Source organism: Pelophylax lessonae, assembly GCF_965119305.1.
Source record: "Pelophylax lessonae genome assembly, chromosome: 8".
Taxonomy (NCBI): Eukaryota; Metazoa; Chordata; class Amphibia; order Anura; family Ranidae; genus Pelophylax; species Pelophylax lessonae.
Window position 1 is genome coordinate 48,430,418 of NC_138775.1, and position 72,089 is coordinate 48,502,506.

Consider the following 72,089-nt stretch of genomic DNA (forward strand, 5'->3'; position numbering starts at 1 on the left):
TAATATAGTATACCAGTAGGCTGAAGGAAAAAAGGAGGAAAGAGGGAGGGGAAGAGGAAATAACCCTTGTGGTACTTACAGAACAACTAAGGGTACAATATGTGAAAATGAAATCTGAAGGTGCATTGATGTTTGACTAGAGAGATATTTAGGTCATCATTGATATCAATATGTGCAATCATACTATGTTTTATGTGGACATATATGTATTAATCATATGTTATCAACCAGCAATTATTTGTTAATTATTGCTATGTTATGATGAAACGTGTATATTGATGAATTGAATGAAATGTTATATATGTATATCGTGTTATGATTTTATGTGTACATATATTAATTGCCTATGTGAGTTGAATCATTTATTTCTCTTGGATTTCAGCCACGGCTTTCACTTAAAGTCCCAATATTCCCTTGTTTTTTATTCATTTTTTTTTAAATGACAGCATTGGTGGGCAGGTTCTTCTTTGTTGATTTCTGGTTGGCCAGTCGCAGACATCTATCCCGGATCTTGTGCACGCACTTCTGGCATGATTTGTTTTCTTTGAAATGTTTTACTAAGATCTTGGGTGATTGCATGAAATCTTGTGCGATAACATGAACTCTCATGAGACTGGGGCCAACATATTGCCTCTCACGACCTGTCACATGCCCTCTGAAAATGGATCCACCGCAGATTGGTTTTGCAGAGGGCACTAATCATGTGAATGAACCCTTACAGATCGACTTTGAGATGTTTTAGGAGGGGCGTGCAGAGCTGTATGCATCTGGAATTTTTAAAGTAGAGGGGAAAGTTCCACTTTAACCACCTCCCACCCGCCATATAGACAAATGATGGTGGGCGGGGTGCTGTCTTGTTCTGGGACGCAGTCATATGACATTGTTCCACTCTCACCACACTTGCGTGCCTGCAGGGGCCACACAGCGCGGCGTTCATGGGCATAACGCATGCCTGATCTTGGTAAAAAGCCAAAAACTAGGCTCTTTACCCATATGATCAGATGTGTCCATTCACCGCTGAACACATATAAACAAGAAAATGCCGGTTATCGGCTTTCCTCTCTTCATACTGACAGCGGGTGAGGAGAGGAGAGCTGATCAGCGACATTTCCTCACAGGGGAGACCTGCACTGATAATCAGGGCACTGGTTATCAGTGCAGCCCCAACAGTGCCCAGCAGTGGTGCCAGTCAGGGCCCATTAGTGATGCCAGTCAGTGCCCAGCATTGATGCCAATCAGTGCCCATCAGTGCTGCCTATCAGTGCCCATCAGTGATGTCAATCAGTGCTCATCAGTGCTGCCTATTCTTGCCTCCTTTTAGTGCCCATAGGTGCTGCCTATCAGTTCCCATCAGTGCTGCCTATTAGTATCTCCTCATTAGTTCCACCTCATCAGTGATGCCAATCAGTTCTTCCTTTTCAGTGCCCATCAGTGCCACCTATCAGTGGCCATCAGTGCCGCCAATCAGTGCTGCCTATTCTTGCCTCCTTTTAGTGCCCATAGGTGCTGCCTATCAGTTCCCATCAGTGCTGCCTATTAGAATCTCCTCATTAGTTCCACCTCATCAGTGCCCTTCAGTGCCATCTCATCAGTGCATATCAGTGCGCCTCATCAGTGTCCATCAGTTCAGAGTCATCAGCCCACCTCAGTGAAGGAGAAAAATTACTTATTTACATCTTTTTCTAACAGCAACTAAGAAAAAAATTTATTTTTTTCTAAATGTTTGGACTTTTTATGTTTTTTTAGCAAAAAAAAAGAAAAAGAAAATATCACCAAAAGAAAGCTGTATCTGTCTCAAAAAATTAGTAAAAATTACATTTGGGTACAGCATTGCATTACTGCGCAATTGTCATTCAAAGTGTGATGGCGCTGAAAGCTGAAAACTGGCCTGGGCACGAAGGGGGTGAAAGTGCCCGGTATTGAAGTGGTAAAGACCACACACCCATTTATACTGACTTTGAAGATACTCCCCCACAGCTTCTTCCACTGGCTTTCCCATCAAAAATACCCATTGATTCTAGGTATGAGGGAGCATGGGACCTTCTTCCATGGGGCAATGCTGGTGTCAAGTAACCAATCACTAGGCCCACACACTGTCACATGATGAAGGAAATTATGTCAGTGAAGGAAGTGAAGGACAATTTTCCTAATGAAGATAGAAATAAAGAGAAGTTCTACCCCTTACCAGCTCAAAATGTTTGGTTGGAGAAGTACCTAAAAGATAAGTAAGCCCTAACAATGAACTCTCTTATCTGGCCCCATTTGGTCTGTAAAACATCCAGTTGGAAGGGTTTTATTATATCTGTGTACAAAATGCAGATAATATCTATTAATCTTGCCAAAAATGTTGTAAGCTGAACTTCATGTGCTCCCTGCCTGTGCTGACTGTTATCAGTTATATTGTTGTCACCAATATCTGAGGACCACAAAACCACACCCTTCTAAGATATGGATAATACCAGAGGGACAGAATCATGTTATCCTGTACAATTGGTGAGGACCGGTAAGCTGCATAATATTAAAAATTTCATTTTGGGTTTGGATACACTTTGACCCTTTGCTGGTAGCAGTGAGGGGTGTTTAAATGTGACAAACCAACTATCAGTTGTCAGATGGAAGCGGGCTAGTGGCTTTGAAGCGAACGGATCGCTTCCGCGTGCCCCTGTATGTATTGCCCCCCCTCCTCACCCACTGGTGTGTGCCGCCGGGTACAGGGAAGGGAGATCAGCGAGCGTCTATTAGCTGCTGTCTCCTTTCTGCTAATGACCTGGAAGTGAAGAGTCACTTTTGGGTCCTAACTTCCTTTTCCCCAGCCAGTAGAATGGCAAGATGCTAAGGCTGCATTCACACCTGAGCATTGTGTCTTTAAGTGCTTTTCTGGTGTTTTTTGAGCATTTTTATGCACTATTTTGGCACTTTTTATGCACAATTTGCGTGTTTTTATACAGTGTTTTTGAGCTTTGGCATTTTTTTATTAGCCAATAGAGAGAACTATCATATGTTGTATCATTTGTTGCTGGATTTTTCAGCTTTTTTAGCTTTTCCATCAGCTTTTATTTGTTTTTATCTTATTATTATTAATTTAAAGTTTTTTTTTTGTTTTTTTGTGTCAACGTAAGGGGTTAGAGTTAAGGTTAGGTTAGTGCTAGGATTAGGGGTTGGGGTTATTTATTCTTTTAGTATTCATTTATTTTTGTTATGGTTAGGGTGTTAATTATACTACTACTACTTATATAAATAATAATACTAATAAATAAATTATTTAATGTAAAATAAATACACATATAAATATAAATAATCATAAATAAATAATAAATAAATAAATACAATACAATGAATACTATGTAATAATAAATAAACAATTAACTCCTAAACTTAACCGTAATACATTATTATTATTATTATTATTATTATTATTATTATTATTAATAATAATAATAATAATTTATTTTTTGTTTGGGTTTAGTTGGTAACTATTATTATTATTGTTAATAATATAACAACTTTAAAAAATTATAATTTATTTAATATGCTTTTAAGAGTTAAGGGTTAATTAATATTTATGTATGTATAATTACATATTATTCATTTATTTTATCAATTTCTTTTTTATTTATGATGATTTTTAGTTATTTGTGTATTTAGTCATATATTACACATTTTTTAAAATAATTTTTTCATTTGAGCAGAAAATTGAGCAAAAAACATGTGACAAAACTCGCAAATGACACGTTTCTATTCATTTCTATGGTAATGAAAAGCGCAAATCTGCCTAATTTGAGCTACAAAAAAAGCTCCAGAACTTTTTTGAGCTACAGGTGTTTGGCTTCAGGAGACTTGGAGTAGAGATGTGAACCAACTCCATAGAGAATAATTGAATTTTTCTCCTCCAGCATTTTGGAGCTTCGAGCTTCAAGCAACAAAATGCTGAGGCATGAATGGGGCCTAAAGGAGTGCAATCTGAACTCCATTAGCTTCAATGGAGGGCAGGTGAGACTTTAAAAATAATTTAAACCCCTAATGTCTCATTTAAAAAAGAGTCACCCAAAAAAAAAAAGTTAGTAAAAAAAAAAAATGTAAACATAAAGTTACACCCAAGCACTGAAAATCCTCCCCCAAACATTTTTTATATATATATATTTTATATATATTTTTATATATCTCTGTGTACGCTGGAGTGAAAGCAATAATTCTAGGCCCAATATTCATAGTTTTACTCTAAATCAATGAATTTTAGGGTTTTTTTTAAGTGTTGCCTATAGGAAATATGGGACATGTTGAGTATCTGTTTGGTCAGTACAATTTCATGCTTAATATTTTACCAATAAAAATGGGTAATATATTGTGTTTGTATTAGTGATCGACCGATATCGTTTTTTTATTGCCGATACCGATATTTTGGTCATCGGATATCGGTATCGGCCCATATTGGCCGATATTTTCGGACATTTTTTTTTTCCAGAGGTACTCTGGTACTCTGGTACTCTGGAGGTACTCTGGTGGAGGGATCTGGTAGAAGACCCAAAACCCCTCCTCTGCACCTAAAAGCAATCAAAATGCCAAGTTTGGCTGTTTTTAATGCTCTTATTTTTCCGATATATCGGGGAAAGTGCATATCAGCCCCCGATATATCATCTTTGCCAATAATCGATCGATCCCTAGTTTGTATGCCCTATAGGTAACTTTAGTTTTTTTTTTTTTTTGCTGAAATTTTCATAAACTGTTGTGCTAATATTGTGTGAAATAAAAAATTTGAACAACACTTTTTTTTTTATTCTCAGGGGTGTCTGCTTTCAGGTCATAGATTTTTTTTGGGGGGTTTATGCAATCTTTAGGCCTAAAATGATTTTTGAAACATGTGCAAAAAATAAAAAAAATGCTCGGGCAGTGAAAGGGTTAAAGTCCTGGAAGAAGGGGATTTTCTAGTTTCCTAGTTTTTTCTAGTTTCCCGATGAAAATACAAACACTTTTTATGTTCATTTTGGTCTTGTTTTTGCTTTTACCCAATTTTTCTTCACTTTTCTACACCTATGTTGTTTACTGTCAAAGGAGGCGGCCACTCCAGTGCTGCCTAAGATGTCCTTTTTTTCTCTCTTCCCTCACTTGTGTCTAGGACAGCATCAAGTAACGTGCGTCAGCTATGAAAGTGCGCTGTGTGCTTTATCTACAACATTCCCGCAAGGTGTCACAGCAGCAAGGTTATAAGCAGCAATATTATTTTGTTTTTGCCAGCAGCTCAGTAATTCCGTATAGCGCTGATCTCTTTCTATTACAGATTCTTTCAATATAAGAGTCTCCTCTTATGACAGGTGTAGGCACAACATGTGGCGGTATCAGGGTCAGGCCGTTTGCAGTTCCACTTGGGAAATACTGCAGAGTTTGCCTCTTGTAACACTCTGCTTGTTAATGGGACACATTTGAGGCTTGCAGTGACCTTACTGTGTGCTGGCATTATTAAGTGATATGTTACAGCGGAAGGCAAACATGAGCGAAAATACAGCTTGACATTAAAAGGCAACAAAAGAAAGTACAAAAAGTGGAACGTATCGCAAATTTAGTTATTGTTTCAACACTTCCCAAAATCAAAAGTTGGGTTAGTGAAGCCTAACTCCTGCTCTGCCTTATGTACCAACATGTATCATCTTTCTAAGAACTGGAGGTCCTTTTGTTTAACTATCCATCATTATCATCAGATTGGTCCTGAAAATCAGATTTTAATTGGTAGCTGTAGGGGAATAAATTCAGTTCATGTTACAAATGCATTGTCATATAAGAACCTATTTTGGTTGCCTTTAACAGGCCAGTTGTACTCTAAAATTATGTGAGCTACGTACAGACTGCAGAGTTCAGGAGTGAACTACGTACATATTGCAGGATTTAGGAGTGTGTTATGTACAGAGTGCAGGGGGGTCCAGGAATGCTCTATGTACCGAGTGCAGCACTCAGGAGAAAGTGGCATACAGAGTGCAGAGTTTAGGACTGCGCTTCGTACAGAGTGCAGAGTTCAGGAGTGAGCTACATACAGAGTGCAGAGTTTAGGACTGCGCTACGTACAGAGTGCAGAGTTCAGGAGTGAGCTACATACAGAGTGCAGAGTTTAGGACTACACTACGTACAGAGTGCAGAGTTCAGGAGTGAGCTACATACAGAGTGCAGAGTTCAGGACTGTGCTACGTACAGAGGGCAGAGTTCAGGAGTGAGCTACATACAGAGTGCAGAGTTTAGGACTACGCTACGTACAGAGTGCAGAGTTCAGGAGTGAGCTACATACAGAGTGCAGAGTTCAGGACTGTGCTACGTACAGAGGGCAGAGTTCAGGAGCGAGCTACATACAGAGTGCAGAGTTTAGGACTGCGCTACGTACAGAGTGCAGAGTTCAGGAGGGAGTTACATACAGAGTGCAGAGTTCAGGACTGCGCTACGTACAGAGTGCAGAGTTCAGGAGTTCACTACATAGATAGTGCAGGGTTTAGGACGGTGTTACTACAGAGTGCAGGGTTAAGGAGTACACTATGTACAGAGTGCAACACTCAGGAGTAAGTGCCATATCGAGTGCAGAGTTTAGCACTGCACTACTAACAGAGTGCAAAGTTCAGGAGTGTGCTACATACAGAGTTCAGAACGGCACTATGTACAGAGTGCAGAGTTCAGGAGTGTGCTATGTACAGAGTGCAGGGTATAGGAGTGTGTTACATACAGGGTGCAGGGTTCAGGATTACTCTATGTACAGAGTGCAGCACTCAGGAGTAGGCGCTTTACAGAGTGCAGAGCTGTACTATGTACGGAGTGCAGAGTTCAGGAGTGTGCTACATACAGAGTGCCGAGTTCAAGAGTGCACTATGTACATAGTGCAGGGTATAGGAGAGCATTATGTGCAGGGTTTAGGAGTGTTTTACGTTCAGGAGTACTCTATGTACAGAATGCAACACTCAAAAGTAAGCACCATACAGAGCGCAGAGTTTAGAACTGCGCTACCTACAGATTGCAGAGTTCTGGGGTGCGTTGTGTACAAAGTGCAGGGTTGAAGAGTGTGCTTCATACAGAATGCAGAGTTTAGTGGTGTTATGCCCAGAGTACAGGGTGCAGCTATCTTTCATAGGCTGTCCACATCTGTCCACATCTCACTTCAACCCCTCGTCCTCGGCTCTGACCTTTCCACCACTCTCCCTCATCCCCCATCTCGGCACACATCTCTCTCTTTCCACCCACCCCAAAGGTTTCTGTGTTTACAAGTGACAGCAGTAAGCAGGGAGTGGAGGACTAGAGCTGGAGGTGGTGGAACTGAGTTCCACCACGTTCCGTCTGCAAACAAGCCCTGGGTGCAAGGGCCACAAAAAACGGCCTGCAAGGCCAAATTTCCTTAATTTGCAGGGATTTCCACTCACTTCTGTTTGGCTATGGGACAGGAAGTGAAGAAAAATCTCTGCGATGGGATACAGATCGTAAAAAAAAACCTGACAGGGATTATAATTCCTGCCTTGCTCTATCCAAAATGAAAAAAAATAAAACATTTTGCCTATCGTTCTACTTTAAAATACAATTTTCACCAGTTCTTCATCCTTTTTGCATCTCAGTGCTGTTTATCTATATTCTTGACACTAGTGCTGCTGCATAATTATGCATTTATTTTAGCGCATTTTTGTTGCGTTGTCATGCTTCTTGCATTTTTTTTTTTGTAGAAGGAGACTGGTTGTTATGCTGTGTACCTGCATTTTTCGTGTGCATTTCATGCACTTCTATTGAAGTCTATGGGGCCAAAAAAGCACTATGTGGAACCAAAAGAAGCACCTGCACCTTTTCTTAGGTCGGGAATGTATCTGTTTTTTTAAACTATTACATTTTTTTTAGTTCTGCCTTACCAGGGTGGGGGGGGGACAGGTCTTACCAGCTCCCGATCATTAGTAGAGAGAGCCGTCTTTGACAGTCCAGTCGCTGTGTTGGGACTGAACTGCACAGTGAAGGCATTCTCAGCATCAAACATTGACCACCCATGGACACGAATGTGCAGTGTGTGGGTGTTAAGCCCACCATCTTTACTTATGTGCTACATAGACGGAAGGAGGTTAACATGTTAAAGCATATATGAGATTTTAGTAATTGGGTTTGGATCTACTTTGGAGTGCCCTGTTGCCTCTGTTAATAAAATAGAACACAGCAACTCTATCAAAGAATAGTAAAAGGTACATATTAAAATTTACATCAAAGTTACATATTTGCCTTTCAAGTGGGTGGTGAAAAGATGGAAACTTCTGAAACAATTTTAATGTGACATGACATGTAAAGAAAATGTTAACAACTGCATTTAGATCTACGTTAACACTTTCCCGACCGAATGATGGCTACAGAGCAGCCGCACTTTGCCAGGAGGCCATCAAATGACGTCCTCCTTGGGATGCAGCTTATCATAGATCAGGGTGAAGAGCCAATCACGGCGGCTCCTTACCATGTGATAAGCTGTGTCCAATCACAGCTCATCACGGATGTAAACAGGATTTATCGGTTATCGGCAATCTTCCCCTCACGCTGGAAGCATTAAGAGGAGAGACATAAGCCGGCAAATCCACACAGGGGACATCTGCACTGACAATCAGGACACTGATCATCAGTGTCCTGATGATCAGTGCAGCCCCAATAGTGCCCAGCAGTGCTCTTAATGAGTGCCCACCAGTGCTGCCTGTCAGTGCCCATCAGTGATGCCTGCCAGTGCTCAGCAGTGCTGCCAATAAGTGCCCACCAGTGCTGCCTGTCAGTGCCCATCAGTGATGCCTGTCAGTGTCCATCAGTGCCACCTACCAGTGCCCAGTTTGGCCTATCAGTGCCGCATATCAGTGCAGCCACATCCTTGCCACCTTATCAGTGCCCATTCGTGCTGCCTCATCAGTGCCCATCAGTGCCACCTTATCAGTGCTTATCAGTGCAGCCTATCAGTGCAGCCTCTCCAGCACACATCAAGGAGAAACATTACTTATTTACAAAGTTTTATAACAGAAAAACATTTTTTTCCAAAATGTTGGTGTATTTTTGTATGTTTAGCAAAAAAAATTAGTTTAGTTTGGGTACAGTGTTGTATAACCACTCAATTGTCTTTTAAAATGTGACAGCGCTGAAAGCTGAAAATTGAGCTGGGCAGGAAGGGGGTGAAAGGGCACAGTAGGCAAGTGGTTAGTCTAAGGTTCACTTTAAATCCTTTTCCTCCATATCCCCTATTACAAAGCCGCTGCAGCATTAAATATCCCACCATTGAGTGACAGATGAATGGAGCTAAAACCTCAGCTCTGAAATCATATGGATCTTCAAGAAAAAGGACAACCCACCTACATCCGCCAAGATCCAAAATATCCATTTTGAGTTCCATCCAATTTCTATCTCAGATTGCCTTCTAAAATGAGCACTGAATTAAAAATTATTTTTTATATTAACCCCATTAATCAAAGACAATTGTTCAGGTGAATCAGACTAGAATAAGTGATATTAAACAGATTGCTACTTTCAGACGTTTCCATTTTTTGTGTAATTAGGGAATTCTTTCAAGCTCAATTAAACGTGACCTTTACTCCCATAGATTCCAGATATATTATAGCTAGACATGTATGCTAAGGCATGGCTCACCAGCTTCCAACCTTCATTTTTAATTTTACCACTATGAAGTGATCACAACTGTTTGTTGTCATGGTGATGGTTGTAATAGTTCACACAAGTGTCTTATAATTTGCACAGTAATGTGAGGTGTAATATTTCGAACATGTGCATCATGCTGGGTGATAGATGTGGTAGAATATAAACTAAGAGCATGAACTCCTAGGACTAGAGAGATATAAAATTAAGTAGACAATTCTTTAAGCCCGATTAAAAGTCCAGTCCATGGTGATGCTACAAGCTCCTTGATACGTATAAATTTTATAAAGTGTACAACATAAATCACAAAAGCACAGAAGCAAAGTTTGTCTGAAAAGTAAAGAATAGTGTAGTTTCAGTGAGCACATATTTTAAGTTGTTTTTCTTAGAGCCCAACTTTGGCACTAATTTCCTATTATAAATTTGTCTCCCAGCAATATTAAAAATAAACGAAGTAACTCAGACTGAAATACTCACCTTCAATCCTGAGCTATCCCCTGCAGTACTTCTATTCTGCCACAAGATGTCCTCAGACGACCAGGTTGAGTGACGCTGGGAAAACGGAGGACATTACTGTGAATGCAGAGTATCTTAAGCTGGCCCCCGATGGCAGAAGTCCAGATTTGGACTTCTTAGTAATTTTTAAGCTACTTTTATATTTTATTTGCTTGTTCTTTCATGTTTTCTATTGGATTAAATGCAGAAATTTGCAGCCCAGCCACTAGAAGCAGGGTAGAGTACCAGCTGCAATTACTAAACACTTCACACCCAGGGCATTTTTTACATTTTTTAAAAATACATTTTTATTTATTTCTTTTGTCAAACATTTTTTTACATTTTTAACAAATATGTTAAAATAACCTTTTTTTTGGTAGAAAATTACTTTGGACTCCCAAACTTGTATATTTTCTGAAAGTAGAGACCCTGTAGAATAAAATATCACTAGTTTGCAAGACAATATTTGCACAGCTGTTTATCAAATGCATTTTTTTCATGGAAAAAATACACAAACATTATTTATAGTTCACACAAACACAATATAATACCTATTTTTTTAGAAAAAAATATTAAGGATGATCCTTTTATTGTGAAAAAAAGATGATCCAGTAAATAGATACCAAACATGTCAAGACTCAAAATGAGGCATACTTGTTAAATTTCAAAGCTTCAAAAAGACTGAATGCTTTCATCTTCTGCTGTCTTCACTGCTCAGCCCTGCTCACTTGCCGATAAATGGTCCCTGAAGTCTGCTTGTCATTGGGCCGCAACATAGAGGAACCACACTATGCATGACACTACCTCTTCACAACAATACCAATGTGAGTTCTCCACCTGCAAATAGCCATAAGTTGAACCATCCTGGCAGACCCCATACCAGAAGGATCATGTCTCCTCTCCTGCCAGTGACATGAGTCTGTTTCTACCCATCCTGAAACTAGACTACAGAACCTTTTGAAGCTACAAGTACAGAACACCAAATACCCTCCACCAGTTCTTTAACATAGCACATTTGTCTTGCTCCAACCCATGGGTTTGAAAGGGTATCACCATACACTTGCAAGGCCTTGCTTCTTCTATGGTGCAGGTCCTGTCCCTGAGAAGGTTCCGTACTGCAGCTGCCCTTGGACTTCCAACTCCCTGAGGCACTACTTCCTAAGTTTATATCCTCTAACAGGATGAGAGTTAGCCTCCGACTGACGTACCACTGCATGCCGTTGTCAAGATATGAAAATATATGAAGAGCATATCGTTATATAGTCAAAGAGTCCCCTTTAATATACTAAAAAAAGATATTCTTATTAATGCTTAGAATTCTAGTTGGTATGTTTTAAATACTGTGTCTCACGTTGTCCCAGAGGATATGAAATGTTCTGCCAAAAATGATAAAGTTCCCGGAAAGAGATGTTTATGAAAATAAGCCCTTATTACCGTAAAATGTTATTTTCCCTAACATATTCAATCTTTTTTAATTGTCAGACTAACCTGTCACTACGCCCTTGCTGGGTCAAGATGACCCGATGTGTAACTGGGATTTTCCACAAGGAATGTATTGTCATCCGCCTAGACTGTATTGTGAAATCTTGTGAAACCTTGTGTAATCTGTAACTTGGGCTTGTGCCCGTTTATGTACTATAAAAGCTGTAACCAAAATGTAATCTGGGTTACACATCCGTTGAAGGATGGTGTGAACCGTTGTACGGCCGCTGTATGGCGTGTATTCTGAGTAAACAAAGGCCCCATGCTCCCAGGTATTAACATACATAATACATAACAAAGTTAAGATAACAGTTGGTACCTGCCAGTAACCTGGGAAACCGATACTCCTGTGAGTGTTAATCTCTGTGGTCCTCCACAGCTCACATTGTTTTCTCCTACATGACTGCTCTTTATTGAGATGACGTAAAGGCCAGCAGAAGGGACCAATGAAGCCTGCATGGGGCCATGAAGATCGACACTCCTAGAAGTGTTGATTTCCCAGTGGACTTCAGGAGCCATTTCTCAGCAATTGAGTGGAGTTCGGTGGCACTAGCGGCAGAGAGGTAAGTATTCAGTCTCCTCTTTACACATAGGGGTTTTGCTCATGCAGTTTACTTGGGTGACAGTGTTTCTTTAATGATCTGTACTTACATCCGTACATGTCCCTATGTAAAATACGTTTGCAGTCAGTGTTAAGAGAAAATGATATCAATTCAAAATACAAGTTTCAAAAGCCATTACATTTTACACTTATGAGAACACAGATTTCATATCGACAGCTAGCCAGACAATCAGAAATTTAGCATGTATTGTCTTGTCCCTTGTGCTTTCTACTATAATGGACTTTTATGAGGTGGAATAAGAAATGATCTGCATTCGAGTCAGAGCTTGCCCTGTACGCTCCGTGGAATGACAGATGTAGCAGATTATAGAGCGAGCCCAAGAAAGTACATTGATGCTAGATCACACATAATATAATGACAAATCAGCAAGCACTATGTGTGCGCAGACACAGGAGATGACCAGTACGGGAATACTGCCATTTTGGCTGCTGGATGTGGCTCGGCACCTTCTAAAATGAAATACGAGCTTTGACACATTTTGTTTTTTCCTGTATCTGACACCTGCCTTATTTTAAAGGTTCAGGTGGCAGGCAATGCACACATTTTTTTTTCTATTTTTGGGTTTGTTGATTGTCTGTTTGTTCATGTCAGACCTGCTTCTCCCCATAAAAGTCAATCTGAACAGAAAAGCAGATTGATGCACCTGTCAATGAATGACGAATGATCCCAGAAGCATCTAAAGCTCACCATGCATGTTACAATCTGATTATACAATCCTTGTACACAATATACACAAAAATAAATCTAAATTGGATGTGCTGTCATTTTAAATAAATAATGTGAAACGTGCAAACCAATATTTCATCATATTATGCCCAAATACAAATAAATAAATAAAATACCATATATTTAATTTAGCAAATCATAACTACATCAATACTATACTGTGCAGAAAAAATAATTCCAGCAAATATTGTAGTAATTAGCAAAAACTCATATGTGCAAAAATAAGGTGCAATGTGCATTAAAATTAATAAAGTGCAAAGTGCTCAAATACAATGTACAGTGCCTTTGCGAAAGTATTCAGCCCCCTTGAACTTTGCGACCTTTTGTCACATTTCAGACTTCAAACATAAAGATATAAAACTGTAATTTTTTGTGAAGAATCAACAACAAGTGGGACACAATCATGAAGTGGAACGAAATTTATTGCATATTTCAAACTTTGTTAACAAATAGAAAACTGAAAAATTGGGCGTGCAAAATGATTCAGCCCCTTTACTTTCAGTGCAGCAAACTCTCTCCAGAAGTTCAGTGAGGATCTCTGAATGATCCAATGTTGACCTAAATGACTAATGATGATAAATAGAATCCACCTGTGTGTAATCAAGTCTCCGTATAAATGCACCTGCACTGTGATAGTCTCAGAGGTCCGTTTAAAGCGCAGAGAGCATCATGAAGAACAAGGAACACACCAGGAAGGTCCGAGATACTGTTGTGGAGAAGTTTAAAGCCGTATTTGGACACAAAAAGATTTCCCAAGCTTTAAACATCCCAAGGAGCACTGTGCAAGTGATAATATTGAAATGGAAGGAGTATCAGACCACTGCAAATCTACGAAGACCTGGCCATCCCTCTAAACTTTCAGCTCATACAAGGAGAAGACTGATCAGAGATGCAGCCAAGAGGCCCATGATCACTCTGGATGAATTGCAGAGACCTACAGCTGAGGTGGGAGACTCTGTCCATAGGACAACAATCAGTCGTATACTGCACAAATCTGGCCTTTATGGAAGAGTGGCAAGAAGAAAGCCATTTCTTAAAGATATCCATAAAAAGTGTCGTTTAAAGTTTGCCACAAGCCACCTGGGAGACACACCAAACATGTGGAAGAAGGTGCTCTGGTCAGATGAAACCAAAATCAAACTTTTTGGCAGCAATGCAAAACGTTATGTTTGGCGTAAAAGCAACACAGCTCATCACCCTGAACACACCATCCCCACTGTCAAACATGGTGGTGGCAGCATCATGGTTTGGGCCTGCTTTTCTTCAGCAGGGACAGGGAAGATGGTTAAAATTGATGGGAAGATGGATGGAGCCAAATACAGGACCATTCTGGAAGAAAACCTGATGGAGTCTGCAATAGGGATGCACCGATCCGATATTCGGATCGGATATCGGCGCCGATATGGCCATTTTAGATGGATCGGGGGATCGGTAAAATTGACTGATCCACTGGCCGATCCGGTTTTTGCTTGGTAACGACGCCATCCCTTACTAGGTGCAGTAGTAGTATGTGATGGGAGCCGCTACTTCCTGTATAGATCTGGCTCATAGGCAGAGTGATATCAGATGCACTACGCCTGTGAATGGAGGAGCCGTAAACATGAAGCAGCGGCTTTGCTCTGTACTGCAGGCGTTTGCTTTGTGTGTAGCCATGGATCGGTTCCGGTATCAATATTGGCGATTTCACAACGCCAGATATCGGTATCGGGTCCAAAAAAGTCGGATCTGTGCATCCCTAGTCTGCAAAAGACCTGAGACGGGGGCGGAGATTTGTCTTCCAACAAGACAATGATCCAAAACATAAAGCAAAATCTACAATGGAATGGTTCACAAATAAACATATCCAGGTGTTAGAAAGGCCAAGTCAAAGTCCAGACCTGAATCCAATCGAGAATCTGTGGAAAGAACTGAAAACTGCTGTTTACAAACGCTCTCCATCCAACCTCACTGAGCTCGAGCTGTTTTGCAAGGAGGAATGGGCAAAAATTTCAGTCTCTCGATGTGCAAAACTGATAGAGACATACCCCAAGCGACTTACAGCTGTAATAGCAGCAAAAGGTGGCGCTACAAAGTATTAACTTAAGGGGGCTGAATAATTTTGCACGCCCAATTTTTCAGTTTTTTATTTGTTAAAAAAGTTTGAAATATCCAATAATTTCGTTCCACTTCATGATTGTGTCCCACTTGTTGTTGATTCTTCACAAAAAATTACAGTTTTATATCTTTATGTTTGAAGCCTGAAATGTGGCAAAAGGTTGAAAAGCTCAAGGGGGCCGAATACTTTTTCAAGGCACTGTATATGCACAAAAGTGAGTAATTAGGTAGAGTCCCAAATTCCTGAATACTGTAATTCCGAAATAATGAGAGATTTAACCCAAAGATTCCTATGAAGTTCCCCGCCACCTTTATGCACACTTCTTACCGGAACGCTCGGACCTCTATCTCATAGGAGGTGCCCCCAGCTACATCACGATCTAGTCTCAAAATACCCACCAAATCGCCCTCTTCGTACCTCTCAAGACCTCCTGCTCTCTAGCTCCCACGTTACCTCCTCCCATAATCGCCTCCGAGACTTCTCCAGAGCCTGTGCCATCCTTTTGAATTCCCTACCCTAATCTGTCCAACTATCTCCAACTCTATCCACTTTTAGACAATTCCTGAAAAATTTTCTCTTCAAAGAAGCCTATCCTGCCTCCGCTTAACAACAAGTGATGAGCCGAACACCCCCCGGTTCTGTTCGCACCAGAACACCGCGAACAGGGGAAAAGTTTGTTCGAACAAACAAACACCATTGAAGTCTATGGGACTTCAAACAGCCTCATTTTGAAGGCTTAAATGCAAGTTATTGCCCTAAAAAAAGTGTATAGGGGTCCGGGTATTGACCTGGGGAACATGTAGCAATGAAAAAAAAGTTTTTAAAAATCATTTTTCATTTTATCATTTTTTTAAAGAAGCAGTGATTTACTGATTTTATTGACGCTTAAAGTGAAACTATAAAAATAAAAACTTCCTTCAAATATTGTGCCTTGGGGGTTCCCTGAATGTGCCTGTAAAGTAGTGCATCAATACAAATTTCAAATCGCATGTACTTGTCATAGAGGTGCAGAAAAATTAGGCCTTGGTTGTTGGTGGTGCCTGTCCGTAACCCCTCTCAGTTACTCTTGCTGGGCGTGGGAACGGGACCTGCTGTTAATAATTCCATACAAACTTGAAATTGCATCGCATATACTTGTCAGTTGTCATAGAGGTGCAGAACAATTGGGCCTTGGGTGTTGGTGGTGCCTGAACACCGCAACCCCTCGCAGTTACTCTTGCTGGGTGCAGGAACGGGCCCTGCTGGTAAAAATTCCAAACCAATTTGAAATTGGCAAAGATCAAGTGTTGTATGTGTTCTTATCAGTGATCTAGTGGGGCACTGACCTGGCCAAGGTCAGCTGGTCAACAGAGTCTGTGGAAAGACGCATTCTTTTGTCTGTCACAAAACCTCCAGCAGCACTGAACGTCCATTCAGAAAGCACCCTGGAAGCAGGACAGGCCAGAAGCTCCATTGCATATTGAGCAAGTTCTGGCCAGTGGTCCATCCTAAAGACCCAGTAACCCAGTGTATGCTCAGCTGGAAAGGTCTCCAAGTCTGCTCTTGTGGCTAGATAATCATGCACCATATGATGGGGACACTGCCGATGGTTGCTGAAACCTAACAGCCCTGGGTGCAGCTGAGGATTAAAGAACTGTTTAAAGACATCGTTCAGCCGGCCACCTTCTCCACCGCTCCTCCTTTGGCTGAAAGATGCCTCAGATACACGTCCTGAGAATGTTGACCTCCCAGTGTCTGGAAAGGTGGTACACACATTTTTTTGCAAGGCCTCCTCAAGATGTTTCATCCTCTGCTCCCTCTGCGAAGGCAAGATGAGCTCTGCAACTTTACCCTTGTAATGGGGATCAAGAAAGGTTGCCCAACCAGTAATTATCCCTATCCTTGACAGCACGAATCCTCGGGTCCATTTGCAGGCTTTGCTGAATCAGGGAGCCCATGCAACGTAAGAGGCATGAGCTTCTGAGTCCTCTGGGTCACTAAGGATGACATTGTCAGTAGGAGCAACCTCTCCCCAACCACCTGCTGGGGTTTCTGGGGAATCAAAACCATCCCTTGAAGACTGCCGTATGCTATCCTCTACATCCATGCTGCCGAAATCCTCCACCTCCTCCTCCTGTGAGTTTTGTGGTCCTGCAGGAATGATAAAGGGGGCCTTGGGAGGAAAGGAAATCCTCCTCTTCATACCTCTGTTCTCCCTCAAGTGCCCTGTCCATGATTCCACGCAGCGTGTGCTCCAGCAGGTAGACTAGAAAGATATTGTCACTGTTGCATGCATCGTCCCGGCTCACCATTCTTGTGGCCTCCTCAAATGGTGACAGGACAGTGCATGCATCCTTTATCAAAAGCCACTGGCGTGGCGAAAAAAAAAAAAAACTCCCCTGACCCTGTCCTTGGGCCATACTCACACATGTACTCATTGATGGCCCTCTGCTGCATGTGCAGCCGGTGCAGCATTGCCAACATTGAGTTCCACCTGGTGGGCATGTCACAAATGAGGCGGTTGATGGGGAGGTAGAATTCCCACTGAATGTCAGATAAGCGAGCACTGGCATTGTACGAATGGCAGAAATGGCCACAGACTTTTCTGGCCTGCCTCAGGAGATCTTGGAAGCCCGGGTATCTGCTCAAGAAACGCTGCACCACCAGATTCAGAACATGTGCCAAGTATGGAACATGTGTCAAGTGTCTCTGTCGGAAGGTGGAGAGAAGGTTGGTGCCATTGTCACATAAAACCATTCCTGGCTCAAGCTATCGTGGCGTCAACCATCTCTGAGACTGCCCCTGAAGAGCTGACCGAATCTCTGCACTGGTGTGACTCCTACCACCTAGACAGACCAACTGAAGCACGGCATGGCATCTTTTGGCCGGACTGCTTGCATAGCCCCTTGAACGCTTATGGAGCACTGCTGCTTCAGAGGACAATTGAGCAGAAGAGGACATGGAGGAGGAGGATTAGGAGGAGGAGGTGGTGGGATAGCCAGATGTTGCAGAACCAGAACCAGCTTTTTGGAGGCGTGGTGGCAAAACAAGCTGCAACACCGAACCCTGTCCTGCATCCTTACCAGCTGCCAGCAGAGTTACCCTGTGCGCCGTGAACAAAATGTAATGTCCCTGTCCATGCCTGCTGGACCAAGAGTCAGCAGTAATGTGCACCTTCCTGCTGACCGCTCTGTCCAACGAGGCCAAAACACTACCTTCCACATGATGGTAGAGAGCTGGAATGGCCTTACAAAAAAAGAAATGCCTTTTTGGGACCTGCCACTGTGGTGTAGCATATTTTACAAATTCCCAAAAGGGAGCAGAGTCTACCAGATGAAAAGGCAGCAATTGCAATGCTAGCAATTTGGCCAAGCTAGCATTAAGACACTGAGCATGTGGATGGCTGGGTCAGTATTTCTTTCTATGGTTCAGCAACTGGGGTAGTGAAATTTGCCTTCTGCTCAAATTAAGTGGTGGTGTACTACTAGCAGATTTGGTGCAAGTCTCTGTGGCACCCATTGCTATACCATCATCCCTCTCAATGCTGGTATTTGAGAAGGCATGAGGTATAGTAGGGTTAAAGATCACAGATGAGGAGCAAGGTGATGTATGCTTGTTTTGATCTGGTGGCTCTTTCAGGTGCTGTTGCCAATGACAGGTCATCATATGCCTTGTCAAGCATGTGGTGCCCAAGTAGCTGGTGTTCTGGCCACGCTTGATCCACTTCAGACAGATGTTGCAAACAACAACACAACGGTCTACTGCACATGTGCTGAAAAAAGCACTCACTAATGAACTTTTGGGAGTCCGCAGGGAGTTTGCAGCACCCTGCACCTGTGGAGCTCTGTGCTGTGACGTAATAGGTTGGCTACTGCTATGGGGACCCCTGGAACACATCCTGCCTCATTGGAGTTGTGTCTCCTCCCCCTCCTCCTCTTCCTCCTCTATCCTGTCAGGCACCCAAGTACAGTCAGTGACCTCATCATTCCCTCCCTCCTCATCACTGGAGCAAATTTGGCAGTATGCTTCATCTGTGGCAACATGACTGCTGGTTTCTTCTCTGTCATTGTCACCCCCTCTCTCTAGGCTCACATTATTCCCTTCAGCAACCTTCAAACCAACATCACAGCTTTCAAATTGCTGTGCATCCTACAGCAGCAAGTCACAAGTAGCTGTGGAGAAGGAGCCTGTGGAACGGGCTGCATTGGCAGCTGCGGTGGAAGGCAAACTACTGTGAGCGTTGGTGTCAGAGGACAAGGAGGATGAGGACGGCTTATTTATCCTCTCCACCAACTCTTCCACATGTTGTGGCTGAATAACAGGGACAGCACCGGAAATAAAGGATGGGCATGCCCCGCCTGTAGAGGATGCACTATGTCGACTGTGACCACCACTTTTCACAATGGACACAGAGGCTGCTTGCCATCTTTTTGTGGCCTGTGAGCATCTGCCTCTCCTTGTCGGCCTTTCGGACATGATGTTGATTGAGGTCAATATAGGGTATACGCAACTGACCAATAGATGCTCAATGACCTGATATGATGTAATTGATAGCCCTATATATAGATAAAGATGTGATGGGTATAAGGTATATGCAAGTGACCGATTAAAATACTCTATCACCTGATATGATGTAATCGATAGCCCTATATATAGATAAAGATGTGAGAGGTATAGGGTATACGCAAGTGACCGATTAAAATACTCTATCACCTGATATGATGTAATTATTAGCCCTTTATATAGATAAAGATGTAATGGGTATAAGGTATACGCAATGACCTGATATGATGTAATTGATAGCCCTATATATAGATAGAGATCTATGTATAGTATATGGTGTATGGTATGCACTACTGAATATACTTCTCACTACCTGATCTCTAAACTTGTAAAAAGCACAAATCTCTCTCCCTCCCTACACTGCTAGGAATGTCTCACTGCACTGTCTGACAAACTGTAAAGAAACAATTCTCTCCTTGTCTCAAACACATTCCTCTCCCTCCCTGCTAGGAATGTCTCACTGCACTGTCTGACAAACTGCAAAAAAAGCTATTCTCGCCCTGCCTCAAACACGTTCCTCTCCCTGTCTCCTCGCCCACACAATCACACTACACTCTGCAGCTGCGCAAGCAGTCTTTATGTAGTGTGGGGCGTGTATTTGGCCCCTGAGCCATGACTGGCTAAAGGCAGCCTGCCTTTTGTCCAATCATGGCAGAGATCATTTGATTGGCCAAAGCATGAGGTCAGGGTGCATGCTTTGGCCAATCACATAATGTGCTGCACACACCGCGCGCGTGCAGTGCGTTATGGGATTTTGAATTTTCCACGAAGAAGCGCATTTGTTCGTCATTCAACGAACAATCGAACGAGCGATGTTCGAGTCAAACTTAGCTTTGGCTCTAACTCAAAGCTCATCCCTACTAACAACTGTAATTTTATTTTCTCCCATCAGCTCACCCCCACCCCCCTCCCCAGGTATTACCTTTTGTATCACTTGAAAAAAACGAAGAATTTCCAAGCTCAACTTACCGACCAGTCTGCGACCAACCAAATTTACCTGTCCAACAATATGCATTAAAAACAGGGGTTTAGTTGCACACATTTGCAAATAATAAGCCACAGAGCCCCGGCAAAACCCCCCATTTTTCTCTGGACCTAACTCTAATTTCTGTGATTCTCCAACAATGGAAGCACATGCATTTAGGTGGACAGGTGAAGGGCAGATAAACCTGAAGAGAGCCCACCCCTTCTTAAAGGCACAGGGGCACACTGAACACCCAGCCCATAGCACTATGGCAGCAAAGGTGTCAATGCGTTGCCTGGCCAATATAATTCATAGTACACTTGACCCTCCTTCTTATATTGTAAGCTCTAACGAGCAGGGCGCTCTGATTCCTTCTGTATTGAATTGTATCGTAACTGAATCGTCTGCCCTAACATTGTAAAGCGCTGCACAAACTGTTGGAGCTATATAAATCCTGTATAAAAATAATCCTGTATAATAATAGGAGGTCAATCCGGCCAGGTTATATCAAAGGCAACAAGAAATATAGTACACGATCACTTCTTTGTGTGAACGTAATCCATCACTCTTCTCGCGTAGGCTGTGTGACATCAATGGGCTGGGCTCTTCCTCCTAAACGCATGTCGCCCTGTGATTGGGCTTCTTCAGTAGGTAGTAGTAGTAGTCCCTACTGAAGAAGCCCAATCCCAGGGCGACACACATTTAGGAGGAAGAGCCCAGCCCGTTGATATCATGCAGCCACTGCGAGCAGACGGGAGGGGTGAGCTAGCTGATGGATTTGCATAGAAGTGGTTTTGTGCTATATTTATTGTAAGTGTTTTTAAATAATATGTAGAACAAAATTCCCTCTTGAATGGGACTTTAAGGGGCAAAAAATGAAAAAGATATATAAGTATGATCAGAAAAGAGTTGGAGAAACTATAATCAAAATAGAGAGAAAAAGAATTCTCAAAAATACAAATTTTTATTATACATGAAATACATACAAGAACAATGTGCGACCCAGAACAACCTCTGGGTATACATAAACAGTAAAAGATTAAATGTGGTTGACATGTGCATACAAACACCTGACAGTAGAAAGAGCACTAATATGAGAAACATAGGTAGCTAAGACCCAACGCGTTTTTAAAATATTGGGGCCTATTCCTTCCTCAGGGGTTTTATACAAGCATGACTAATATGACTATGTATACAAGTCTAAAGAGATAAAAAAAGGATGATCTCATTAGATATGCATTCACTAACATATGATTACATATATTAGGTTATTATCCAGTTTAAGGGTTTCAGACACATAACATTTCTTTTATACACACCTTCAAAGAGCTCTAATACTGTTGATTCATGAAAAACCACATATATTAAAAGAAACCCAAAGATAAGTATTTCCCATAGGGTTGCAATCAGTCAGTTCCACAATGAGCCATCACATAAGATCCATCCACTCAGTGTTAACAAAGGGGAGGGAAGAAGATACCTTCAACCAAATATGGGAATTCTGATAAATATAAATGTATTTAAATAATACTCCAGCAATGTAAAATAGTGGTATAATCTCCCCACCATAAATGATCACACTTACACGTCCCCTCTAGATGTAGCATGAGAGCATGGGTGGAAAACTTGATGTCAGTCCAGCGAATCAGATCTGGCAGGAGTGATCATTCATAGAGAACCTAGTGTTGAAAATGAGTACATATAACTCAGTGTTAATGTTCGGCTGGTAGGGCTTGACAAAGTCAATTAAAACCCCACACAAAAAAGCCAGCTGAGGTAACTAGATAGTATAAATAACTCTAAAAATAACTCTATAAAATACTCTATAAATAACTCTATAACTCTATAAATAACTCTATATAAAACTCTATAACTCTATAAATAACTCAATAACTCTATATATAACTCTAAAACTCTATAAAAAAAACTATATATATAACTCTATAACTTTATAAATAAATAACTCTATAAATAACTCTATAATCCTATAAATAACTCTATATATAACTCTATAAATAACTCTATATATATATATTTCTATAACTCTATAAATAACTCTATAACTCTATAAATAACTCTATATATAGCTCTATATATAACTCTATAAATAACTCTATATATAACTCTATATATAACTCTATAAATAACTCTATATATAACTCTATAACTCTGTAAATAACTCTATAACTCTATAAATAACTCTATATATAGCTCTATAACTTTATAAATAAATAACTCTATAAATACCTCTATAATTCTATAAATAACTCTATATATAACTCTATAAATAACTCTATACATATATATATATATATATATATATATATATATTTCTATAACTCTATATATAACTCTCTAACTCTATAAATAACTCTATATATAACTCTATATAAATACCGTATACAGGGGATGTGGGCATGGTACAGGAGATGGTTCAGGCATGGTACAGGATATGGCACAGGTCATGGCACAGGTCATGATACAAGAGATGGCACAGGAAAATAGCTGAGGAAGGTTGGAACCCCTTTAAAGGATTAGCTGGTATTGGAGACTTTTTTGGAGGAATTTTTCTATGGTTTAAAAAGGCTGGTGCACTAATATTAATGTGTTTATTCTTCCTTCTTTTTCTCTATCTAGTATGGAGATTTGTTGCTTTTCTAATTAGCAGGAGACACCGCCCTGGGTCTCAAAAGAAAATTACTTTGTAATTTTATTTGAAAGAGGGGATTGTGAGTGAGGAAGGGGTTAATCACAAACTTATTATCCTCATAAAATAGTCCAAATTCACTCTGTAGAAAATAGTGCATTCATCTCATTTCAAAAGGTAATGATAATTTTGCAAGGCTTAAGTCAATATGCCAATGTTGACTTTAAGGGTCACGCTAACCTCAGAATGCTAAGTTTTAGCTAAAAACATGTTAATAATTAATATCGTGTATCATGCGATATTTGGACTACATTTTATAGCCAGGTTTTGCTGTAATGATATTATTGGTTGAAATTATTCTACTGATGTCTTTTGATTACTGTGATTTGCTAAAAGCTTTTATCCCACTACGTCATTGCCTCTATAAAAGAGAATGTGACGCAGAATAAAATCGGACATGTTTGTGACAGATTGCTGTGTGAGCTTCGGTTTTTGTCATTCCGTGTTCCCAGCGCTGACTGAGGCCCTCTACTGGTCATCTAGGAAAAACCCAATTACCAACACATGGTACAGGCATGGCACAGGTCATGGTACAGGCATGGCACAGGTCATGGCACAGGAGATGGTATAGGCATGGCACAGGTCATGGTACAGGCATGGCACAGGTCATGGTACAGGTCATGGTATAGGCATGGCACAGGTCATGGTACAGGCATGGCACAGGTCATGGTACAGGAGATGGTATAGGCATGGCACAGGTCATGGTATAGGTATGGCACAGGTCATGGTATAGGCATGGCACAGTAGGTACAGGCATGGCACAGTAGGAACAGACATGGCACAGGAGATGCAGTGCTGCGGGCATGGTACAGGAGAATGTCCTGTAACATGCCCGCAGCACTGCATAAGGAAATGCAGGGGCTGTGGAGGAGTCTCACTTACCTGTCGGTGAGGCGCCTTAGATTTAAAAATGGCGCTGCCCGGCGCCAACATATCACGGCGCAAGCGCCGCCGATGCTCGGGAAAGTCCGTACACCTTCGGCTATTCCCGGGCATGCGGTGCATGTGCGGTGACATGTCGGTGCCGGGCGGCGCCATTTTTAAAAAGTAAGTGAGCCAGTGACTGAAAAAACATGCTGAAAAACTCGGCTTATATTCGAGTATATACGTTAACTCTATAACTCTATAAATAACTCTATATATAACTCTATATATAACTCTATAACTCTATAAATAACTCTATATATAACTCTATAACTCTGTAAATAACTCTATAACCCTATAAGTAACTCTATATATAACTCTATAGCTCTATAAATAACTCTATATATAACTCTATAACTCTATAAACAACTCTATATATAACTATATAACTTTATAAATAACTATAAATAACTCTATAGACTAATAAGACTAATAAGACACAATACACAATTACATAGAGACAAATGAGAAAAAAAAAAAAACATTAGCTGTGTAGAAATAAATATGCTTTATTGGACATATATAGTCATCATGACTCACTGCAGCAGGCATGTGAAATGACCCCCATCAAGGATTCTTTATTCAAATTACAGTGCAAAGATAAACGTTTGATAAATGGATATAGAGCTTACAATCTATAAGGGTCAAGCCAAATAAGTTGTACACACCATAGTTGTAAGCATAATACATACCTAACATACATTTATGGTTAGTGTTTGCATGAAACTGCCTTTCCATTTAAACCACTATCAAATCAGTATAAGATACAGCTACACAGAGGCATGAAAATAAAAAACACATGTACAGATTTGAGAAAAACACACACTTTGCAAAAGCAATACAAAATCTTTAAAGAGTGAAAAGTATTCATCCAAAAAAAGCCTTACTGGGGTAAAGGTCCTTAGGCAAGCCAATTCAGACAGAAAGACATGCAGCCTTTTCACAGGCCAACTAATCCAGTCTAGACCATGCCTTTATATAACATAGGTTATCCTACACCCACCCAGTAAAGGAAACGCCCAGCAGAGTAATTAATTGTGTCTGTTTGTGGCTAACGTGAACACACCAGTTGACTAAACAATGAAAGTGTTTTTCAAAAAGGAAAACAGACAACAGCAATATCTGTCTTTGTGCAAGTAGAACCACAGAGAAAGTTGTAGGTAGTTAGGGGATTCAAACCCACAACACCAGTGCTGCAAGGCAGAATTTCTAACCACTTAGCCACTTGTTGCTTATGACATTTTGTATTGGATTAGTGATGTTGGTAGACCTGGTGTAGTACATTTTGAACTGAAAACTGGGAAAAATTGCAAAGTGTTTAATGCCCCGTACACACGTGCAGATTATCTGCAGACTTTTGTCTGCAGACTTACCTTTTCTATGTAGTGCAAGGGCCTGCCGGATTGCATACAAATTGAAAGTGTTTAGGTTTGACCTCGTATTATATGGTTTTGGTAAGTCTGCAGACAAAAGTCTGCAGATAATGTGCACGTGTGTACGGGGCATTAGCATGCGCAGTTGAGCAGAAAAATCTGGGAACTTACAAAGTGATTGAGCATATGCAGTTGTACTCCAGAGCTCTTTATTAAAAAAAAATAAATATATATATATATGTATATATGTATATATGTATATATATATATATATATATATATATATATTTGTATATATATATTTATATATTTGAAATAATATATTTTTTTGTTTGGGGGGGGGGGGGAGAGATAGTATTGTTGCTTGCTATATAGCGAGCAAGAATAATATTTGTTAACCCCCAAAAACAATACATTTGTAAAATGTGGAAGCAATTTCTAACATTGTTTAGAGTAAAAATGCTTGAGCAGGGAACCCCAAAAATTTAGGAAGGATAATGGTATGTCATATTGCTGCAATTGCTAGGAATATGAAATGTGTGCATTTAAAACATTCATTTTTCTACTGCTCGCCTCGTATCGCCTGGTTTTAACGGCCGAGCACACAATAATGTGAAAATGCAACTTCACTATACCACCGGCTTATGATTTGAAAAACTTTATTTTTCAGGTCTATTCTGCCGTTGAGCATCCGCATATGTGCTGCCTCCCAGCCATAGACTGCGGGAGATATATTTTGCTTTCACACTTTTGTTGAAATCTTTTTATATATTTCACTTTTTGACACACTTTAAAAGCAGTTGATCTCCAAGTGATATACCACATCATTCAGAACCATTTGTGCTATTTTTTTCATGCTGAAAATGTGATTTTGAACAAAACAGTCATGTTATTAGCTCGACTGTTTGTTCACTCTCTCTCTGACATTATTTGACCTTAGTGAATGCCGAATTGCTATAACGTTTCCTCCGGCGTTATAGTGAATTTTGATCGCTCCTTCTCCCATTCGCCATGGCGTTAAAATTAACGCGATCGCGTAAAAACGATATAGTAAATTATGCCCACGGTATCAAAAAAGACAAGCAATAATAAGTATGCACATCATTCCAGAGATGAAAATCATTCTCATCACCAGAACCGCTGCATCCAGTAAGATTTAAAAATTGGCCTCTTTCTAGTATGTAGTATAGGTAATATGACGCACTTATGCACTTGACCTAAAACACTGCGTTCTCCTCCGATATTGTTTTTCTTTTTGAATTTACTAGAGCAGGATGTTTAAATTTAATGTTTGCTTGAACAAAATAATGTGAGCAGCCTGACCATAGTAATTGGAGCAACCAATTTAAGCTTAAGTATAAAAGAGAGAATACAACTATAGATTGTATTTATTGTCCTGTCCACACTACTTTCAGCCAATGGTTGCACCCCTTCAGTGGGAAATTATATTCTTTTTTGCCAATATTTAAAGTACATGTCGGTTGTGGACAAGGTCATCAAGGTGCCCCTGTGTCAGACCAATTTTGGACCCCCATTTAACTACTGACCAAGTAAAAGCATTTTTTCACTGTGTTTTGATTGGCAACTATATAGAAGTGATCCGTGTCCAAGTGTAAGTGACAGAGGGAAAGGGTCCCAGTACCTATCAGACCCACATCTAGAAATATTAGATTAAATCCCAGGGGGCCCTTGTGCAGCTCCACAGTTTGAACAACTAGTATATCCATCCATGTTATATGTGAATTGTATTGCTTTCATATAGATCAAATTTATGACGCTCCAGTTGTTCAGAAACTACAATTCCCATCATGCCTAGTCATGTCTGTGAATGTCAGGGTTTTACAATGCCTCATGGGATATGTAGTTCTGCAACAGCTGGAGGGCCATCGTTTGAGGATCCCTGATATTGATAATATCAGCTTGTGGGTTTTTTTAAAGCTTCTTTGTACTTATACATTTTAATATATATTTAAGGCAGAACTAAACAACATCTGAGCACCACAAACCAAAAACTTTATTTAATTCATTTTTTAATATTCAAAGCAAACGCACTCATCCGCCCCAGTCTCCATGTTTTATTTTATCAAGAAATCCTTTGAAAAACACCCCCAAGCATTTCTGGTCATGGCCATCTTGAGTAAGGGCAGATGATTTAGGTGGCATTTTTTTTTCTGGATTCCATCTGTCCTTAGTTCAGTCATGCAGCAGGGTGTGCTTAGCTTAGAAAACCTCTCCTCCCTTCCTGAAAACTCCTGGGATTTATGCTATCATTTGCCTAGGAACTAACTGTAAAATGTAAAAAAAAAAAAAAAAAAAGTTTAAAACAAGAAAATATGATATACCTACCTATCTATTTACTAACTCTAGCAGCAGAAGGATTAAAAATAGTCAATGTTGATAGAGAGAGGGAAGTTCTGCTTTAAGTGACTACTTTCTGTTTATTTGTAAGCAATCTATTGTAAAAGAAAAGATCCCAGACATTTCTTTGTGGGGTCTATTCTTTTGGGCCTTCATTGTTGCTGCCCTGCATGGTGTGAAAAGAAAAAAGAAAAAGCAGCTGGCAAAGTTTATCACAACATTGCTCGCTGAGAGATAAATAGAAACATTGTATCATTTGGTACTTTTAGATCGAAGGGTTGAACTTCGGTCTGTAAATTAGGTCAGTTTAACCACTTAACCTTCCTAGCGGTATTCCCGAGCGTGACTCTGGGTTAGATTTTAGAGCCAAAAGCGGTAACCCCGAGTCACACTCGGGGTAGCGCTAGGAAGATCGCTGGATCCTGGTAGAGGTTTTACTTACCTTTTCTCCGGGATCCAGCGAAGTATGCGGGCGGTATGCGGCGGCGGAGCTTCCTCCCGATCGTCTGCGAGCCCCGGCTTCCGTCTCCGGCGACGTGACGTCCGCCGGGGGGTGGAACCGGTGGCAAATTCAAATGTAAAACACACCAAACACACTGATATTATTCAAAATAAAATAAAATCACATTACATTGCCCCCCCAGTGCCCTTTCCTGCAGTTTTACTGTACTTTATATGTAAATATATATATATATATATATATATATATACAGTATATATATATATATATATATATATATATATATATATATATATATATATATATATATATATAATATATGTATACATAATATATGTATACATACATATATATATAATATATATAATAAATGTATACAGTTGGTTTGGGCTGCTCATTCACAAGAATTACATGCAAAATAATGGTACCGCTTTCAGCACCTAAAATCCAAAAGAATCATACCGCCAGGGAGGTTAAAGACTAAGATTTTTTCCGATACTTGTTGCTCATAAGTTAAAATCTGTCTTTTTTGCTAGAAAATGACTTAGATCCCCCAAATATTATATACATTTTTTTTTTTACCAGAGACCCTAGAGAATAAAATGGGGGTCATTGCAAACTTTTATGTCATGTATTTGCGCAGCGGTCTTTCAAACACAATTTTTTGGGAAAAAATACACTTCAATGAATTAAAAAAAAACCTAAACAGTAAAGTCAGTCCAATTTTTTAGTAAAAAGAGAGAGAGAGGGCCAAGCGCCGATCTAAGTGCAGCAATATAGGCAATTTATTGGACACACATGAAGAATGTTACTCACAAAGGATGTATAAAATCAGGCATCTTAAAAGCAATAAGGGATCTCTGAAGTCACTTCCAGGGTGGGCTGTCCGGTCAGGCTGTAGCGCTGATGCTGTGGAGGGTAAGCGGCGATCTCCTGTTGCGAGGCAGGGGACGTGCTGATCCTCAGCGGTGGTGATGCAGCGTGGACACGCCGGTCGGGTTGCCGTGACGTCACTTCCGAGACACCAGGGAGATAGAACGGCGACGCGTTGCGGAGCTCCGCTCCTTCTTCAGGCCGTGCAGGGGCCATTTTGGATGTGGTATTTATGCCAGCAGTGCGGAGGACAAAGTTACAGGGGCTCAGGAGGGACAAAATTAGGAGAAAAGCAAACCGGCAAGGGAATGTTAGTGGCGAACAGAGAGTGTGAGACTAAGAGAGAGGAGGATGACGTAGATGTCTGGGAGGGGGAGGGGAGGGAAAGAATAGGGGGAGGGGTGAAAAGGTGCATATGCTGAATAGAGTGAATTAAGGCAGCAGAGAGAGAGGAGGGGGTGGGGGTTTGATTATCTTTGAATGGAAGGGCAAGGTGTGAGGAAAATCTCGTACAGAGGAGGGAATTGCCTGTGTATATGTTTGTATATGCAAGTGAATGTATGGAGAGGCGCATATGAGAGAGGCATGCATGTATAAAAAACCACATGTATATGTATAAATAAATAAAAAACAAAAGTTATGTTAAAACTACAATAAAAAAATATAATAAGAAAGGGATAAAAAAGGGGGGGGGGAGAGCAATAAGAAGGGGGAGGGGTGCAATAAACAATTGTATAAGATTGCTAAACATAGTGGAAATGATAAATTGGCAATGGTCAAAAATTATATATGTATGCATTCCCATGCGCATATAGAAAAAAGAGGGACATGCGCATGTACATGCATACACACATGCTCCAATAGACGCAGATCATGATCACTTAGTAGTTAGGTTGTATATATACATATATATATATATGTATACATATATATATGTATATGGGGGGTCGGTGGTATTGGTGGGTGTTGGTGAGTGTTTGTTAAAGGAAGGTCTCAATATGAACCAGATTTGTGGCAAAAAATGAAGTACAAAGACTATAAGGACAGATAGAGACCTGTATATGGGTACTTACTTTGAAGTTGGCTTGAGAAAAGGAAGCGTGTGTCAGGGAGGTTCGTAGAGATCGCTGGAAGATGGGAGGAAGAACCTGGGCAGAAAATGATCAAGTTAATAAACCACAAGAAATGTCAAATTGGAAGATGGGCTACAGCAGCACATTAATTTCGATTTCTTCGTTCAGGCCTCCAGGTGAGAGCGTTTCAAGGGAGTAAATCCAGTAGGTCTCTCTCTGGCACAGCCGCTTGAAACGCTCTGTCCTGGGTAAGGTGTTAGGGATTGACTCAATTACCCACACCTTGAGTCCAGAAGAAGAGTGGTTGTGGAACTCTGCAAAGTGCCTGGGGACACTATGCTTGTCCTTCCCTTTTTCAACCAGGCGACGATGTTCGCCAAATCGTTTCCTAAGAGGTCTAATGGTGCGGCCTACATAAAATAGTCCGCATGGGCAGGTTAGGCAATATATTACATATTCAGTTGAGCAGTTGTAGAATTGTTTGATAGGATATGTTTTGCCTTTTACAGTGAATTCTGTTTGGCCGTGTTGGACATGGGAGCAGGTGAGGCATAAGGTTTTGCGGCACTGGAACATCCCTATGAGGGGGATGAGGCAGAGGGTAGTGGTGGGGTGGGTGATGGTGGACTTGAGTTTACTGGGAGCAATGAGATTTTTGATGTTGGAGGATTTTCTGTAGGAAACTTTTGGTATAGGGGGGATGGTGGATTTTAAATGTGGGTCCTCTGATAAGATGGACCAGTGTTTTCGTAGGATCTTTTCCATTTGTCTGTATTTAGTGTGGAACTGTGTGGTGAATCGTAGGGGTTGGGACAATGCATTCTGTGGGTGGGGTGGAATGTGAGGAGCACTTGAATCATACTGTTGCAGGTATTGTGAATGGGCTTGTTGGACCAGGGATGCAGGGTAGCCTTTATCTAAGAATTTTTGGGTTAGGAGGGCACTTTCTTCGCAGTAATCTTGTAGTTTTGTGCAATTGCGTTTCAGGCGGCAGAATTGGCTTTTGGGGATGTTTGAAATCCACCTGGGATGGTGGCAACTATGGTAGTGTAAGAATGAGTTTCCAGCGGTAGGTTTCGTGTAGTTTTTGGCTAAGATGTTGCCTTTCTCATGATATAGGGTGAGATCTAAAAATGCTAGTTGAGCCGAATCGCATACAGAGGTGAAGGATAAATTGAAAGGGTTGAGGTTGCAGTGCTCTACAAACTGTGTGAAGGTGGATTGGGGACCATCCCAGATGACGATGATGTCGTCTATGTATCGGCCGTAAAATATGATGTGTGGGGTGAAGGGGTTGTTTTGCCAGATGTACTGGGCTTCCCAGAAGCCCATAGTGAGGTTGGCATAGCTGGGGGCAAAATTAGCCCCCATCGCTGTACCAGTGACTTGGAGATAGAAGTCTCCGTTGAACTCAAAATAGTTGCGAGTAAGGCAGAATTCGGTGGCATCTAGGATGAATTGGGCTTGTTTGGGGTGAATCATGGGGTCTGCTGATAGAAAATGTGTGACTGCCCTGAGTCCGACCTGATGGGGAATAGAGGTGTACAGGGAATTTACATCAAGGGAAGCCCACATGTAGGTGGGTTCCCAGGAATAGTGACTGAGGAGGTCAAGTAGGTAGACTCCGTCTCTGATATATGAGGGAAGATTTTGTGCTAACGGTTGTAGGAATTGGTCAATGTATTGGGAAAAAGGGCTAGTGATGTTATCCATGGCGGCTACAATGGGACGGCCTGGGGGATGGGTGCCCATGCGGACTATTTTATGTAGGCCGCACCATTAGACCTCTTAGGAAACGATTTGGCGAACATCGTCGCCTGGTTGAAAAAGGGAAGGACAAGCATAGTGTCCCCAGGCACTTTGCAGAGTTCCACAACCACTCTTCTTCTGGACTCAAGGTGTGGGTAATTGAGTCAATCCCTAACACCTTACCCAGGACAGAGCGTTTCAAGCGGCTGTGCCAGAGAGAGACCTACTGGATTTACTCCCTTGAAACGCTCTCACCTGGAGGCCTGAACGAAGAAATCGAAATTAATGTGCTGCTGTAGCCCATCTTCCAATTTGACATTTCTTGTGGTTTATTAACTTGATCATTTTCTGCCCAGGTTCTTCCTCCCATCTTCCAGCGATCTCTACGAACCTCCCCGACACACGCTTCCCTTTCTCAAGCCAACTTCAAAGTAAGTACCCATATACAGGTCTCTATCTGTCCTTATAGTCTTTGTACTTCATTTTTTGCCACAAATCTGGTTCATATTGAGACCTTCCTTTAACAAACACTCACCAACACCCACCAATACCACCGACCCCCCATATACATATATATATATATGTATATATACAACCTAACTACTAAGTGATCATGATCTGCGTCTATTGGAGCATGTGTGTATGCATGTACATGCGCATGTCCCTCTTTTTTCTATATGCGCATGGGAATGCATACATATATAATTTTTGACCATTGCCAATTTATCATTTCCACTATGTTTAGCAATCTTATACAATTGTTTATTGCACCCCTCCCCCTTCTTATTGCTCTCCCCCCCCCCTTTTTTATCCCTTTCTTATTATATTTTTTTATTGTAGTTTTAACATAACTTTTGTTTTTTATTTATTTATACATATACATGTGGTTTTTTATACATGCATGCCTCTCTCATATGCGCCTCTCCATACATTCACTTGCATATACAAACATATACACAGGCAATTCCCTCCTCTGTACGAGATTTTCCTCACACCTTGCCCTTCCATTCAAAGATAATCAAACCCCCACCCCCTCCTCTCTCTCTGCTGCCTTAATTCACTCTATTCAGCATATGCACCTTTTCACCCCTCCCCCTATTCTTTCCCTCCCCTCCCCCTCCCAGACATCTACGTCATCCTCCTCTCTCTTAGTCTCACACTCTCTGTTCGCCACTAACATTCCCTTGCCGGTTTGCTTTTCTCCTAATTTTGTCCCTCCTGAGCCCCTGTAACTTTGTCCTCCGCACTGCTGGCATAAATACCACATCCAAAATGGCCCCTGCACGGCCTGAAGAAGGAGCGGAGCTCCGCAACGCGTCGCCGTTCTATCTCCCTGGTGTCTCGGAAGTGACGTCACGGCAACCCGACCGGCGTGTCCACGCTGCATCACCACCGCTGAGGATCAGCACGTCCCCTGCCTCGCAACAGGAGATCGCCGCTTACCCTCCACAGCATCAGCGCTACAGCCTGACCGGACAGCCCACCCTGGAAGTGACTTCAGAGATCCCTTATTGCTTTTAAGATGCCTGATTTTATACATCCTTTGTGAGTAACATTCTTCATGTGTGTCCAATAAATTGCCTATATTGCTGCACTTAGATCGGCGCTTGGCCCTCTCTCTCTCTTTTTGGATTCATACAGGGTTGCTTCACCCTCTACAAGCCGGCAGCCAGCAAAGTGTACAAGCAATCTCACCGGACTTTCACCATTTGCCCACATCATAGCCTATTGCAGCAACCCGCTCAGTCCGTTTGCGCCAATCTCTCCCCCCCTCTCAATTTTTTAGTACAATGTGAAAGATGATTTTACGCCAAGAATCATGAGAGAATTGTGATCTTATTTTAAGTAAAAAAATAGTCATTCTCATTTTAGCCAGAATCGTTCAGCTCTACTATGGTGGCACATCTACCTGCTCTGCCCTCCACTGGATGGAGCTGCCGCGGGTTTGTGTGTCAGCGGTTGTGCCTCTAAATGGCCTCTCAGTTTACCAGGAAGTGAAATTCCCTGCCACTCGAACCAGAAGTACCTCATGGCACCACGGCGCATGCGCGCTGGTGCTGGGGAACACCGGGAACCAGCGGTGGATGGCGATTTTGGCACCGGCCACCAATAGAGACAGCTGGCGTGAATGAGGGGGAAGTGAGGGGGCTATATAACTCCCACACCCATAGAGAGTCTCTGACATAGCCCCAACCGACATATTGGAGTATGGATAATGTTTTAAAACCTCAAGTATGGTGAGTGCTCTATATGGCTTTTTTTTTTTACTTTGGACTAACTTCCTATGGGCATATTAATTGTAAGAGAGCTAGAAATGCCTGATTGGATTGCATGTAATTCTTCACATGTAATTATGATGTAAGTTATTGTTGCTGGGTATTAAAACATTTCAACTGAAGCAATGCAATACTCTGGAACTACACCATTTATTCACTTTCAGTGTGGTACCACCCTGTTGAAGGACGCATTGTAAATAAGAGTTCGAAATGTGTTGGGTGGTTCCAGTTGAAAGTTTACTGTGGGGGCTCTCCTCTATGACAGCAAACAACAATTAAATGTACCGCATATTATGAAGTATAATCATGTGATGTTGACCCTCTTTTTGCTGTTTTAATGAATGTAATGCTATACTCAATTGTGTTCCAGCACTCCCTAACTGTCAGAAGGTTTTAATGACATGTAATGGTAATGGAAATAAAAATGTAAAACCCTTTTAACCTAATGAAGTCTTTGATTGCCTACAAAATTCCAAAAGAGGTTTTGTATAAAAATTCCAAAGTGCTGCTGCCTTCCCTCCTCTCCTTTTCATGGGCAGCTGCAAGAACACTATAGGATCCTTACGAATGGAGAGTGGTGAAAGGGTTGAATAAATATGTCACATTTACTAGACCCTTTCTTTCCTGAATAAACACAACGAGTGATCGGTACCAATCACTCACTGTGTTCATTCATGACTGAAGCATAGTAAACTGTGTATATTTATTTATTTTTTATTTATTTTTTTTTTTTTTGGGGGGGGGGTGCTGGGGACCAGATTTAGTGAATGCAGGGTCCTGGATTTAGTAACACTTTAAGGATGGATAAGCTGAAATACTGTATATTACATTTTTGCTCTTGGATCTAGATACACTTTTTTTTCATCAATTTAATTGGTCTCTAGTCAAAATGTTATGAATAGTGTTTCACAGTTCTGTGCTTTCTTATAAGTGAACAAGCTCACATTACTACCATATATCAAATGCACAAATTCCTGGTTTCTCCTGCACAATCAGGACAGATGTTCCCTGGTCTGTATTGAGTTTAATTCCAAAGAATGCATCTAGGAACCTTCCACCGTATATATTTAAGATTACTGCGTATTCCAGCAGTTCAAGTACAACTGAACAGCAGAAAAAGGGGAGAATAGTTGAGGTGTAAGGTGCCCACGTGCACCAGTGCATGCAATTGAAAGAGCTCCGGTGGTCCATAGGAAAGTGAGCTGGCATGGTCCTTCAGCCCCGTGACATGAGAAATAATTGTAATATGGGACTTGTGTAGTATGTAGATGAGAATATTTTAATATGCAACAACATCACGGAAAGGCTTTGATCTAATATTATGTTCCAGATATAGAAAAACTAGAATGTGTGCATGAAGGTAGAGTTATTGAAGCTTCTAATTTAAAGGGAAAATGGCATTCAATGTCCTAAATGGTAACTCCAGTCAAAAATGAAATGTTTCCTATTAATAGTATATTAAATATCTTTATCTTTGATATTATTCTTTTTCTGGCTAGCTGCTTGTGTACCTTAGAAAGTCTTATCTAAGCTGGACAATCAGCTTCTTCCTGTTTTTCACAGACAACGCTATCTCCCTTTATCTGAATTAACTAAGCTGTCTTTCACTTCCTGAAAAGGTTGTTGGTCTTTCTTAGACAGGCATGCCTAGACCTGCCCACCCCCACCCCTCCCATCCCTCCTATCCCTCCTATCCCTCCTCATGATCTTCTCCTGTCTTCATAGCCTCGTTTAGGCTAGCAGCTTCTCCTGAGAGAAAGAGAGGGGGGAGCAATATATGAAAGAAATAAGGTACAAAGGAACATTTTTGAAAGTTTAGAAGGATACAGATCAATTTCTATTGCTCATTACATTTGAGTAATGAGTTTTAGGCTCCATTTTCACTAGTGCGACTTGTCATGTGACTTTGGACACATAAAGTCGCATGGCAAGTCACAGCCCATTAATTTCAATAAGCACCCATTCCCATATAAGCCACTTTGAAAATCAGCAACTTTGAAAAGGTGCCTGCACTACTGATGTGACTTTGATCCAGAGAGTGTAAAGTTGGATCAAAGCTGCAAAGTCACACTCTAAATCACACAACTTAAGAGTAGCATTAGTGGAAACATAGCCACTAGGCAAGAGTGTAACTTTGGAGTGAGACTTTGAGTGCAGCTTTGATCCAACTTTGCACTCTCTGGATCAAAGTCACATCAAAAGTTGCATCAAAGTAGTGCAGATACCCTTTCAAGGTTGCTGACTTTCAAAGTTGCATAGATGGAAACAGGTGCCATTGAATTTGTGTGTCCAAAGTCGCATTACAAGTCACACTAGTGGAAACAGTGCGTTAGTCTACGTTTCCACTATTGCAATTTAGAGTGTGACTTTGATGCAACTTTGATCCAACTTTACACGCTCTGGATCAAAGTTGAATCAAAAGTTGCATCAAAGTAGTGCAGGTACCTTTTCAAAGTCACATAGATGGGAACGTGTGTCAGAGAGTTTGAAGTTGGATCAAAGTTGCATCAAAAGCTGAATCAAAGTAGTGCAGGTACCTTTTCAAGGTCGCTGATTTTCAAAGTTGCATAGATGGGAACGGGTTTCATTGATTAGTCTCACTAGTGGAAATGTGGACTTAGTGTTGTCACCTGTACTATGATCAATATAGACTGTGAGCAGAGACCCCAGAGCACTTCCAGCTACACTGACGCCCCCCCAATGTGTCCAGTTTCCTCCTCCTCTGATAGTCTTCATTCAAAGCCCAGCACAGCTATACTGTATATGTGCTCCCCCAGGTCCTGTGTGGATGGATCTTTTTTTATTTCTTCATTTTATCATGAATTAGGATGTACAATGCATCCTTACTGATGAGAGAGCACTGGGCGGGGAACTATAATCAGCTCCTCTCAATCTGTATACCCCCACTGGCTACACAGGAACAGTGTCCCTCCCTGCAAGTGATATCACTAGCTTTCAGTAACCACACCCACTTGCTGCTCTTGGACTCAGCAGGAAGAGAGATTGAAGTCATGTGATAGCACTGAATACTGCAAAATAAAGGGAGAAAAACTGGGATTTTTTTCATTTTGACACATGAGCTGCAGCTACACTGAACTTCAGGGAAAATCCAAACGATCACAAAGACTACAAACTAGCCAGGTTACCTATGTAGCACTGTCCCCTTAGGACTAACTGTGTGATGACTTCTTGGGCCTCATCTGATTACCTGCAGACAGTCATTAGGGGCAGTTCACTCATTCATTCTTACTCTCAGAACAGGCCTCCACAGCACAGATTTGTGCTCACTGTAGTCAGAATCGATCCTCTCCAGTGCTTCTCTTCCAGTCAGCTCTGCAGGACATCTGGGTTCAGCTCCTGTCTAACTCTCTGGCCCTCAAGTGGACCACCTGAGGCCGCATGGCAGCTTCTACAGAGGAGGGACAGCTGCTCCCTTCCTCCGAGTCCCCGTTTTCCAGCCAAAACACCCTGAGCACATGTGCCCTTGGCATTTATACAGTATCACAGAATGCACCAAGGTACTTTTCTCTGCCAAACACCAGGGCTGTACTAAATGCCTGTGCACTCATTTGTCAGGTTCTCTCCCACTGTCCAATATACCTCCCTACTGGACCAGTGTGAAACACTTCAGACAAACTGAGTTGCACCTGAGCACCATTAGCAGACCTCACTAGCAGATCCGGCTGGTATGTGGTAGGGAGAGAGCAATATAAACTTTCCTGGAAATGTTTCTGATAAGCAGAAACGATCCAAAAACAATATTCTTTTTTCTAGCACCTACCTAGAAGGGTGATACACCTTCAACCCAGCAAAGCTAAATGTACTGATTTATCAGTAAATTTACTGATTTACTGATGACCCCTGTTTAGGATAGAGTGGCTACATATGCATGGACTGATGTGTATGGACAACATGTAAAGCACTGTTTAAATTGTTGATGCTATTTAAATACTTAAAATAAATGTGCAACTCGTTAAGGCAGCATATGCATTATGGGCAATGCATCAAAGTTCATTGTGATGCTCTGTGGTGCATGTTTTTTTGGCCGCTACTACAGAGTGTGATGGGGTGCCAGGATGCACCAGTGGCCAGGAAAATCCTACTGGTTGGCTGAGAGAAGTAAGCTTATCCATGACCCAGTTTCACTACAGCTCATCATACTAATGAGGTACCAGTGACACCTAATGACAAAAGGGAAGAACTACAGCTACACTGAACTTCAGGGAAAACCCAAATGATCACAAAGACTACAAATTAATCAGGTTACCTGCAACCCAGCAAAGCCAAATTTACTGGTAGTCCCTGTGTAGAACATGGTGGTTACATATGCATGTGAGATAGGAACTTTAGATTATAAGCACCTTGAAAGTGGGGACTGTGTATGGACAACATGTAAAGTACTGTTTAAATTGTTGGTGCTATTTAAATGCTTAAAAAAAATTAGCAATGTGTTAGGGCAGCATATGCCTTATGGGCAATGGACTGCCAATGCATGACCCTTTTCATTACAATGCATTGCATGTGCATTGTGGTGCTCTGTGGTGCATGGTTTGTTGGCCGGCACTACAGAATGTGATGGGGTGCCATTTACAATGGATTGCAACACGTCACATATAGAGTTTTGCGTTGCCATATGTTGAATCTTTTAATAAATGCCAAGAAACACTTACCAGACCTGTGTTCATGAAAATGGAATTTCATGAAGTCACTGTGATATTTTTATGCAGGCATGTCACAGGGCTGCTGGAAACCTGTTTAATACAATATGAGATAATTTAATTTTCCCTAAATTATTAGAGAACTCAAGCAAGCTCTAGCCGGACCTGAACAGCGCAATGAATTTCTGTAGCCGCTTCCTATTAAACACGGCGCTTAGTCGTATTAGGGCCATTGTGCCTCCTGATTTACGCAGCAGAAATAAGGAAATATGATCATAACACAGTTTTAGGGGAGTATGTCAAGTCCATTTGGCTCATCAAGCCTCATTTAGTTTAGTGCTCTATTTCCCATTATTGTAGTCATCTGTTTGTTTACCGAAGAGTCTCCTGCTTCAACAACCTTGTCTGGAAACAATGCGATAAATAGTCATTTGATGCCTGGCCACGGCAAGAGTTTAAATTAATTCTGAATATTTGTTTATATTCCAGTGCTATCAGTTTGTCCATCTGTAGTTATTTTTTCGGATTAAACCTTTTAGCATAAGTGCCCCAATAATTCAGATCTTGCTGTACATTATAGGGAAGGTTGTTTTTTGTACTACAAGAGAAACCATTTCTACTCGACGGCTCCAATGCGAAACCATCTTATGTCACTTCTTGCCTAAAATGACTCCTTCCTGACAGTAAAATTGAACTCCAGGCACACAGCTATATATATGGATGTAATACACATAAGGGAGCCAGGGCATTTTTTCAGCGGGGATGTGGGGTAACTCAGTTCCGGCAACTCCAGCACTGAATGTATATAATGACAAGGAGAGCTAGGGTGTACTGGAGGGTCTATTCATGCTGGCTTCTGGGGGATCTATTGTCTCTGGGGGTATCTATTGCTGCTGGTGGGGAGGATCTTTTTTTTCTAGGGCTCAACTGTTGATGGGAGAGACCTACTGTTGAGGGAGAGGTCTATTGCTGCTGGCTACTGAGAGATCTATTGTTACCAGGGTGGATATATTGTAGCTGGGGGGGTATTGTTCCCTGGGATCTATTGTTCATGGGAGAGCAATAGTTGCTGGAGGGATCTATTGTTGCTACGGAGATCTGTTGTTGCTGAGGGGATCTATTTTTGCTGGGAGGGATCTATTTTTGCTGGGGGGCCTATTATTGCTGGAAGGGATCTATTTTTGCTGGGGGGGGTCTATTGTTGCTAGGAAGGATCTATTGTTGCTAGGGAGATTTGTTGTTGCTGGGAGGGATCTATTTTTTCTGGGGGGGTCTATTATTTCTGGGAGGGATCTATTTTTGCTGGGGGGGTTGGTGCTGGGAGGGATCCATTTTTGCTGGGGGATCTATTGTTGATGGGAAGGATCAATTATTGCTGGGGGGTCTGTTGCTGATGTGGGGGATCAATTTTACTGCTTTTTGTTTGCAAATTCCATACAAACTACCTAGAACCAAAAAATGATATTTAGTTCTGTGTTCTCTAAAAGGGGTGGTACTAGGAGGTGGGTAGGGGGTGGAATTGAGGGACGGTCCTTGGAGGTAGACAGGGGGCGGAGACAAGGTGTGACTCAAAAGGGGGGTTGATGGGAAGGATCAATTTTTGCTGGGGGGGTCTGTTGCTGATGTAGAGGATCTATTTTACTGCTTTTTGTTTGCAAATTCCATACAAACTACCTAGAACCAAAAAATTATATTTAGTTCTGTATTCTCTAAAAGGGGTGGTACTAGGAGGTGGGTAGGGGGTGGAACTGAGGGACGGTGCTTGGAGGTAGACAGGGGGCGGAGACAAGGTGTGACACAAAAGGGGGAGTATCTGCACCTATTCTCTGAAAAAAAAAAAACGCCCTGAAGAGAGCTGTTTTGCCTGCTAAAGGATTTTTATTTCTGTCCATCCACTTGCAGGCAGGTGCCTATTGTGTGCCTTTATTTTATTGCGTTTTGCCATGTTACTGTAGTTATGTTGTCGTGCTTTTTAATTAATCTTTGACTGATTGCTGTAGGGGTCGGGTTGTATGTGACTTCTTCCTCTGCAGATATGTCACATCCTGTCCATTCCACAGTATATACACATTTGCAGAGAACCGACCCGGGGCTTGTGACCCATGGGAGTTTGTTGGTCAGAACAGAGTGCTGCAATGTGATTTCTTCTCTGCTATCACTACTTCCTTCAAAGGGCCCATCTTCAGGGACTCCAGCTACTATGGACTTTGTTGCTATGGATATTATCCAACTCAGTTATGGACCACACTATGTTCTCTTTGCAATGCTACCCCTGTAGGAGCTGGGGCAGGTTCTTTGGCCAGGTTCTTTCCCAAACATTGCAAAGGCAGCCAGGCACATAGCAACAACAGTCCATTCACTCTGTACCTGTATAAGTGCCTCCGTAAAAGGAACTTTATTCAGTCAGAGAAAGAGTCCATCTCTTTTAGCAATAAGCATGGTAAGCAATAGAAGTGCTTACCATGGAATACGTGTAACCTTGGTGTATCTGAAGAATCTTACATGGGAGTTAAAGCCATTTAACCCCAACGAGTTAGGCCGGTCATACACAGTTGGAATTTCGGCCAGTTCAGCAGGAACCGGTCGAGATTTGAACAGTTAATGGACAGGCTGAATGTACCAAGTTGATCTACCCTGGCGGATTATTTTGTGATTACCGTTAGCGGCTGCTATAGCTGCTAGCGATAATCACAGTCTTCTCCCTGCGGAGATATGTTCCCACGCCTGCCCCCTTCCCCTGCCGAGAGAAGAAAATTACTGATTCCCCTGTCAGCATTGTCTGTGCTGATGATGGAATCGCAAAAATTTCTTTCCTGTAACCCGTGGTTGATGGAAAGAAATTGGCATTGTGTATGGCCTGCCTTAACCAATTCTAAGCTGCTGTAAGAACATTTGTACAAAGTAACCCCTGTGGTTAAGTACATTTGGTGAATACACACACTTTAACCTTAAAGGTTGGGATTCCATCACAAATGATGGAGTCCACTCTGAAGTTGAAGCAGGTGACTGTGGCGAGAGATGGTGGCCCTGTTCAGTAAGAAGACGGGGGCGCTTTATATCCCTCACCTTGCGGTGGGATATTCATATTGGGAAACTTTGTGGCACAGGGCTAGCCTAGGGACCTAGCCTGGGTGGTCAAGAGAGCAAGGCCTTTTATTAGCAAAAAGTGGTATCTTCTTGTGAAGGAAGCCTTTATGGCAGAGAGAATTCTTAAAATAGAGTTCCTATATGTGGCAAATACTGTGTGTCCAGTGAAGGACATGAGGTATGGGGCATGTTTTGCACCCCCCTGTACCAGTTAATTACCTTGGGAGAGAGAGAGGAGAATAGCAGTATCTGCTGGTTCCATGTTGGAAGAGGTTAAACTTCTGATGCACTGATGCAGAGAAGACAAAGCTTTCTATGCATCTATGTACCAATATACCATTAATGTACGGCTATATATATATATATATATATATATATATATATATATATATATATATATAATAATATATACAGTATATGAGTTGGGGTGAGATATCATTCCTGTTCATGATCATGAGGTCATTTTATGTTCTCATTGTTATCATCTCAAATATAATCGAAGAAAAAGGGAGAAACCAAAGGAAAGTGGAACTTTAAATATGCCTCTGAGAACACCACACAAAGAATATATATATATAAAAAGATAACATATTGTATTGAATTTACATATTTAAAAAACACCACAAGTCATAAAAACATAGAAATATAATGTATACCGTACAGTACAGAGCATCTTGATATATTTTGGTAGAGAGATTGAGGTTCATATATATGTTCAATGATAAGTTGGTCAACGCGTTTTGGGGAAAACCCCGCTTCCTCAGGACCACATTAGCATATATAATATATATACGTAGCTCTGACCGAAAACAAATGCATATATCATAATGAAAATAAAGGAAACAATGAGAAAAATAAATACACATCAACAAATAAATCATTAACGTCATTCATAAAGCATTAGATACCACTATTCAATAGTTAGTAAATCCTAATATAGACAACAATTGTAAAAAAATAAATATATATATATAAACTGCTATATAGATCAATGATAACCAATAATTATCCTCCCTATTTTGATCTATATAGCAGTGGGTAGATCCCATGGCCCGGTAGGTGTAACCCTTTTTGGAGACTTTTTAAACTCTTTATCTCTCATGTCTCTTGGATGACATATATGGTAGCTATCAACTAATATCACAGGTATGAATTATATGTTATATATATATATATATATATAGAGAGAGAGAGAGAGAGAGAGAGAGATAGATAGATAGATAGATAGATAGATAGATAGATAGATAGATAGATAGATAGATAGATAGATAGATAGATAGATAGATAGATAGATAGATAGATAGATAGATAGATAGATAGATAGATAGATAGATAGATAGATAGATAGATAGATAGATAGATAGATAGATAGATAGATAGATAGATATAGATATAAATATGTTCTTTCTTTTTTTTTACAACTGTTGTCTATATTAGGATTTACCAACCTATCGAATAGTGGTGTCCAAAGCTTTATGATGATATTAATGATTTATGTGTTGATGTGTAATTATTTGTCTCATTGTGTTTCCTTTATTTTCATTATGATATTAGTATTTGTTTTCAGTCAGAGCTATATATTACATATGCTAATGTGGTCCTGAGGAAAAGGGGGGCTCCCGGGAAATGCTTTGACCTACTTATCATTGAACTTACACATGAACCTTAATCTCTCTACCAAAAATACATTGTGATGCTCTGTCCTGTACGGTATACATTTCTATGTTTTTATGCCTTCTGGTATTTTTTAAATATGTAAATTTGATAAAAATGTATCTATCTATCTATCTATCTATCTATCTATCTATCTATCTATCTATCTATCTATCTATCTATCTATCTATCTATCTATCTATCTATCTATCTATCTATCTATCTATCTATCTATCTATCTATCTATCTATCTATCTATCTATCTATATATATATCTATATATATATATCTATATATATATAGATATATATATATATATATATATATATATATATATATATATATATATATATATATATATATATATAGATAGCTCTATATATATAGATAGCTCTATATATATATATATATTCTTTGTGTGATGTTCTTAGAGGCTTAGAGGCATACTTTTCTTTGGTTTTTACCTTTTTCTTCTATTATTGTACTTCTGTTTCAGAAGAGAAAAAGCGTTCTATATATTTTAGGACAAGATGTGCCTTAGACTCCAGCTTGTTTTACAGAAAAGTTCATGAGTTCCTGTTATGTAGTTTTAGGACATGAAAACCTTTAGGACGCAGGAAGTAATTCACCAGCACACACCCTGCACCTGCCCTCCCCCTCCAGGATATTGCTCTCACCCACCTCGGTACTGATATGCAGGCAGTACTATTGAAAACAGAAGTGTGTCCCTGGAGGTCTGTAAAGCACGCCATACACTATATAATCTGATTGTACAACCTCCTTTAGATCTACCATGAACTATGTAGTGCAAGGCCGCTCCTGTTTGGATAGATAGGTGTGTCCTCCTATTATATTGTTGATCAACGCATGTCGGGGGAATCTGGTGTGAATGGACCCTAAAGCTGGATACACACTATACAACTTTTGTTGTTAGATTTCCTTTAGATTTACCTTCAACTATGTAGTGCAGGGGCCTGCCTGATTGCATACAAATGGAAAGTGTTTAGATTTGACCTCATATAATATGGTTTTGATAAATCTAAAGGAAAAAATCTAAAGACAATTGTATAGTGCGTATGACCCATAAAAAGCTACATATGCCCCAGATAACATCAACCATGTACTATCCGCACAGAAAAAGATTATGCAACATGCCCAAGTCGTTTCTATACCAGAATTCTCTTTAAAACTGGCATCACTCTATAAAACCCCACAGATGGTATATCTGAAAACTGCAATGATGTACATCCACCTCTGATTATTATGATTATTTAATTGAAATGCTTAAGAAACGGAAAGAAAAAGAAGCTGAGCACATATTCCAATATTATAGGGCTTTCTATTTTATTTTGCAGTAAGTGGTAATATCAACTTGAGGAAATAAAACCTGTTGGGATTTTCATTTGCATAATGGTTCCAACGTCGGAAACAAAGACAGAGGCAGCTTTTGGCTAAAGTGTTCATTATGAGTACAGTTTAATGAATAAGTAGATTCTGTAGCAAATGATGGTAATTGCAGAGCTGAGAGGTGTTCTCTATCTGGAAAAGTGCTACTTTCCCCACTTTTTTTTTTTTTTTTATAACGTCTTTTTAATTTAAAGTGTAGGCAGAAAACAAAGCGTACACTGTTATTTGCTGTGCTAAATACAAGGGACCTGTCACAGAATGTTGTACTGTTTGTGAGTGTGAATCAGTTTGTCACAAGGGATTTGGTATTATTTTTCCTAACAGAAGATGAAGTAACAATAAAACTTAGGAATTAAAGGAACCATTTACTTAACATGGATCTAGCATTAGATAAAAAATGTTAAGTTAAAGCGGAGTTCCAGCCACAAAAAAAAAATTTCAATGAACATACCCCCGGCACAGTCAGGGCTAGTACATTCCACAATGGCTAGCCTCTGATCTGTCCCGGTTCGCACTTACCTGCAAGAAGAAATACTTCACAGCTGAAGCCAGCACGATCCTCTTCTGCGTCCTCTTCCGTGTCTTCTTCTCCCAGAATGCGCCTGCACCGGCCCTCACGTCATTTCCGGTGCGGCGCCGCATTCCTCCACAGCTTCTGGGCATGCCCAGAAGCTGTTTAGCAGGGAGGTGACGAGCGGGGCCGGTGCCGTCGCATTGATTCCTGGGATCGATGACGTTCAGCTCCCAGGAATCATTGCAAACCGGAAGTGGCAGCGCGGGCCTCCGCCGCCGAGGGAGCAGGTGGAAGAAAGGTGAGTATTTCTTTCTACAATTACAAGGTAAGTAAAAAAAAAATCCTAACTATCAAATTCCTTTTCAGGTGAAGAAAAGCAAGCGGATGGCCACAAAATCGATTATGTCGATTTTGTGGCTGGAACTCTGCTTTAAGTGCATGCATGATAATTAACCTCTTCAGCCCCGGGAGGTTTTATCCCCCTTCATGACCAGCCCATTTTTTGCGATACTTTACTGCGTTATTTTAACTGACAATTGCACGGCCGTGTAAAACTGTACCCATTTTTCTTTTTTTTGCGCTAAAAAAAAATTACAATTCTAAGAAAAAAAAAAATATATATATTTTTTACTTTCTGCTTTAAAACATATCCAATAAAAAAAAATGTAAAAAATTGAATGTCTTCATCAATTTAGGTCAATATGTATTCTGTTACATATTTTTGGTAAAAAAAAACAAAAAACAATAAGCGTATACTGATTGGTTTGCGCAAAAGTTTTAGCGTCTACAGTCTAAATGTATAAAATGGGATAGATTTATGGAATTTTAATTTTTTTTTTTTTTTTAGCGGGACTGCAACATTGCGGCGTACAAATCTGACATATTTTGGGGACCAGTGACAACAATAAAGTGATCAGTGCTAAAAAAATGCATTGTCACTGTACTAATCTGGGCGATCAGAGAGAAAATGTGTTCCCTGGGAGTGCTTTCTAACTGTGGGGGAGAAGCTTTGACTGGGGGAAGATAGAGATCTGTGTTCCTGCCTAGCAGAAACACAGATCTCCATCTTCCTCTCTGGCAGAACAGCGATCTGCCCTTTTTACATAGGCAGACCTCTCTCCTCTGCCTCTCTCTCGGGAACGATCGTGGGGTGCCGGCGAACATCGGGTCCGCCGGACCAACTGGTTGACTTCCGCTGTGTCCCACCACAGCAGGAGCGGTTCACCGGTGGCGCAGAGGCGCGCCCTTGACCCTAAACTAGGAATCCCAGGTAGGTGATTTCACCCAGGAGGGTGCCTCAGTATATATGCATGGGGCGGTCCAGAAGAGGTTAATGTGTAAGTGTAAAAAGAACAAAAAGAGGGCTCACCAGTGTTATTTTTATTTTGTTATTTTTGTTCTTTTTTATAGTGTTTCCATTGGGTTTCTCCTGACCCTAGGAGGGCAGCATATGTATACACATATATACCGTAGATCACATTTTTGACATAATATCCATCAACATGGTGTCATGTCCCTGGAATACCTCAGCTTAAATGGTAACTCCAATTTCGTGGGGGAAAAAAATCAGCAAATAAAGAAAAAAATAATATTAGCAGAATATTAGCATGTATAAGGAAAGGGATATATTCCAGAGACAAAGCTATAATCCTGCCACTTTATAAAACTCTAGTCCGCCCACATCTGGAGTATTTTGTCCAGTTCTGGTAGCCAATCCTCAGAAGGGATGTGCTGGAACTGGAGAGAGTCCAAAGAAGGGCAACTAAACTAATTAGAGGATTGGAGGACCTTAATTACGAGGAGCAATTACAAGCACTAAATTTATTCTACCTGGAGAGGAAACGCCTGAGAGAGGACATGATAGCGATTTACCAATACCTCAATGGTGATCCCAGCATAGGAAAAAAATGATTTAGTCTCAAGGAGTGCAAGAGGACACATGGCCACACAATGAGATTAGAGGAGAAGCGGTTTAACCTTAAGCTGCGTAAGGGGTTCTTCACTGTAAGGTCGTGAGAATGTGGAACTCTCTTCCACAATTGGTGGTAGCTGCGGGGAGTATGGCTACTTTAAAAAGACTCTTGGATGTGCATCTCACAGATCACAACATTCAGGGTTATGGGAAATTATGGCGTCACTGACACACACACCTGCACAGGTTAAACTGGATGGACTGTTGTCTTTATTCAACCTTAACTACTATTTAACTATATAACAATATAGTGTATACAATTGCGACACAAATCATATTGTAATTGAATGTTATTAAAAATTACCTTTCCTTTTAAATCTGCAGCTGTTGTAATTTTGTAATTGCAATGCAATATGGCTACCTGGAGCTGTTCTGTACACAGAATGTATACTGACCACACCCCAGAAACATAATTTCCTGCTTGTGTAATTGGCTCACCAATTTTCTCATAAGTCTGCCTAAGTCAGATTTCTGGCATCCCCTGCAGAAAAATGTCATTTTTGGTGAGACACTCCCAATAGGAACACATCTAACGGGATACAGGCCCAGCAGATTTCCTCATTAGAGCCCTGCAGCTGCCACAGCTGATAGATAATTATGAAACCACTCCCATTTGACCCACTCAGCACAGAGGCATAGAGGAACAAATAATGATTTCTTCAGAGTAACAACAGGTAGGAATCTGCAACAAAGTTTGTTAAAATCCTTGCAATGTACAGAGATCACCCAGAGGGGAATTTTTTTTTTCCTCAACAAAAGTGGAGTTACGCTTTAAGTTTTCTGGTACCAATATTTTGTAGTATTTACTAGATACATTTTTATTGCTTGACCTTCATGCAATTAGCGGTTCTATAATGATTTTGCCGGTGCTATTAGCTTTTTTACTTTTGTTTTTCTTTAACCTATATTGATGAATAATGTATTTGTGAAATTTATAGCTGTAATATGGTTAAATTTACCATTTGGATCTGACTGTGCTATCTCACATGTTTTTATCTTATATTTTTGTATCACTTTAAATTTTTAGTAACACTTTTTATTATTTTTTGTTATTTGATGTATCATATATATTTTTTGACTACTGTGCAATGTTAAAAACATGGTATTGAATTGGTTAATTAATTAGCTAGCACCTTCATGTGGGGCATTTATTTACCTAGAATATTTACAAAGCTATTTTGGTGTCTGAAAAATCTTTGGTAATTCTACAAATACACTCTTGCAACTTATTGTCTATAGATATAATCTTGCACCAAATGGTGCTAGCTATACAGTTTTGTAGGGTTTTCTTAGAGGTGCACTCTATGAAAAGAGCAAATAAACAGGTAAACATTCTACCTGCAGTGTCTTTGATCTTCAATCCAGCATTGATTCTGGTCTTCCTCCCCTTTGGATCATGTTGAGACTTATTTTCAGCTACTGGAACTCTGTTTTCTAAATCTGTAAATATGCAGTCCAAAGAAAACCAGGTTAAAGTGGTTGTAAAGGCAAAATGATTTTTACTTTTTTGCATTGTATGCATGAAGGTAAAAAATATCAGCCCCCCAATACATACCTGAGACCCCTCTCTATCCAGCAATGTCCACGAGAGCCTTGCTTCTCTGGGGACCTGCACTCCTGATTGGCTGTTGGCAGCAGAGTGAGCCATTGGCTCCCAATGCTGTCAATCACAGCCAGTGAGCCAAACGGGAGATGGAGGGGGTGGGACCAAGCTGCGTCTCTGTATGTGAATGGACACACAAAGCAGCGGCTCAGCTCAGGTGCCCCCATAGCAAGCTGATTGCTATGGGGACACCCGACAGGAGGGAGGAGCCAGGAGCATCGGCGGGGGACCTGAGAAGAGGAGGATCCAGGTCATTCTTTGTCAAATCACTGCACAGAGCAAGTAAGTATAACATGTTGGTTATTTTAAGTTAAAAAAAATTAAAGCTTTACAATTACTTAAGAGTTCAACCATCTTAAAACACAGGAGCAACCCAAGTCTGTTTTGCTATCAAAGGCTGCTTGTAGTCAGGACTGTATTTTGATATCACGCTATGCTACAAACACCTGAATAGTGGTGCCCCCTTCTACAAACTTAACCTCTGTCACGTACCTGGCAAGGAGACTGAGATGAGGAAGGCCTCCCTTACGTCTCCAGCACAGGGCCCCGGATAGGGTGGACAGGTGACACAAAGGTAAGGAGTGGCAAGAGTGCCTTTCTGATCTGCTGGTTGGCGGTATAGGTGAATATCCCCTGGAGGATGACAGGTGGAGAAGCGGTCACTGAAAAGCAGAGTGTTGGCCAAATACTGGATAAGCAGAATGGTAAGCAGGCAGGTGCATACAAGTGGAGAATCAGGCAGGTAAGCAGAAGACATGCAGCTTAGATTTGGTTCGCGGTCAGGCAGGCCAGATCAGTATAATAGCGTGACCTTCCTGACAACCCTTTATTTTCATCCAGGTATTGCCTTAGTACATCATGCCAGCTCCTGTTTAATGTGAGCCGGTCATTAAACAAATAATTTTAAATTAAGTGTGACCTCTATAGCCGATCCAGTTGTGGTGAGATAGCTGTAACTTGCAGTTGTAACTTACAGTCAGACAGAGCTTGATCCAAATGACATCTTGCAGATTGTAGAATGCTTTAATCCAAACTTGTGCAGATAAACATCAGATAGATCAACAAATCATAATATGTCTAGCCCAGCAATACATGTGTTTGGAATAGAATCTAGAGGCACACTGAAGGAGGATGGAGCTAACGATTCAGAGCATCCCCTAGCTATGGAGTGAGATAGGGCCAAAATTATTAATAGAAAATAAAAAACACAATGCATGTGTAAAATGTTCAAAGTAGAGGTGAAAGCATATCTTTTAGGGTCTGGACATAAATCTGGGACCTTTGCTGCGTCTGGCAATGACTCGTTGCTGAGCTAACTGAGATGCTGGATAGTTCCCTGTCTGATCCATTGGACAACCCTGCCTTGTGCCATGACTTCTGTTGAACCTTGAACTCTTTTCTCCCCATGTACTTCCTGATTAAAGCCATGTCTCTGCACTTCCTGATTGCCACATTATTGTGCTCTCTCCATCCAATATCTCACTCTTGTCTTCCCTGCTGCCATCCATATATTTGCTACCACTTGTTACTGACCCTAGGCTTGTTCCTCGACTATGCTTCTGTCTGATACCAACCTGCAACCACTTGTTACTGACCATTGGCTTGTTTAGCGACTACGCTTCGGTTTGATCCTTACCTGCTATATCAGCTACTGGCCCCCGGCTTGCTCACCTCCTAGTGGGGCAATCCTGAGGATCACGACCTGGTACTAACACGCAAAACCCATCTCCACCATCAGGCGCTCTGGTTAACACTGGTTAGTATTTAAACTCTGCACCTCAGGTGAGTCCGTGTCATTGGCCAGGATGACCTGCTTGTATACCTGTCCTGCTGGTCGGTGGGAGTCCCCCTACTGCTATAGCTACTTGACTCTGAGCCTAACCCCAGAACGTGACAATATCCCTGTGTCCCAGAGCATAGGGTGCAAGCTTATCCTGATACCATTCCATTGTAAATGTAAAGAGGAAAAAAATCGTCCATACTCCCGACCAGCCCAGGTGAAAAAACTATAAGGATTGGCCTCAGCCTACATGTCTCCACGAAACCACACATCCTGATGCATTTCGTCCCGCCTATCAGGGCTTAATTATAAGGACTAAGCCGCAGTGGGCAGGGTGAAATGCATCAGGGTGTGTGGTTTGGTGGAGACATGTAGGCTAAGGCCACTCCTTATGGTTTATTCACCTGGGCTGGTCGGGAGTAGCGGCAATCCTTTCCTCTTTACACTGACATCATCTACTGTCACCTGCCACTCTCCTTCTGCTCACTAGCATTTTCCACAGCTTGGCTGCTTCCACCCTTCTTTTTTTTAATCATTCCATCCTGACCCCAAGCTTCCCTCTACCCTACTCCCCTCTGCATACAACTTGGCATGCTCTGTCATTGCCCCAGCCCCCACTGCTGTTGGTCAATATGAATTGCTCCTTGCTGCAGTCCTGCACCGAAATAGTCCTAACAGAAAGAAGTCTTTGAAATATATCTTTGCAATTTAAATGAAAACTTGGCAGACTTTGACAAAGGTGCAGTGCTGCTTGGATATCCTTATCACCTATTGATTTAGTTATTGTCTAGACTTGCGCTTTATTAAACACCAAAAGAATGGTGAAAGAGTTAGTGTGAAGGGCATAGCATGCACAGCCATGAATAACACTGTACACCATGGAAAAATGATTGAGGTTGCTCATAATTATACAGTCTATAGCCTGTAACAACTACTGCTCCTGTCCAGTCATGATAAATACCCGCGAGGATAAAGACAGACAGGACTGGAGATGTTCCTTACAAGGGACACTGCTGATGACCCAGCAATACAGAACATCATAAATTACTGTTGCTTGCAACACTATAACTTATATTGACCTTACAGCAAGCAGTTTCATGGGATTCTATCAAAGGATTTTTTTTATGAGCTAGGTAAGTTTATATATCTTTCACCCCTTGTATGACCGCTAACATCTCCACAAACAGTTTACCACAAAAAAAATAAAGAGCAGAAAAATGAAAAGTTTGTCAGTTTGTACATTAACATGCTCAAATATAAGTTGTTAAGAGGTAATTTAAGAAGACCATGTCACTAACTTAAAAATGCACAGAAAGTATTTGAATTGTGGTATTTGTTAATTTTTATGTAGTCTAAATGCTTACTCTTAGTGTATTTCCGTTCCATAAATTACTTTTTATTCACTTGCCTGTGCCTTTGAACTTGAGTAAATTCCACTAGTACAGTTCTTGCACGTCATAGTCCTCTTCTCTTCCTGGAGTACCTAATTATTCTCTGTTCTGACCCAGCTCTGCGGTCCCTATAATCACCTCCATACATAAACTTTTATGTGTCTGCTATGGGGGCAGTGAATGGGGATTACTATAGAGTGCCTTCTGAATGACTGATCTGAGTCTGCTGGGGTTTCTGACATCACATCCAAGATGGTGGCACCCAGCACCAGCCTGAGGACTTTCAGATGTCTACACAACTAAGTCTTTTATAGTTAAATAACATGCAAATAGTACATTAAAAAAAGAAAAGTTCGGGTTTCCAAAAAAAAAAAATTATACTCACCTAGGTGGATGCAGCATCGATCCTAATATGCATCTGTCCCCCGCTACACTGAGAACTGAGTGATTAAACACTGTTTTCCCCTTCGTTCTGGGCAGAGTGGTGACTGCCAGTCCCTGGCTCTCTTCCCTCTGCCTCTCCAGCGCTCACTGGAGCGCTGAACTGTACAGGGGGTGGGAGCAGCTGGCTCAGTCTCCCAGCGGCCCATTGAGATGCTGAACCAGCTGCTGGTCCAGGCTTCTGGGTGGATCCTGACTGTAAAGATAGGATCATTCTAGTGCCCATAGTTGCTTCAACCAACAGAGGATTTTAGCCCGCTCTCAACTAAAAATTGGTAACAGGAGTGCAGAACTAACTGCACTCCTTTAATTCATAGGACAAGTGGCAAAAAAGCTTTGGCCCTACTCCTTGAAATGTGCATATCTTATGGAAATATTTTTGTTGAAATGAATGGTCTGGTGACAAAGTTTTATGTAATTATATGTAAACCCAGTCACGACAATGTGATATAAACTAATATGTAATTTCAAAAATAGTTGGTAAAACTGCCATGATGGTCCTTGTTCAGCCACTTACTGTTATAGGATGACAATTCTGTCCCTGCCACTCCATTACTTGGCCATTTAACACACATTAGACATTTATTTGTAGTAGGGTAGATACTATTTTTAGGCACTGAGATTCCTGCCATTGTCATACGCACTAGCGCTAGACGCCCATGCGAATGTAGAGTTAGGGGGTCTGTATATTGGTTGCATTAGTCTATGTGTTGGAGGACTTCATAAACTATTCTGAGGCTTTTATATGGTGAGCTTTTCCTTCTTTGAAGCCTTATATAGATTATGCAGACATAATTCACTGTTGCAACCAACAGGAACCCCACCCTGGTATATGCCATGCAGCCATCACTGGAGTACATATAGATAGGAAGTGGCTGAAAGAAAGCTGATGAGGATCAGCAGCACTGAGATGCAACAAAGGAATAAAACATGTGGTATCATGTATTTTTTTTAAAGGAGAAGTACTTCTCATGTGTATCATAGGAGTGCAGTGCGTTCTACACTCCTGTGACTCGTTTTTCATCTGACATCACATCCAGGCTCAGGCAGGATCTCAACCATATGGTAGGGATCCGCCCGCCTGTGAGTCACTGAGAGTCGATCCCACCACCCCCAGCCAGTGAGCACCGGGGCGGCGCAGAGCAGAGAGCTGCTGACTGACAGTCAATAGCTTTCTGCCTAGGGAGATATGAGGACCAAGCAATTTGAGGTGTGTTTGATCACTTGGTTCTCATTGTTAGAGCCTAGAGCCAGCAAGGGACAGAAGCAGAATTGGACTGATGCTGCATCCACCTAGGTAAACATGATTAAAAAAAAAAAAGTATTCCCATACTTTTCCTTTAAATATCAGAATGTTATGCACACATTGCAAGATGGGCCATCCCAATGAATGTAATGGAGCAGCTGCCAATGGGGTAAGAAATTAAACAGTAAAAATATCTGCTTGAAATACAAATGTTTACTGTGTTACCTGCCAATGGATTTGTAATTTTGGTGAGTCATTCTTGTGATACTGACACCTCTGCTACTCAGTAATATCACTCTGCTAATTCCTGGATTACCATTATTGCTTCCCCAAGTACTCTTTACTGCACAGAGATGATTATGTTAATTCACTATCCAGGGAGGAGGCTGGAGGTGGAAAGTTGATTTGAACTAGTAGAAGGGAGTTGATCTTTCCCCAATTGCTGGCTTATCATTCCCTGTTCTACACTCTGTTTGTAGGCAGTCACTTTGGTAGAGGCAGGATAATCTAATCACAAAATAAATATTTTCACCTGCACACCTAAGTAAAGTCTTGTCTTTATTCACATAAAGTAACAGGCATCATAGGCTGACGCCATGAAGCAATTCACTACAACATCCTACATCCTAACTGTGGGTAAGCCTTTAAGACGTGTAACCGATACAATACCTCACTTGGAGTATTGTGCGCAGTACTGGAGGCCATATCTCCAGAAGGATATAGATACTCTAGAGAGAGTTCAGAGAAGAGCTACTAAACTAGTATATGGATTGCAGGAAAAAAACTTACCAGGAAAGGTTAAAGGACCTTAAGATGTATAGCTTGGAAGAAAGAAGAGACAGAGGGGATATGATAGAAACTTTTAAATACATAAAGGGAATCAACTCGGTAAAGGAGGAGAGCATATTTAAAAGAAGAAAAACTACCACAAGAGGACACAGTTTTAAATTAGAGGGGCAAAGGTTTAAAAGTAATATGAGGAAGTATTACTTTACTGAGAGAGTAGTGGATGCATGGAATAACCTTCCTGCAGAAGTGGTAGCTGCAAATACAGTGAAGGAGTTTAAGCATGCATGGGATAGGCATAAGGCTATCCTTCATATAAGATAGGGCCAGGGACTATTCATAGGATTCAGATATATTGGGCAGACTAGATGGGCCAAATGGTTCTTATCTGCCGAAACATTCTATGTTTCTATGTTACAACTTCTTTAAGCAGGGCCTTGCTTCCTCATGTCAGAGCATCTAGCAAGGAGAACATTGAGCAGCACAGTAGTGGTAGCAGTAGAACCCGGGCCACCCACAGGGGGTACCACCCAGTCTCCTGTAGAGGATCTGGGCACATGGAGGGGCCCAGACAGCAGGAAGATCGGTGTGGAGGGACAGGAGAACAGTTACAGAACGATGCACCAAATCTCTCCCTCCAGCAGTTGAAAGTTGGTTTGTTTCCCCTCTCTCTGTCACTGACTTTCAGCAGCTGAAGGGAGAGACACAGACACAGTGCATCATTCTGTAATTTTCCTCCCGCCTGTGTGCCCAGGCCCCCCCCCCCCCCCCGCAGTGCTGCCAGCTTCCCTCTACCACCGGCTGCTGCGGGAACAAAAGGGGGGTGGAAAGTGGGGTCCCTTTTCTGAATTGGACACAGTGAGCAATCGGTACCGATCGCTCCTGTGTCATTCAAAACTGAAGCATGGTAAACTGTGTTTAATCTGCTTGAGTTTATGAATGGACAGGAGCATCTGTGTCCTGTTAATTCATCTTCAATGTTCAACTGAGGATACAGAGAAAATAATTTAAAAAATCTGTGTTCTCAATTCCTTTCTATGTCTCAAAGAGAGATGTCAACAGCATTGTAAAAAAAAATGTAAAAAATCATTAAAAATTGAAAAGATTACAAATTGTAAAAAATATTTAAAAAAATGTAAAAAGAAAAATATTTAAAAAATCAAGGGCTTATTCACACTGGTTCTCTAGCCCATACAGTGTGAATTAGCATTTTGTTTGTGTTGCTAGAGCCGCCTGTTATTATAATGAGGATACATTGGCTGTATGAACACAGCCGCAGGTCCAAATATGATAAGTGTGCAGGGGTAGATGAGTGGCTCTGAATGCACACTGTCTATGTATGTCTATGTATGTCTATGTATGTCTATGTATGTCTATGTATGTCTATGTATGTCTCTGTATGGGTCTGTATACCTTTAACTACACGCCTGTCAAATTAGGACCTGTGGCTGTGTTCATACAGCCACTGTGTCCCCTTAGCATAACATAGGATGCCTGCACACAGCAATAGCCACATTAAAAAAACACTGATTCACACTGTACAGGCCACAGAACCTATGTGAATGAACCCCCAAGACCTCATTTACACCCAGAACATTATTTATTACCTAAATGCAGTTTTATCTTTTTAATTTAGAATACATTTTGTAAGTTAAATTATTTTTGGGTCTATTAATAATGCTATTCATGTATTTTTAATGAAAATATTGTTTTGATATTTTTTGGAGGGGGGTGGGCTGTCTGGTAGGCAATATGGGACCCCATGATTTCTAACAGCAGAGAAGGTAGAACTTTACTAAATGTCATTTCAAATCTCCTGATACTCGTAGTCAGATGCCTTAGATCTCACTCTGCAGGTATACGGCTATGAGGCTGAGGCTATTTCAGGAGGAATTCCAATCAAAAGGTAGCTCAGGCAAAGCTAACATTTCTAAATTTTCACTATAACATAGCACATCTCCATTTTTTGAATTTAGGTCCAGTTTATCCTCTTGCGGACTTCCCCATACACATATACGGCGACATGTTCGTGAACCGACATTTTCAGGTAGGGGCCACGCGCAGACTGCCCCATCTGGGCTGTGATTCGATAAAGCACATGTCGGTCAGCAGGTCCTGGCCAATGATTTATGCCTGGGATTTGCTGATCGGCTTATTTTTATTATTATACAGGATTTATATAGCGCCAACAGTTTGCGCAGCACTTTACAGTGTGGGGGAAGACATTACAGTTACAGTAAAATTCAATACAGGAGGAATCAGAGGGCCCTGCTCCTTAAAGCTTACAATCTAGAAGGGAGGGTCAAGTGAAACAAAAGGCAGTAACCGAGGGGGATGGGCAGATGGATAAAATGGAGGTAGAGTTGTTAGGTGTGGGTAGGATAGGCTTCTCTGAAGAGGAGGGTTTTCAGAGATCGCCTAAAAGCTAACACTTGTTAGGCACACATTTAACCCTTTTATTGCCCTTCGATGTTAACCTCTTCCCAGCCAATGACATTAGTACAGTGACAGTGTATAATATTAGCACTGATCGCTGTATTAGTGTAACTGGTGATATCATATCAAGGTCAATTAGTAAATTCCCACCCAGTGTCAGTTAGTGTTAGATTGGCCACCGAACTATCACTGTCCCACTATAAGTCACTGATCGCCGCCATAACTAGTATGGAAAAAAAAAACAGTATATATACACCAAAGTTTATAGATCCTATAACTTTCACGCAAACTAATCAATATACACTTATTGGGATTTTTTTTTTTTTTTTTTTTGGTTACAAAACACATGTAGCAGAATACATTTGGAGGAAATTTGATTTTTGGATTTTTTTATTGGATATGTTTTAAAGCATAATGTAAAAAAAAATATATATATATATATTTTTTTAACTTTTTGGTCCTTTTTCATTTATTTAATACAAAATAAAAAAATAAAAAAACCCAGTGGCATTCAAATACCACCAAAAGAAAGCTCTATTTGTGTGACAAAAATGATATAAATGTTGTTTAGGTACAGCATTGCATGACAGCACAATTACCAGTTTTACGCAGTGTTACATAGCAAAAAAATGGCCTGGTCATTAAGGGGGTAAAACCTTCCGGAGCTGAAGTAGTTAAAGTGACATGTCGCTACAGGGTCAAAATTATAGTAAAGCACCTCTGTAAAAACAAATGCTGTATACTTACCTTTTAAAAATCCTCTGTGTTGCCGATCTAACTTGCTGAATCCTCTGCATTGCTGACCCATTGCTGCTCTAGGTGTCAGACACCTCCAGGGCTGACGATATCTTCTTCCTTGTTGAAAGCTATGGTTCCTCTTGCCAGTTAATACATCACTACCTGCTAGGTTTGACTTGCAAACAGCATTATTATTTTGGGTCAGAGGATCAGATCATACCAAATCTTATATCCTTATTTACATGGGGGGCTGTATAGCATGAATTATTACACCTTGATGATGTTCTTTTGAACTAAACACATTGGGAGGAGCTACAGTGATAACATCATCACACCCAGTGGGCTGTTGCACATGTATGACTGTACTACATGCAAACGTATCCCTGTCTGTTGTAAGTAGTTTTAACCCTCATTAAAAGCTTGAACTTTTAACCACTTAAGCCCCGGAGGATTTGGCTGCTAAACGACCAGGGGGTATTTTGCGATTCGGCACTGCGTGACTTTAACGGACAATTGCGCGGTCGTGCGACACTGTACCTAAACAAATTTGACGTCCTTTTTTTCCCACAAACAGAGCTTTCTTTTGGTGGTATTTGATCACCTGTGCGCTTTTTACTTTTTGCGCTATAAACAAAAAAAAGCGTAAATTTTGCAAAAATAACAATATTTTTCAAATTTTTTTATATGAAATTCCCCAAAAAAAATGTAAAAATCAAAATTTTTTAACATTTTTGGCCAATTTGTTTTATGCTACATATGTTTGGTAAAAAAAATCGCAAAAAGCATATTTTTATTGGTTTGCGCAAAAGTTATCGCGTTTACTAACAAAGGGAAAGATTTTTGTCATTTTTGTTGTTTTTTTTTTAACGCGTAATGGCGGCGATCTGCGATTTTTTTTGCGGTACTGTGACATTGGGGCGGACAGATCGGACCCTTGACTGACATTTTTGACACTTTTGGGGTTACCAGTGACATTTCTACAGTAATTAGTGCTATAAATATGCACTGTTACTGTAAAAAATACACTGGTGGCGAAGTGGTTAACTTTATTTGAGAGGGAGGGGCTGTGTGTGTCCCTAGGGGCATGATTCTTACTGTGATTGGCTGTGACTTGAGGTGTAAGGACACTGATCAACGGTTCTACATAGTAGTAGTTTTTACACCGAGGAGAATGACAGGTGGCTTGTTTACACAAGCTGCCTGACTTTCTCCCTCTCCCCCGACGATCGCCGAGTGACCGGCGGACATCGGGTCCGCCGGTCACACGCGCGGGGGGGTCCGTGACTGCGCGGGAGCGCGCCTCCGGCGGCGCGCGCTTGCTCCCCAGACCCTCCCAGGCTAGTGACGTTAATTAACGTCACTTTGCCTATGAGGGGCTGACCGCCGGCGGTCGGCAAGTGGTTAAATACTACACTATTAGTTCCTCTTTTGTTTCCCCTCCTCACTGAGTCTATTGTCAATCATCCTGGTTGTATGGTAGTCCATCTTAGAATCCTGGCTCTTGACATCCATCCATCCCATAGGGATACTGTGATAAGGTGCAGCCAGACCTCTATCTTAGGGTCATAGTAGCTGCTAAGTGGCTTGTGAGTGGGGTGTGCTCTTTTGGGTGTGAATAAATCTTTATTCACATGGGAGCATGGGATCCTGATAACACACGTGTTTATATGACCTTTTGCACAAGAGCCCTTTTTTTTTCTGATGAACTTTATTTGACTATTTATGAATGTTTTAATATACATCTTCATTTGCACATATGTCCTTTGATATATAGACTTTTTTCACTTGATTTGATGATTATTATCATTAGATTACGCACTTTTTATTGATAGAGCAGCACTATTTTAGACTTATTGGTTTTTGTATTATTTATGTGGATATACCGTGAGTGCAGCTATCACTGAGATTTTTTTTTTTATATTAAATTTATTTGGTTGGTGACACTTTTGCACAACTTACTCTTGGTTGAGCATTATTTATGTGGTTGGAGCTGTCAGGAGGCGAGCACAGGCAGCCAATGTAACTTTCTAGGGTAGCAGTGGCGGTACGGACACAGATGCTCATCCTAATTTCACAAGTGTGCATGGGCAAGTGACCTGCCCCAAAAAGACAGTACATCTTTGTGGGCCGTATACCCATCTCTGCCAGGGGAAGACTGGCAACTTTCGGCCCAGGGGGCAAATACAAACCAGGGGCCCATGGTGCAGTGACTCACTCCCACTCTCCCTCTTCCCATCCTCCTCCTGACCCCCATTCCAGCCTGAAACCCTACTCAAGGTATTCTCTACTCACTGGCTGAATCCAGGTTCCCAACCTGGCCAGCAGGGAGTGGTTGGGGGGAGCTGGGACAGCTCAGTTGGGGCTGGCCAGGGGAGGAGAGTCTCTAGTGGGATATGGAACCGGCCTCTGCTCAGACAGTTTACTCCATCTATGCTGGGGAGGGAGGCCTGCGCTCTGTCCTTGTCTTCAACCCACACTCAGTAGGTCAGTGGAGGGGACTTTTTACTTCTCTTCCCCAGGAATCCTTGATGCATGTCTGTGGCAGAAGCAGTGCAGCCGTTTTACAGGACATCAGAACGGCCCAGGGGGCAATTGCCCCCCTGCCCCCAGATCCAGTCCTCCCCTGTTCTCTACACACCTGTCAAATTAGGGAGAACCGCTGTGTTTATAAAGCTACTGCATCCCCATAGAATTCCATAGACTGCCTGCATTCGGCAGCCACATAAATGGCCAGTTCTTTGTGAATGAGGCCCAAGAAAGCCAAGCAGCTAACATTTACCCATAGTATAGGTTTCCTTTAATAAAAACATAATTTTGATGCTTTGTTCTTTTATTTTCAATGTAACCTTTTTCTTAATTTGGAAACAACCAAGGTAAACTTCAACAAATCAACCTACATAACGGGAGTGAGCTAGGAGATTCCTCTCGCTTGCTTACATTAACAACTTTCACACTGAGATCTTAGGTCATACGGCTCCGTGTGTATTCCTGATATCAAACATGACCGAAACAGATGCTTAATCCCTTCTTCAAACAGCACAGGCCCGACCAGAACTTACTCAAAAGTCAAGAGCAAATATTTACCTTACAGCAAACATAAGCTGCGCTATTTAAACATCAATCGTCAAGCCAGCGCAGGAGCTGCATTGCATCCACATAATCACAGGAAACGCGCGGCAAATGTTAGATCGGATTTTAGCGTCTAATCTGACGGTGGCTAGAATAAGCCACATTTGTTAGGAAATTGAAAATCTACCCTGTAAAACACGGAGCTTAATCGGAGATGGCACCTGCCATATCTCAGCGAGGAGATTATCATGCGATGTGCAGGGATTTATTCCGATCAGGGGATGACGTCTTTGTAATATTCCCACACAAAATATACTTAATGCAGATTGAGTGTCTACATAAAATCACAAAATCAGTTTTAATTCTGCAATAAAAGAGCAGTGGCCATTATGACTCCTTGAAATATGACTTTTATTTTAAATATTAATGGGATATAACCATATGATATTACAATATAATGATATGGCGTGTTTATTTATGGTATGGGAATGAGGAGCCAAAAGCACAATTTTACATAAAAAAATTATACAAAGCACAGTAAGCCTTTGTATAACAGAAGGTACCTATAGTCAGGTCCATAAATATTGGGACATCCACACAATTCTAATATTTTTGGCTCTATACACCACCACAATGGATTTGAAATGAAACACACAAGATGTGCTTTAACTGCAGACTTTCAGCTTTAATTTGAGGGTATTTACATCCAAATCAGGTGAACAGTGCAGGAATTACAACAGTTTGTATATGTGCTCCCACTTTTTAAGGGACCAAAAGTAATGGGACAGATTAACAATCATAAATCAAACTTTCACTTTTTAATACTTGGTTACAAATCCTTTGCAGTCAATTACAGCCTGAAGTCTGGAACGCATAGACATCACCAGACGCTGGGTTTCATCCCTGGTGATGCTCTGCCAGGCCTCTACTGTAACTGTCTTCAATTCCTGCTTGTTCTTGGGGCATTTTCCCTTCAGTTTTGTCTTCAGCAAGTGAAATAAATGCTCAATTGGATTCAGGTCAGGTGATTGACTTGGCCATTGCATAACATTCCACTTCTTTCCCTTAAACAACTCTTTGGTTGCTTTCGCAGTATGCTTTGTGTCACTGTCCATCTGCACTGTGAAGCGCCGTCCAATGAGTTCTGAAACATTTGGCTGAATATAAGCAGATAATATTGCCTGAAACACTTCAGAATTCATCCTGCTGCTTTTGTCAGCAGTCACATCATTAATAAATACAAGAGAACCAGTTCCATTGGCAGCCATACATGCCCACGCCATGACACTACCACCACCATGCTTCACTGATGAGGTGGTATGCTTTGGATCATGAGCAATTCCTTTCCTTCTCCATACTCTTCTCTTCCCATCACTCTGGTACAAGTTGATCTTGGCCTCATCTGTCCACAAGATGTTGTTCCAGATCTGTGAAGGCTTTTTTAGATGTTGTTTGGCAAACACTAATCTGGCTTTCCTGTTTTTGAGGCTCATCAATGGTTTACATCTTGTGGTGAGCCCTCTGTATTCACTTTGGTGAAGTCTTCTCTTGATTGTTCACTTTGACACAGATACACCTACCTCCTTGAGAGTGTTTTTGATCTGGCCAACTGTTGTGAAGGGAGTTTTCTTCACCAGGGAAATAATTCTTCGGTCATCCACCACAGTTGTTTTCTGTGGTCTTCTGGGTGTTTTGGTGTTGGTGAGCTCACCGGTGCATTCTTTCTTTTTAAGGATGTTCCAAACAGTCTATTTGGCCAGACCTAATGTTTTTGCTATCTCTCTGATGCGTTTGTTTTGTTTTTAGCCTAATGATGGCTTGCTTCACTGATAGAGACAGCTCTTTGGATCTCATATTGAGAGTTGACAGCAACAGATTCCAAATGCAAATAGCACACTTGAAATTAACTCTGGGCCTTTTATCTGCTCCTTGTAAATGGGATAATGAGGGAATAACACACACCTGGCCATGGAACAACTGAGCAGCCAATTGTCCCATTACTTTTGGTCCCTTAAAAAGTGGGAGGCACAAACAAAACAAACTGTTGTAATTCCTACACCTTTTACCTGATTTTGATGTAAATACCCTCAAATTAAAGCTGAAAGTCTGCAGTTAAAGCACATTTTGTTTGTTTCATTTCAAATCCATTGTGGTGGTGTATAGAGCCAAAAAGATTAGAATTGTGTCGATGTCCCAATATTTATGGACCTGACTGTACATGTCGCATTTCCTCACACATCCCATAATAAGGGGATTTTTTCTTGTTTTAGGATATTGCATACAGACAAACAAATTGTTCCATATTTGTCCCTGGACCAACTGTACATCCAGAATGTCTAGTCTTATGTCACATATGCAGCCACTGTTATAAAGTCAATTATTCCTAGCTGTTTTCTGCTTGTTGGCCATCATTAGGCTAGATAAGTGATGGTGAACCTATGGCACAGCTGACATACAGAGCCCTCTCTGTGGGCACCCAGGCTAAGTCGCCGGATCGCTACCCGGGTCACATGACCTCTAGCTGGGCCGCCTGTGATTGGTGCGCTAAAACAGCTGGCACGCAGAGCCCTCTCTGTGTGCACCCAGGCCAAGTCGCTGGATTGCGACCCGGGTCACATGACCTCTAGCTGGGCCACATGTGATAGGTGCACTGAGACAAATGCACATGGATTGAAAACCCTGGAGTATGCAGTCTGGTGATCGCAGGTAGAGGAAGATCCTCCGCCATGTCCTCTGGCCAAGAGCTTCACTACACCTGATTCCAATCACTGCACTCAGTTGATGGCCATCACTAGCTCTATATAAGGGACTGTCGGGGAGGAAGGGCAGTGCTGTGCTCGGTGGAGAGTGTGCGCTAGTAACGGCTAACGATGTAAGGAGATTTACCATTTAAGTGACTTTGTTTCCATAATCTGATGCTGGACAGGTTGGTGTAGTCTGAGCAGTGCTGGGTGTCACTGCTGCCCCTGGACGGTGGGGAATACTGGGGGGCTCAGACCGAGGTGCTCAGGTGAGAGGGGAGGAAAGCTGCACCTGCCGGGGAGGGTGGAGGCTCCTAGATGGGCCACTACTGTAATGGACTGTGTGTGATCTCCTGATGGGAATCAGACATATGGTGGGGTGAGCGGAGTCCTGACCCCCCCCCCCCCCACACACACACACACACGCAGTCACATGGCCTCAACCTGTTGCAGTTTGGGCACCTGGGCTCCAAAAGGTTTGCCTTTACTGGGCTAGATTCACATCTTTTTCATCTGCATTTTCCTGCTTTTTTGTGTATTTTTGATGCATGGTTATGCGCACAGATGCTTTTTTTCCTGCATTTTACGTTTTTGTTTGGTCAATGCAAGTCAAATAAAGTATACGCTAAAATGCATAACATTTTCATGTTACTTGCTTTTTTTGTGGTACCATTGAAGTCTAGGGGCCCAAACATGTGTAAATGCTCCAAAAAATGCACCTGTATTATTTTTCCCCATGACCGTACAGTGCACATGTCAACAGGCCCTATAGAAAAAAATATCAATCCTTTTGTCGCACATAAACGCATGTTGGGCAACACATGTTAAATTGCACACGTGTGAACTTGACCTAATTGCAGTGCATGGAAAAAGGTTTCTATACTGGCCATAGGGAGCAACCAGGGAGTATTACATGATACCTTAAAATAAAAAATTGTGCTAAAGGGTAGAATCCCTAAACCAGCAGCTAGCACATCACTGGATACAAAATGGTAATATCAAATTAACCCAAACACAGGTACTGAACAGCACTCATAAAACAAAAACAAAACTAATTTCAGTCCAGTATATGAGTCTATAGTGGAATGTCCATGCAAACTAAAACAAGTGAATTGTAAATGAAATAATCTTCATATAATGTAAGAAGCTAATCCAGGTGAAAAAACAACATACTCCATTCTCCCACACCAGTGCCCAGGTCGGAGGCTTATAAGAAGGGTATGACCCTCAAAGTGAAAACTCATATAATGCTTGAAAGTGATTGGCTCAAATCCTGGAAATATGATGTAACCACATTACTCTACCATTTATATTGGCAGCCACTCAAAGGAATGTGCTTGAAAAAATGAGAATCCTCCAATAGTGCAAAATCAATGATATCTAAAATGATGTAAAAACAATGCTACTTCTATATATAAAAACATAGACAGTGTTGTGCAAATCAAACTCCTTAGTAGAATACGTAGATTGCTTCCAGATGCAGTAGTGTGTGATGTTGTCCTACATTTCCTTTAAAATGACATCTTCTGGGACTCCAAGAATCTGGAATCTGCACCTTCCTGTGTGATTTACATGCAACTGGTTGCAGTGCAATTTTAGCCGATTCATTTGAATGAGCTAAAATAGCACCAGACAGCACCAAAAGTATTGCATGGACTACTTTACAAAATGCACAGCAGCCTGATCACATGGTACTACTTAGTAAATGCTTTGTATTTGTGAGCTGTGTTTAGGGTGTCATTAAGTTAACATTTACATCTTCTGCAGATCAAAATTTCAGTGCATTTTGAACGTGATGTGGGAAATGCGCATGGAACGCCAGTTTCCCGCACTGCACTCTGGCATAAACTGGCCCTTAAGCTGATTCTTGCTACACTTCAATATATCTTTAAATATCCTCTTTTCTGCAAGAATCTGAAAACTTCTTCTGTCACTTACTGATGTCTTCTTCCTTGGGGTGGACAGCATTGGTGGTCTCATAGGGGGGATTTACTAACTCTGGAAGCATGCAAAATCTGGTGCATATCTACATAAAAAACAAGCAGCTTCCAGATTTTATTGTCAAAGATAAAATGAACAAGCCAAAGTTAGAAGCTGATTGACTACCATGCACAGCTGCACCAGATTCTGAGAGCTCCAGTTTTAGTAAATCTCCCCCATAGTGTCCATACCATTCTCATGGAAGACTCATACTCTTGTTTCCAGATCCCTGCATCTGAATTTTCCCTCTAGAAAGTGTTCACAAATGCAATTTTTTTCCTTCCTCCCAATGACATGTTTAACTTATTACATTCTGAACCTCTCTAGTTGAGAAACTATAAGTCCGAAGATACTTATGGGACCACTTTATTGGAAGAAAGAACCCCTTTCTTGTCTATATAAGAGTATTCATATACAGTATTGTATAATCAGATGTGGTTGCATTGTGACTAATACATATCAATTGGAGTGAGTTGGAAGGTCTCATTTTCATTCTCTGCCTTCTAAGGTCCCTGTACATTTACTGCGTTACAATATATTCTCACTTAACCTTCCCTTCTCTGCACTCATTCCATAAAATAGGCTTGGTACTCTACCCTTCCTTGTTTGAAATTGAAGGTCTCCTTCAACCTCTCTCATTAGATTATTCTTGAGAGTGCTGTTATACCATGGCTCTTTCTTTCTTTGAAATTGAAGGCCTCCTTTCACCTCTCTCATTAAAATATTATTGAGAGGGCTGTTATAACGTGGATATGCCTTTCCCCAGTGTCAAGGGTTTTGGGTATGCTATGTCAATTCCCAGCTGTTAACTGGTTGGTCTTTGATTGGGACATATTTTGTTTACCCAACATTCCTAACCCCGAAGTTAACGGCTAGGTATCCTAGGCTTCAGCCTTTACCTTACAAACGTGTTGTTTGGCTGTTTATCTCAGTTTTATTCTACCTGTTTTTTTCTTATGGTGGTTGCTTGGTTGTCTTCCACATTTTTTGGGGGGTCTACTTTTTTTTTAAATAGCAGTCTTCCTTTGTTTGTTCCACCTGTTCTACCTTGGAACACTAGATTCTTTCTTGATGCCTTTCCAATCTCTTTATTTGTTCCCCTTTTTTTCCATTTGGCCTTATTTAGCCTTTGATTCCTTTGGATATTCTTCTAGTAAGATTTTCACATCTATTGTATTTCTTAGTAGATGTTGCCCACCCTTTAGTTGAGTTATTTTTGGACATCCCTTATGTCCAAGAATTCCAACATTTCTGTGTCCCTCGATGTCAAATAAAGAAAAAAATGTTTTTATAATTACTAAAAAATTATTTTCTTGAAGTCCATGGGGATACAGCTCCTGCTCCTCTATCTTTTTGGCCTTATTTATAGCTTATATAAAAAGGTGTATCCCAAAGTTGATAAAATAAATTCTCTCAACCTCAAATAATACTCTAGCGCTGGTAGTGTATTATTTGAGGTTGAGAGAATTTATTTTATCAACTTTGGGATACACCTTTTTACATGATTTATTGTTTAATAGCAGCAGCTGGTGGTCTCTATTAAGACCGTATATATATATATAAATATATATGTTTTTTTTTTCTTTTGTGCGCTGGGTGAGTGGACTTCTTTGAGAATTTATTGATTCTACTCCTAATTTTACTTATTTATAGCTTACTTGCAAAACAGAACCATGACAGTTGGTTACATGGGGGATGGCTTATTTTGTTTGTTTGCCAGTGTCCAAACCTATTGAAGGCAGCAGTCATATGTCAATCCATATGTCAAAAAAATGACCACATTACTGCGTACCTCAAAGGACTTCAAGGTTAGGATTTTCCAATAAGAACAAACATTTTGCTTTTTTAATATTTGCCTGGGGTTCTGCCTTAGGCTGCAGGTAAGTATAATAACAAAATAATAAACAAGCAAAAAGTTGGGGGAGCAAACCCTGAACATGTATTTCTAAAGCTGGTGCAGCTATGGACCAAGTGACATGCATATTAAAAAAGAATATTGCACACATGCAAAAGAAATGACTATCAAATATGAAGACAATCCATAAATAAAAATGGGGATTTGGTCCCACCATATGGCAATATCGTGCTCAAGCCCACCACTACGTCAAAGAACCCCATTGTCAGCGGGTCCTACACTATCCATAAAAAAGGATGAATCCAGCCTCTCTAACCCTCGGAGACAACACTCCTTGCTGGGAGAGATGTGCTAATACACTACAAGGGACTTCTCCTATATCTACTTGATGGTGGACACTGATAGAGTACAGGTGTGTGGGGTGTGGGGGGGGGGGGTGTCCACCTTAAAGTAGATATAGGACAAGTCCCTTGTAGTGCATTAGCACATCTCTCCCAGCAAGGAGTGTTGTCTCCAAGGGTTAGAGAGTCTGGATTCATCCTTTTTTATGGATAGTGTAGGACCCACTGACAATGGGGTACTTTGACATAGTGGTGGGCTTGAGCACGATATGGCCATATGGTGGGACCAAATCCCCATTTTTATTTATGGATTGTCTTCATATTTGATAGTCATTTCTTTTGCATGTGTGCGCTATTCTTTTTTAATATAATAACAACATGTTTTTTTTTTTTTTTTTTTGAGAATTTTCAGTTAAGTATGCAAAATAAAGGTTGAGGCTTGCCTCCTCCATGTCCTTGTGCTACATTTTACGTTATTTCCTCAGCCTCTCAGCTAGTTAACTACAATACTATATTCCACAATGTAATTTTTCAAATGCCCAAAATTCTGTGCCTGTATGTTTGTGATCTATAGCATTCCTTGTTGAATGTCACCAGCACTTAGCTTGTTTTATCCCAGCTATCCACAAGAGGGAGGCAGCCAGTTATCAGATATGTACACAAAGCTCTGTCTGTCTAACGTTCTGTATAAATGACAAACATCAATCCTTGTGGATTATTCCCTCTGTAGAGAGAAAATCCATTATGAAAAAAAAAAATCAGAGGAAAAGTCCATGCTATAATCACCATCTCTCTGTGCTCAAATAAAGACAGCCATAGCTGGCCTGAGCTATTTGTCACCTGTGAAATCACGCAGAGAACCATTCTGCTTTGGCATTTTCAGATGCATTTTAATTCTATATACTCTTCTAACATGGTAGGAATGCTTTTAGTAAACCCTTTTGACTTTAAACTAAGGCAACTGCTCCATCTATATTTTACCTTCTTCTTTCTCGTCTCTGTTTTGAAAAGCTGCTTAGCCATTCTGGATTCTTTAGAACAAATAGACAGATTCTCTTGAAAGCCTCATACCCCATCCACTGCCACTCATATTTCCTGCACTACCTCTGTTGCTTAGTTCCTCTGTTAGTGACCTCTGTAATGCTCTATGCTTCTGCTTGTGACATATTGCCCTTCCTCCAATGGTGCAATGCTCAGACCTGAGCGGACAATTGCAAAGCTTGAACACTTTTAGATACTGAAAGGGAGAAAATCATTAACTCTTTGTAAGCTCCGGCACTGTCTACGAGCTTACATAGGGTTAAGGCTCATGTCTTTGGCAGACGAACAGAGTGACAGGAGAACACAGGGAAGGAATCAGTGGGAGGACGGGGGTTAAGCTGTCACTTTGCTCTGAATGGTCTGAATTATATTGATGGTGTCATCAGGGGCTGGAGGTCTAAGTAAAGAAAGTGCTGGATAGTGATTGCTTGTGCCTTCATGTCATGGTCTTACCTTCTTGCTGTTCTCCTTCGTTTGACATGTGCTGGCGGCCATCTTGGTTTCTGGGTTTCTTGTAGCCTCCCACCCTGCGGCTCCTCCTTCCCACTGGGAGGAGCTGGATACCTAGCTCATATATATAGGAGGTCTGTGGCTTCTGTTCCCTGCTTGGTCCTCCTGTGTTCACATGCTACTAAGACTGCTGCTACTTCTGGTTCCTGTTCCTGGCTTCGTCTGACTACCCTGCTGGTTCCTGATCCTGGCTTCGTCTGACTACCCTGCTGGTTCCTGATCCTGGCTTCGTCTGACTACCCTGCTGGTTCCTGATCCCTGGCTTCGCAAAGACTCTGCATCGGTTTCGCCATCCGTTTGGACTTTTGCTTTATAGCTTGTTTTTCAATAAAGCTTTCTTATTTTCACTTATCTGTTGTTGTACGTCTGGTTCATTGTTCCGTAACATTAGGACCAAGCCATGAATTCTGACGGTACAGGGCCATCCTCGCTACCCACGCTGGTTGCCAGACTTGATCAGCAGGATCACCTGTTGGGTCGGTTCGCCGTGGTGTTGCAAACCCTGCTTGAATGCACGGTACCCCAGGCCACGAATTCTGACGGTGCAGGGCCATCCTCACTACCCACGCTGGTTGCCAGACTTGATCAGCAGGATCACCTGTTGGGTCAGTTCGCCGTGGCGTTGCAAACCCTGCTTGAACGCACGGTTCATTTCGCTCCCGTTGCCGATGGGTCGGTTGTCGCTCCTGGGTCCGCTCCTACTGCCGCTCCGGTTGTTGCGCCAGAGTCTACCCCGACACCTGTTGTTGCGCCTGCGGTGTTTCGGGGTATGTCCGGTTCTGCCCCCCTTCCACAGCGCTTTGGGGGAGAGCCAACTCAGTGCCGAGGTTTCCTTAACCAGGTGGGCATTTATTTCGAGTTGCTGCCACATGCCTTTCCTACTGAGAGATCAAAGGTGGGCTTCTTAATCTCGCTGCTCTCGGACAAGGCCTTGGCCTGGGCCAGCCCTTTATGGGAGAACAACAATCCGGTGGTTGCCGAGTTTTCCGGTTTTGTTGCTTCTCTTCGGTAGGTATTCGATGTGCCGGCTCGTGCTGCCTCTGCTGCGAAGCTCCTTATGTCCATCAGACAGGGTTCACGATCCGTAGCTGAATACGCCATTGAGTTTCGTACCCTGGCAGCAGAGGTGGGCTGGAATAATGAGGCTCTGGTCGCTGCTTTCTCTCATGGTCTCTCGGATGCCTTGAAGGATGAGGTTGCAGCCAAGGACCTACCAGTGGAGCTCGAGTCTCTTATTTCTTTCCTGATTTTGATTGACACCAGACTCAGGGAGAGACCTTCCTTTAAGGAGAGTCTGCGGAGGCCTCCTAACAGATTGGCGCCTACCTTTGCTGTCCCACCCGTGCCTCCCTCTCCTCCCACGCCTCCTGGGGATGACTTGTCTGGGGGTGAACCCATGCAGCTGGGGTTTGCTCGCCTGTCCGAGGGGGAGAGGGTACTCCGGAGACGCGAGGGCCGATGCATGTACTGTGGTCTCGGTGGGCATTTTCGGTTGGCATGTCCGAACCGTCCAGGGAAACGCTTGCACCTGAGATCCTGTCGGGGGCAGATCTTGGGTGGAGTCTCCTCGTCCCCGGTTTCCCGTGTTGACAAACCACTGATCACTGTTGTCCTTTCCTGGGTCGGGGGCTCGGTGACGACCCAGGCGTTGGTGGACTCTGGTGCTGGTGGTTTGTTCATTGATAGTGTGTTCGCTGCCGCCAATTCTATTCCTCTGCAGGCTCGAGGTTCTCCTCTGGCTCTTGAGGCGATAGACGGCAGACCCCTTCTGCCGCCACACGTGACTCATGAGACCCTTCCAGTGGGGTTAGCCATTGGTGCCGTCCACAGAGAGTCGGTCTGCTTCCAGGTTATTTCGTCTCCACACTACTCGGTGGTCTTGGGGTACCCCTGGCTCCAGAAGCATAATCCGATTTTCGATTGGAGATCGGCCGAGATCCTCTCGTGGTCACCGCAGTGTGGGGCTAGTTGCATCCATGGGCCTGTCAAGTTGCTGTGTACTTCCTCGGACTCTCTGTTGCCCCCTGAATACGAGGAGTACCGGGATGTATTCGATAAGGTGCGCGCGGTTGCCCTACCTCCGCATCGCCCATACGATTGTGCCATCGAGTTACAATCTGGTGCCGTTCCTCCTCGTGGCAAAGTCTATCCACTGTCGGTAGCGGAGAATGAGGCCATGGAGGAGTACGTGAGGGAGGCGCTTTCACGTGGACACATTCGCAAATCCTCGTCCCCGGCAGGGGCTGGATTTTTCTTTGTGAAAAAGAAGGGCGGTGAGTTGAGGCCTTGCATCGATTACAGGGGTCTCAATCGCATCACGATCAAGAACGCTTACCCGATACCCTTGATTTCCGAGCTGTTCGATCGCCTTAAAGGGGCCACGGTCTTTACCAAACTCGACCTGAGGGCGGCATATAACCTCGTAAGGATCAAGGCGGGCGATGAGTGGAAGACCGCGTTTAACACCAGGACCGGTCATTATGAATCCTTGGTTATGCCCTTTGG